This window comes from Sesamum indicum, linkage group LG6, assembly GCF_000512975.1.
Source record: "Sesamum indicum cultivar Zhongzhi No. 13 linkage group LG6, S_indicum_v1.0, whole genome shotgun sequence".
In the NCBI taxonomy this organism is placed as follows: Eukaryota; Viridiplantae; Streptophyta; class Magnoliopsida; order Lamiales; family Pedaliaceae; genus Sesamum; species Sesamum indicum.
In genome coordinates this window covers 10,780,846-10,844,012 of record NC_026150.1, presented here as the reverse complement: position 1 = coordinate 10,844,012, position 63,167 = coordinate 10,780,846, and the positions used below count along the sequence as shown (strand labels likewise).

At 31.8% G+C, this 63,167-nt stretch overlaps 4 protein-coding genes and 1 pseudogene across 4 annotated transcripts; 4 read left to right on the top strand and 1 right to left on the bottom strand.

Moving 5' to 3' along the window:
- Positions 16,795 to 18,069, top strand: LOC105164445. Its single transcript, XM_011083095.1, has one exon. It carries the CDS (start codon positions 16,795 to 16,797, stop codon positions 18,067 to 18,069), a length of 1,275 nt encoding a protein of 424 aa, XP_011081397.1.
- LOC105164443 lies at positions 21,061 to 23,501 on the top strand (annotated as a pseudogene).
- On the bottom strand, positions 26,273 to 33,465 carry LOC105164329 (protein arginine N-methyltransferase 1.6). The gene is made up of 14 exons (XM_011082950.2): positions 33,005 to 33,465; positions 32,325 to 32,559; positions 31,567 to 31,692; positions 31,123 to 31,287; positions 30,894 to 31,012; positions 30,714 to 30,817; positions 30,225 to 30,496; positions 29,147 to 29,383; positions 28,888 to 28,961; positions 27,545 to 27,638; positions 27,311 to 27,460; positions 27,160 to 27,234; positions 26,977 to 27,073; positions 26,273 to 26,872 (listed from the first exon to the last, which is right to left on the bottom strand). Exons 1-14 carry the CDS (start codon positions 33,349 to 33,351, stop codon positions 26,721 to 26,723), a joined length of 2,247 nt encoding a protein of 748 aa, XP_011081252.1. The 5' UTR covers positions 33,352 to 33,465; the 3' UTR covers positions 26,273 to 26,720.
- On the top strand, positions 53,023 to 54,776 carry LOC105164328 (probable aspartyl protease At4g16563). Its single transcript, XM_011082948.2, has one exon. It carries the CDS (start codon positions 53,153 to 53,155, stop codon positions 54,605 to 54,607), a length of 1,455 nt encoding a protein of 484 aa, XP_011081250.1. The 5' UTR covers positions 53,023 to 53,152; the 3' UTR covers positions 54,608 to 54,776.
- Positions 60,734 to 62,449, top strand: LOC105164442. Its single transcript, XM_020694191.1, has 2 exons — positions 60,734 to 61,502; positions 61,644 to 62,449. The coding sequence occupies exons 1-2, from the start codon at positions 60,734 to 60,736 to the stop codon at positions 62,447 to 62,449; spliced, it is 1,575 nt and encodes a 524-aa protein (XP_020549850.1).

Genomic DNA, 63,167 nt, shown 5'->3' with positions numbered 1-63,167 from the left:
CCCTGAGGTTTGGTGTAATTATACGTAGATCTTTTGTGGTTTGAAAAATTATATTTAATACCCTTGAGATTTGCTTCTGTATAACAAATAAGTCTATTCATTAGTCAAAATTCACTGAATTTGTTGATATTAACAAAAACACTGAATAAAGACTGATATTTACCTCGATTGACTTATTACTGACTTGTTGCAGGCAAAACAAGTTTTTCTGACTAAACTACCCTTTATCATGGTGAATATATACACTCTCATATGCGTTAAGGTGTGAAAATGTAATAAGGACAATCTAATCATAAAAAAATTTATTTGATCTGTAATTAATCAGTAATAAGTCAATCAATATAAATATAGATTTTTATTCAATTTTTTTTTTATAAATATCAGCAAATTCGGTGAATTTTTACTAACAACTGAACTTATTTATATTAACGAAAGCAAATATAAGGAGTGCTAGATGTATGTTTTCGAACCGCATATAATTTATATGTAATTATATTAAACTTGGTGGGAAAGGAGTGCAATTATACTTTGAAAAATTCCAACAAGTGTCTTGAAAGACTATTTCAAAATTGAGTCATAGGCCGGACATGTTGTGTATATAGAGCTAAGGAAGAACAAGTGGAAATGTTAGATACGCTTGACATGAAATGTTTAGTCAAAAGTTTTCTCAATTTCTTGAGATTGCAACTGATTTTAATCCTTTTATTTTAATTTTTGACTGTATCATTTATAAAATTTCATATTTTATTTCGTTCAAGTTACTCGATTAAAATTTCGATGAAAAAGTCACCAAATTCTTAATCTTTTGAGAATAAAAGGGCGGATTTTAAATTTGAAATGACGATTTTACCCTCTGATCATATTTAGTATAATTGTTTCAGTCAGGAACTAATTGATCACCGTGACTTTTTTCGCTGTAAAATTAATTAAAGGATTGAACTGAACAAACTATGAACTTTAGAAATAATAAGATCGGAAAATAAAAGTGAGAAATTAAAATAATTTTAGATATAAATTTAAAGAATTCTTTTATGACATACACCCCATAAACATTTATATGAACTTTGTATGAGAAAAATAAATAATTGTTTTTTCTTATAAAGTCTATTTCTCAAGATAGGATGAAGCAATAGTTGAATATGTCTTGCTTTGTGCATTGAATATGTATGTAGAATTAATGTATATGTACTTTTTATACTTCAATTTTGTTTTGGGAGTACATCTGAATTTCATTTTTGTTTTTATTTTGTTGTTATATTAATCAAAATTAGAACGCACCAACATTTCAAAATACTATACGTGTACGTATCTAGTGCCCATCGAATACTGTGCAGACATCGTATCCACCATCCAACATGCCAAACGGTATATAATGAAATGTTTTCGAGCATGTCTGACAGTGTAATTTAAATTTTTAATGATATATTTCTGCATAGGAATGATAGTGGGGCAAGTTTGGCACGACTCAAGATTCGTGCTACACTTAGTTTTAATTGGACCCTGAACCCCTCCCCTGTTGTGGTTCAACCTGAAACCTATACGAGTCTAACTAATAAAACCATATTAATTATTTTAATAATAAATCTATTTTATTTAAGAAATAAAATTATTGCTTATAAATATTATTATGTTAAAAATATAATATATATTAAATAAGATTAAATAACTTAAATATATTTACGAATATTATTTTATGATGGTTTTGAATAAGGACTTGAGGCATGTTCTTGAGCTCGCACTTGATAAGTCGGATCCGAATCCATCCCGAATCAGGGCTCCCACCTACTCGCTCCATTACGATCTCTAGTTCACATATTTGACAGCGTATCAGACATATCATCAAATTTAGTACCAAATATATCATCAAATTTAGTATCGGACATATCATCAAATTCGATAACGTATTTTATAATACATTTGAGAGATTTTTATTTCATAATTCCATAATATATCATACATTTAGCATTACGGTTTTGGACATAATTAATTATGCTGCCGAATAGAACACACAAATTACAAGGAAAAAGTCACTACAGCAACAAGAAATGAAGAGGAAATGCATTGATATGTCCTAAAATCTCAATCTTGTATATATACATTGGATACTATCCACCTAAATTATCACGAAGTATATATTTCCGAGACACTATGAAGGATATTCTTATTGCAATTAAATAATTAATTTTTGAAGTATATTATATTGTTTTTCGTTAAGTAACAAAGCGTATTTAATCAAATCGTGAACGTATGCGGAAAAATATGGAAAAAAAATATAAGTACAAGACACAAAATTTTATCTATTTCGGAGAAATTCTTGCACGTATAGGTACGATTGTGCAAAATCAGTTTGTACTAATCAAGATGATTTCGTGCGAATTATAATAAAAAGGACATCCATTAACTATTTGTACTAAGACTCTTGTAGAATCAGTTGTAAAACTACAATTTTACCCCTAGTATGGAGTTGGATCCACGAAAACTGGATCTATTACAAAGAAAGATTGATGTTTCATACGCTGTATATCACTGTCGGTAAATCAATACAATCTACCAGCACGATCAGACAAAATTTATACGAAACTTTAAGTATTAATCATGGTTAATCAGCATCCATTATGGTTAATTTTACCTATGAACAAAATATTTGCTATATTTTCAAAAAAACAACGGCTGATAACAGTTGTAGAATCGTGGCTAGTTAGAATCTGCCACGATTTTCTTACTTTTAATCAAGATAATTAACTATAGCCAAAAGCCATATTTCTTCTAGTGGTTTGAACGTAATCTTGCGGTAAACTCTAATCAACTAAAATGGATTGAAATTTGAAATTTCATATTAAAAAAAATAAAAATCTTCTCATAATTAATTTTGAAATTTGTTGAAACTGAATTAGGTTGTCCGTAAAAGGACAGGAGCTTAATTTAGCCTAAATAGATAGGGAAATGGTAGATTGCCAACCATCCATGAAAGCCACCCATAACGTTTTGAAATCTTTGTGAGACGTGGGCCGTACTTGACTGTCCTGAGACGCAAAAATAACTAAAAACAAAGTACATCCTCCAACACCTAACCACCACTAGTTAGCTGCCACCGAGGTTTTGTGCCTCGATGGCGATAAGGTTGAGGTTTCAAAACTCTTTTTCTTTAGATAAAAAATTTGTATTTAAATTTTATGTTTGTGGGTGTTGGTCGATTATATGGTAATTTGTAGTTTATTATTTTGTTGCTTTATTTATTATAAAATAATTGATATATTTAATAAAGGGTTAATTATATTTTGTTATTCGAATTATGATTATTTTTATGATTTGGTATTTACTTTTTTTTTTATTAATATACCATATCAACTTTATGAAATTTTGTACTTTGTTATTTATAATTGTTTTTCTCAATCAATTTTTTTGTTGAAAAAACACCACATGCAATGCATATGTGATATTTAAGGGTTATATGATGTGATATATGCCAACATGTGATGTTTTGCTAGCAGAAAAATGAATAAAAAGACGGTCACATATGTATAAATATAAGTTTTGTAGAATTGAGAAGGTAAATAGACACAAAAAACAGTTTCAATAGCAAAGTGTAAAAATGGGTATATTTTGAATGGCAAGATGTAATTTACCCTTTAATAAAATTGAGTATTGTGATGTATTTTTATTTATACTAATATATACGTAGACTTTTTTTTATTAACAAACGGCGGTCTGTGACATCACGACATCAACTTTTTTGTATTATCGATACTACCCCTAAGTTAGTTTTCTTTTGTTTGTGAAATGTGATGTGTGATTTACTATAATGCACGGACACTCCACAAAAGTATCGGATGCAATGTCGAACACGTATCAGACATAAACATGACATCCACGTGTCCAAAAATATAAAATAAAAAGGAAAAAAGAATACGACATCAACGTTTTGAACACGTTTAGATATTTTTTTAAAATTTCAAAAAATATTGGGTTGTCTTTAAAAACAGAGTTTTAGGCTTAATAAAAAGAAAAAAAATTAATTCCCTTCTCTTAAATTACAATTTTAGGGATGAAAGTACTAAAAATTCGAGAGATTGGGTTTAACTAATTTGAATTATTAGAAATTTTTCATTACGCGCTTCTTAAAATAAAATAATTATTTATATTTTTGAAATCATATTTGATTAAAAATTTAGATGTAAAACATACTTATTAAATATTTTATCTTGATATTTTTCAAATTATGAATATAATTAATATAGCAAAAAACAATAAAATCGGTACTTTTTGATATTTTTTAGTCTTATACTTCTACCTGCCGCTCAATTTTCGACAGAAGAAAAATTAAACTTTGGAAATTTTTTATATATATTTAGTTTTACCTTCCCTTTATTTACTAACCCAAACTAAACATATATGTAATTATTTGTATTTCTATAAATAGTTAGGTTTAAATATTATTCAAAATTGTGAAATTAAATATAAGTGGTTCTTGTGCTAAAAACATTGTCTATGCACATGATTGCCTCTCATCTATGTATCTTGTAATCCTCAAATGGAAATGGACATACATATGTTCAACATTCCTTTTCACTTATACTCTTTATTCTATGATTAGTGTTGTGTTCAATCATTTGGATATATTTTTGGATAATTACATATACACACCTAATTTATAATTTATTTATACAAATTATTCTTACCTTAATTTGTAAATTACAGAAATTATCTATGGCAGTCGAAAAACAAGAGTAGTTTGTGTAATAATGTTGAAATTTTTGGAGGGTGTATGTGTAATTTTTCAGAAAATATGGGTGGTTTCTATTAATAATATTGATGTTTATGATGGGCGTATTTGTAATTTTTTAAAAGATATAGGTGATTTGTGTAAATGATATTAATGTTCTGGTGGATGCATACATAAATTTTTCCAAAAAATAGGGGTGAATTGATAAATATACCATAGATCATGGGATGTAAATATAATATTCCCTATATTTTTCTTTGGTTACATTAAGTTTGGATAGGTTTAGTTTCGATTACCACTGCAAGTCCGAAGATGGTCTGAATCATAGGTCGCTTGTAAAACTACTTGTAAGTTACCACCAATACATCACTTACTCTATACTAATATAAAAAAAGAAAAGTATTTTCCATCCAAATAATGGTTTGTGATACTGTTGCACTATTTTTTTTTTATTGTGTCAATAATATCCTTAAGTTGAATTTTTTTTCTTAAAAAAAAGAAAGTGCTGGTTTATATTTTTTATTTTTATTTATAATATATTTTAAAGTATGAAATGTTATTTATTGTATGCACGTAGAAACAACATGCTATAATGACTACTAATAAAACAAAAAATTGTTGGCCCAATCAGTAAGAATCGGCCACCTCTATGCAAAGGCTATAGGTTTCCATATTGACGTAAAGATTACATTAGTGGATAATCTATAAATATTTGTATAGACAACGACCTATGAGCATGTTCTAATACGTAGTGATGATCAAGGTTGAAATCGTCCAAAATTTTTATATAGAATTTATATATATACTCGTCTAGAAATGCAATCTTCGTTCAAGTGGATTCACATCGTCCTCGACAGTCAAAACCAACGCACGACAAAACCCATGTCTTATTCGATACACTTTTCCTCTTCTTTCCGGGGAAGGTCCAAAGATACTTTGGAAATTCAAATAAACATGTCTTAGTTTTTCAACTATTTCCTAATCATAACTAAATAGGAATGATTAAATTTTTTTGTTTTTTTCTAACATTTGGTGTAATGACGTGAATTTTTTGTAGTTTGAGAAATTACACCTAATACTTATGAGGTTTGTTTTCGTCTAACAAATTAAGTCTCTTCTTTAGTCAAAATTCATGGAATTTATTGATATTAACAAAAAAAATTGAATTTTTTTTTATATTACCACTGATTGACTTGTTATCTGAATTATTACATATCAAGTAAATCTTTTTATGATCAAATTACCCTTATACGGTTTCACGTGTTAATATGTACATGTAAGGAGGTATATTTTCATTGTTATAAGGAGGTATATACTATTGATGTAGACAAGTGTTTTAAATTAATTGCAGATAAAGGATTTGCATGAGCCTTCTTATTAGCGGGACACATTTCAGAATAAAATCGTAAGATTCATATAAAGTAAAAACGAATAATATCGCATGTAATAAAATACTGATCGCATCGCACACCATGTCGACCATTGAAAGAGATACAAATATATACCAACTAATCTGCAGACCTGATAATCTAAACTAACTATTGTGTAGGCATTAAACGACGACCATTTTACTATGTACTTAAAATTAAAATTATAGATGAAATCACTCAAAAAAGTCCAAATATATTTTAATCCTCACCTTCATTTGTTGAGACTATTGGAAATAATAATACGTCATGGCTATATTTTGATAACGGAATATTTGAACATAAAAAATTTAATATTTCAAATATCGCAATTAAATAGTTCGCAAACAAAAATAATTAGAAAAAAAAACAAAAAATTTAGGTACGTTGTTTATAATGAAAAAATAAAGCATTTACGAGTTGTACAGAAACAACTTATGTGCATCAATCGAATCGTTGAGTAATTTGTTTGGCTTGAAGAGATTCGATGTTCCGTTTCCAAGTGCACTGGGTAGCTACGCTACTTTTTACAAAATAATATGATACAGGACTACAATGGCTCACTAGGTCAGAATCCTCCTCGATCAATAACTCTGGATGGGAAACGAGACTTGGCAACGCCAACTTATGAACAACCTTAATAATCAACACGCAAACTTCCTCGTCCAACTATTGCAACCGCGTACGAGTGCGAGATGCGGGAGGGTTGGGTGGGTGGGTGGTGGGTGGGTGGCTTACAAGCAAGTTAGATAAGTTGTACGTACGTAGCGTCAAATTTGGGGTTTGTCTTTTTAGGTACTGACATGCATGTGGGATGTGGCAGTGTTGTAATTGAGACATGAATTTTTCACTAACTGGAAATTACAATTGATTTTTTAAATTTGATGTAATTATATATATATATTTTTATTATTAAATAAATTATTAATATTTTTTAATTTTGACGATGGTTCATTAATCATTTCAATTTATTAGTTCTATCAGGGTTTTATTTATTTTTTTGTGGTGGACTAATTAAAATGCTTTTATGAACTATAAATTATAATCGTATTTCTTTTTTAAAAATTTTCAAAACTTATTTTATGGACTAAGCGGACAATGTTGTCTTTTTTTTTTTAAGTTTTAAAATTTTTCTATCCACTTTGTCCCGTTTTGTTTTATAATTTTTTCTAAATTTTTAAACAAATAAAACAATGCAGCAAGGGCAAAATCAACAATTATTTCAAATCTCACCCAATAATTATATAATGTCGTCAAACATCCAGTGCATTGACAATTTTCCAACGGCAATATATTTATTATTATGTCAAAATTCGGGATAGGTCGTTATAATTTGGTCTAATTATAAATATATATATAAGAAGTGTTCTAAGAAGAGAAAGAGTCAAACAGTGTGAGATTGAGTTCCTGTGTATAAATTCTTTAATTATTTAGATAGAAAAAATACATTATTATAATTAAAAGAATACGAGACGTGGTCCATTTTTCGTTAGCTCTTCCAAGAAAGGACACTTTTAAATTAAGGGATAATTACATTTTCATCCCTTAATTTATGATTTGTTTATACAAATTATTCATATTTTTTTAAATAATTATACATATACCCTTCATTGTTACACCAGAGTAAATATCTCAACATAAGTAAATAATAGATCTATCATTGTTCATTTGTTCCAATTATTATTAAGGATAATTAAACCTCCACCCATCAGATTTGATATAATAATACTCAAATTTTATATAATTTAGAAAAATACATTTATTAGTACCCCTGATATTATTTTCGTCTAACAAATCGATCTCCCGTTAGTCAAAATTCATTGAATTTCCTAATATCAGCAAAATAATTGAACGAAAATCCATATCTAGCCCTAATTGACTTATTACAGATTTATTATAGGTCAAACGAATATTTTTCTGTTCAAACTATCCTTATGCATCTTCACAAGCAATCAGAGGTAAATATGATTTTTTTCATTAAATAATTTTGCTTATATCAGTAAATTCAGTAAATTTTAACTAATAGAATGATCTATTTGTTAAACGAAAACAATATCAGGTGTATCAGATGTAATTTTCTAAACTATAAAAAATTTATGCGTAATTATGTCAGATCTGAGGACATAAATATTCCTTATTATTAATTATTACAAACATACACTTAAGGATAACTTAAATAATATGGAATTTTATCCTAAAACGGCCGTTGAGGATGTGTAGCACATCACCTATACTTTAATTCTTCAATGACCACTCGATTTTTTATTCTAAATCTTATTATTTTTTATTTAATATATATATTATAATTTTTGTTCTTAAATAATATACATGACATAATTTTTGTGCACGTGATTATGGGTGGGCCGTTTGGATTGAGTTGTTCGGTTTCCAACCCGGCCATAACGAGCTTAGATAGAGCTGATCGGGTAATTTTTGAGTTTTGGGGTTACATCGAACTTGATTTTAGATCAACTAGGTTGGTTATTGAGTGGAGAAATACTCGGTCAGGTTAACTGGATAGAGAAAGATTCCCCGAACTAATCGTGTGCCGCTGGCATTTTATTTAAATAGTAATAAAATTTCAAAACTAAAAATAAATAAAAGAAAAAAATAATGATTTGTTGTTACTAATTAAATAGTAAAGTACGGTGGCGAATGATTTATGAATCGGTTGGTCTACTTGTCAAGTTATTAATATTATGAATTGAATGATTTTATCTGTTATTCCGAATTACTGCATGATATTTGAAATGAAATACAAACCACACCATGTGTACAAATCCTCTAACTTTCATTTCCATCACCTTTACAGGTCAGAATACGCACCCAAAATCATAGATCGCTTGTAAGGGTACTTATAGGTTACCCACCAACACATACCTCGTATTGGTACACTAGGCCCCATTTACTTTTGACTATTAGATTGTATAAACAATCCTGTATATCCAAGTAAGGTGTTTACTTTACATTATGGATACTCGTTTTTAATCCAAGAATCCCGTACTAATTACTATTTGGGTTAAATAACTTTACTTATCTATTTAGATGGGATGAGTTACTCACTCAAATAGAATAAGTAATCATAGTATAATTAATACAATTTTTTTTTTTATCCTGTCATTCAAATAACTCATATCACTAAGTACACGGGAGAATATGATTTTTAACTATAGTTCATTACTATGTTGAAAAGAAAAAAAAATCATAGTGAATATAAATTAAGCAGGGCTCCACAACAATCATTTGCAGTTGTTTTTACAAGTGAGGTCAAAATATTAGTCATAGCTAAAATCACGACAAATGTTTTTGCCGTAACTAAAAATCATGGTAAATATTGATTAACCATGGTAAAAATTTAAATTTTCACAATAATTTTATTTGACCATAGTTAATAATATTGAATTATCATGATTTTTTTGTTGTCATAATAGTGTAAGGAATTATTTTTAGATGTAAATACTTCAGTTGGTAAAAACCGGCCACTTCCTGACAAAAGTTATGGGTTAACTTCCTTTGTCGACATAAGAGTTGTATTGGTGGATAATTTTCCGAAATTCATATGGACCACGGCCTATGATTTTGGAAGCATACATTAATTAATACGTAGTATTATTGGGGTCAAATTGTCCAAATATTTTTATATAAAATTATATATATATACATATATACATATATATATATACTCTTCTATAAATTCAGTCTTTGGTCAAGTGGATTCATAGTGTCTTTCAATGTCAAAAGGTTTCTTGCAAGACAAAACCCATGGATTGTTCGATACACTTTTCCTCATTTTTTCCGAGAAGGTCCAACATACTTTGAAAATTAAAATAAACATGTCTTATTTTTTCAAATAAATTTTACCAAATACTATAGAAAAATCTCAAAATTGACTATATATAAACATATATATATATATATTTCTTAATATATATTCTTATACATATCTAAATTATTAGGCCAATTTAAATATGAAAAAAATCATACCTTTGATAGTTATTAACGAGTTTGATATATATGATATTATTAATTAATTAAAAATATCTCTAACATATTAGCAACTCAAAATGTCATAACACATTCTCCAATGCTGATCTCGTAATATTAATCTTATTGCAAAAAATATTTAAAAATTTGTGCCAAACATAGCCGTAAGCAACCTCAAGTCTAAGATATTTCAGGTGGGGTTTGGTCGGCGAACAAACATCTTATATATTAAGTTATATTTAACTTTAAATAGTTGCTCATTTGAATGAGTCTAAAATAATGTGGCGTGATCACACCATAAAAAACGATAATTGATGGAGTGCAAGATTAATTACATATATTATTATTGATGTAGACATGCGTCTTGTATCGGTTTGGATGGATAATGCAAAGTCTTATAAGTACCAAGTCTTCATCTCATCAATTAGCGAGATGTATTTTCATAATAAACTTATAAAGTTCATATGGTGTATAACTTTACTGATATTTATAGGAGTAATCATGTGCCGGACATGTACGCATGCACGCGTCTGCATTTGATCGATAGAGTGATTTTGTAATCGACAGCTGATAAATAAGGTTGTCAGTTTGAGCCAAGCCGAATAAAAAATTAGACATGGGCTTTCGTCCTATTTGGTCATATTCATGTTTTTTTAAGGTGTAATATAATCTTAATCTTTATACTGTTTATTTAAGGTATAATCTCTATTAATATAAGAGGCTTGGTCGAACGGCCAATATATATCGTCAAATACAATCTCACATGCATTCCCATTGTTGATGTGATAACAAGAAACAAGTTAACACGTGTTACTGGGTAATTCACAATGATGCCCCTTAAAATGATTGGACCAAGTCCACAAGTTAGGTATACTAGCCCAATCGGCTAAAGTCCAGCTGGCTCATCAGCAGGATGGGTAAAGCCCATCAATAGGGAAGAAAGACCAACAAGCTTACCTGCTACTTTACTAAACTGACAGGCATAAGAAATAAGCCTATTTCAGCCGGACACATCATCATACAACTAGGAGGACACGTCATATAGCTTGCCTACACATTTATACACGTCCCCCTAGAATATCTCCAAGTGTTTCTAGGTAAATCGGGCATAAATGAGCTGGAAGGTTTATGAGTAACTAATTCCCGAGAAAATAGACAGATCTGATAGGATTTCATCCAGCTCACGTATCTCAACCAATACTTATTAAAATCACCAACAGTTTGTTGAGTATGATAGCCAACTCAAATAGCTTTTTAATGGCGTATGGAACTCGGTATTTGACTTTGTATCCAACTTTGTACACGTCTATAGGTAGGTGCCTTATGCAGTCATTTGGAAAAATCAAACAACATCACACTTATTCTTAAACTCACTTTTTTGCACTACTCTCTCTCAGTTCTTATGCTATTTTAGGCTTACAAATTGCACTCCACCCCAATATTCACCATTTTGAATCATATATTATCATTATTCTCATTTTATTACAAGTTTTTTCCTTTTATTTCTTCTTTAATCAGTTACTGACTTAAACATCGAGGCTAACCTCTGTTTTGCAGTGTTAGTCTTGTGATATTTTAGGATTTTTTTGAAGATCATTCGACCCTTGTAATGTGGCCAAATTTTTTGTACGCTTCACATGATTATTCCAATAAGCGACTTACAATCTTGAAAGCATATATGTACTCTGATTTATGATGGTGATTGAAGTCGAAATTACTCAAATATTTTATAATAAGAAAAGAGATATGACAAGTGGTACATGTTATCATCCAATTAACTTGGATATGAAAGTAGGATGGGAAGCAAGACTTGGGAACGCCAACTTATGAAACAACAATAATAATCAACACGCAATCTTCTTCGTCCAACTATTGCAACCGCGTACGAGTGCGAGATGCGGGAGGGTTGGGTGGGAGGGTTTCTTCCAAGCTAGTGGGATAAGTTGTACGTACATAGGAGTCAAATTTGGGGCTAGGTACTTATAGGCATGTGGCATGTGGGGTTGGGACAAGAATATCTCACATCTTTTCTCTTCCTATATATATCATTATAATGGTGTGTGTATATATATATATATATATATATATGAGTGAGAGAGAGAGAGAGAGAGAGAGAGAGAGTTTTCGGATTAAAGTTGAAAATAGTTGAAAGAAGAAGAGAAAAGTCAAACATTGTGAGAAGTTTTTGTGTACAAATTCTTTTATTTTGATAAGAATACATTATTATGGAAAGAATACAAGACTTGGTCCATTTTTCGCTAGCTCTTCCAAGAAGGGACATTTAAATTCATTCTAATAATACTTAGTTTAATATTCTCAATACACACATATATATAAATGTATGAAAAGGAAATGTAATGAAAATTCCACTAAATATCCATCCCTCTATTCGAAATAGAATTTAGAAAAAGGGAAAAATGCAAGCAACCCCTGCAAATGAGTAAATTACTCCCTTATTAAAAAATAAATAATGATTTACCTTCCTGTATTTTTTAAAATACAATAATTTACACCCTTATGATTTCTAAAATGAAGCAATTTTACCTTCCCGTATAAGGAGGTAAATTGCTTCATTTTAAAAAGTACGGGGGGAGTAAATTGCTATATTTTTTTTCACAGGGGATAATGCGTTCATTTTCAATATCACACGGGGATAAATTGCTATTCACCCTTTAAAAAAAACATGCATATATATTCTATTTAACCTTTAGGACTGTTTGTGTAGTGGAAATGAAATCTGACATAAAAAAGCTAATCATGGAATTTGATCGCTGGCTTCTTATTCTATTTCAAGTTTTTGGACAGTGAAGGCATTTCAATACAAATTCTTACAAATATTTGGTATGCTACATGCAACCTAGGAATGAAAATTACATTTAAAAAACTTGACAAAGAAGTTCATTACGAAACAGAAGCCCTCTTAGGGATGGAATTGCGACGCCATTTTTGATGAATTTTTGGTGATCTTTTAGTTTGTTACGACTGATGAGAGACCTCCTCAAAAATTAAAGTCGAAAAATATTTTCAATGGAAGAAGATGTCCATTGGAATATTTGCAACGGTATTCTGAAGGAATTACATAAGCAGTCGGAATTTCGATCGGGGGATGGGAAGTTAGACACTTATTTTTCAACGAATTTATGGATGAAATTTGGGACGCATTGTTTAAGTAATAATGTAACCTTTTGTGTCTGATGTTTTGACAGACACTGTGGTATTTTTTTTAACGTGGTTTTCTTACGGCAATATTGTCGGTAAGCCAAAACGTATTTCTAGCGTGTGCGTTTCACGCTGAATTTATTAAAACATGAAAATTTTTAGCCTATCTTAAAACACAGGAGAGGTTTTAGCTATTTCACAAAAATACAATAGGAAAAAAAACAAAAACATCATTCTCAATAGATTAGAAATGATGAATGTCATATATTGGGAATCGAACGAGTAATCTTCTACTTTGGAGAACAATATGATAAATTATACCAATCATATATGTAACAATGAATTGGAAAATACCCATTTCATTCACACTCTATTCCAATGTACCGATAAAATTTTAAACTTTCAGAAGTATCGGCATCTGAAGTGAGAGTTGCTAAAAGACATATTGAAATATGCTCTTTTTTTTTAAAAAAAAAAATCGATTTATTATTGCATCATCCATCACGTTCAAATTCAAATATTAATTCAATATATCGATATTTTTAAATCAATAAATATATTTAAAATAAACAAAAACAAGACACTATTATAAAAAGAAAAAGACTATACATCCACATTCATAGAGTCGAATACACAACTTCTTGATTGTTACAAGTAAATGAATAGTTTGACATAAAAAAATGATGGATCTATCATTGTTCAAATTATTATTATTTTAATTATTATAAAAATAAACTTGAGGATAATTAAATAATTGGAATTTTATCCTAAAACGGCCGTTGAGGATGTGTGGAGATGATTATATTATATTTAGCATTTCTTGAACTTAACCCCATTGCTTCACAAATGACACAAAAAAATAGCTATACTTTAATTTCTTCCGGCGGCCAAACGCATGCCTTATGCATCGGTTATTTCAACTCACTAGAGTTTTTATTCTAAATTGTTGGAACACAATGGATAATAATAAATAAATAATTTTGTTTATATAAATAATATATATGTACATAGATTAGTTAATAACAAAGGCACATAATGGCGGAGTAAGTTAACTTTTAGCAGCCGCAAGTGTAACAATTCACAGTTTAATTTTGGCTCGTCAATAATCCCATATTTAATTTGAATTATGAGCACGTATATTTTTTCTTGTCTTGAAGATCACCTGATAAATATTTTCTAGATCATCCCACGCGGAGGTAAGCCCAAGCCCTGTCAAGCCCATGCAGCTGACAGGGCTTGGCTTTGGGCTACCTTTTGGACTATATGCCGATTAATTTTTTTTTATACGTAAAATGGGCTTATTTGACATGACTTAGCTTCGGCTAAGCCCTTGAACTCTTTTTCTTTTTAACACATCAATTCTTGTAGGCTTTTAGCCGATTAATTAATGTTGTAATAAATAAATAAAGAAGAAAAAATAGGTTGTTCATGAGGAGAAAAATTAAATAAATCATGACTATATTAAATATGTAATCCTACAGAGATATCCTCTCAGTAGAAGATGCTTAACTATACATGGATAGTAAAGGTTAATTCTTTGTAGCCCAAGCTCATACAAAGGAGATATAAATTTTCATCTAATCTTTCTCATCAATATAAATTGTCATCCAATCTTCCTCATCAACAAGTGAGCAACTGCTATACAAAGAAAAGAAAATTACAATTTCTCTTGTACAAGAAAAGTTTGTTCCATCTCGTAATTTTTTCAACATCAAGTAATAATTCTTACCAAAGTTTCTATTACTTTTATATTTATGTTTTCTTTATGTTATTTTATCTAAATCTCTTAGAATAAATAAACAAGTTTAGATAAAAATTATTTAAGAAATTTGTGATTATAATATACATAAATATAGCTTTGATTTTTCAGGGAATGGATAAATTAGTTATTAAGAGACCACGAAATCTAGTGGAATCTTTTATTACATGGTCTGTAGAAGCAAACCAAATGTGGAAATAAAAGCACATATTTCTAGTTCTTCTAAAAGTACTAGTACACAAAAAAGAAGTCGTGATGAGTTTAATTCAGATGATATTGTTGTTGATCATGGTCTTAGAAAACCAATTGATGATATTGATGTTGCAATTAGAGATAGGGTTAGGAGAGAGTATTTGCTAAAAGGTGTTTATCTACCAATTGGACAAAATTTTTCCCAAAAAAATATGAAAATAAATGGAGGAGACTAGGCAAATTTATTTAAATAATGCAGAAAAAAAAAATTTAGAGATTTGGTGTGGTTCTGAAACACCACGGTGCCACAATTTAAAATTAAAAAAAAATGTTTTGCCTTTGTCACCGCGGTAACTTACCGCGGTGACAAAGATTTAAATATATATATTTTAATAAGCCACCGCGGTGATGAATCGCGGTGGCAATAAAAAAAATTATATTTTCGTGGTGACACAGAATTATTAAAAAAAATTATTTTTTAATATGCCACCGCGGTAATGAACCGCGGTGGCATACAATATTTTTTTTAAAAAAAATTAAGAATGAGCCACCGCGGTAAGGTACCGCGGTGGCTCATTCTTCACATTGTCCTTCCGGTACCTGACACCGCGCTAACATAGCGCGGTGACTATCAACTTTTCTGCTATGCTTTTCCAGTCTCTGACACCGCGTTAAGATAGCGCGGTGATAAATAATTTTTCTGCGTTATTGTTTGTGACACCGCGGTTGTTTATCGCGGTTTTTTTAGCTATATATATCACACTCCATTCCCTCAGTCATTCACATTAAAAAATTGAACGCCAACTTCAAAAAATTCAACATTCATTTCTTATCCCTTACACTCTAAAAAGCAGTCATCGAAAATTTCATACTCCACCATACCGCGCAATTCTTCTCAAATTTGTTCGCTTTTTATTTGAAGATTTACAATTGAAAAGGCATCTAGTAAGTTATTTATTAAATTTTTTTGTTATATGTTCCTTTTAAATATCTTCTTATATTAGAAATTTTTTTTTATTGATGTGTATTTTATTTTATTTTGAAGATATGGCGGAGCAAAATACCGTTGATATTGTTATATATTTTGGAGGTCAATAAATTAATTCGAATGGTTCTGTAAGTTATGATCGTCCTCCACTCGGATTCATGCAGATTTCTCGTAGTACTACATTTGCTGAGTTAGAGTTAATTTTGTATGAAGAAATTGGTATGGATAGGAATAATGTTAAATTGAATATATTCTTAGGAAATTGAATATATGTTGGACCACATACATGTCTGATGAATGAAATTTCTATTGACCATGGTAACTTAGGAAAGGGTATGATCGCAACACATCTGCTGAGTATGGTACGTCACCATGGTAACTTAGGAAAGGGTATGATCGCAACACATCTGCTGAGTATGGTACGTCAAGACCCATCTTGTGATATAATACATGTCCAGCAGATTGTGAAAGATAAATTTAGTTTTGAAATCCCATATCATAAGGCCTGACATGCTTTGAAAGCCGCTAGAGAACAGGTGTACGGCACGTGGGAGAGTTCTGTTCAGAAGTTGCCCAAAAATATATGGCGGCATTGAAAAAATGGAATCCTGGGGCAGTTGTGGAGTGGTTGCATTTGGAAACAGACATCCCGGGCAGGTACATGTTGAATTATGTTTTCTGGGCTTTCAGACCATGTATTGAGGGTTATCATTATTGTCGTGACGTTATAAGCGTGGATGGAACACATTTGTACACGAAGTACAAACATAAAATGTTGGTAGCAGTAACTTTAGATGCAAATCAGCAGGTGCTGCCGTTAGTGTTTGCACTCGTAGACGAAGAATCGCTTGAGTCATGGCGTTGGTTCCTTCGAATGCTTTCCAAATATTTGTTGCCGTCAGAGGATGATCGAGTTTGTTTGATTTCAGATAGGCATGCTGGTTTGATCAATGCTATAAATTATGTACCCGCATTCAAATTTCCCCGCGGAGTATATCGATTTTGTTTACGGTATGTCTGCTCAAATTTTAACACAAAATTCAAGAAAATCCAGTTGAAGGATATGTGCTGGAGAGCAGGGGCAGAAGGCAATCCTCGAAAATTTGATAGAATCATGGAAGAGATCAAATCATTGAACGAGGAAGCATACGACTGGCTTGGGAGAATTGACAAGGCTCAATGGACGTTGGTGCATGATGGTGGTTGGAGAACGGGTATCCTCACTACAAACATGTCTGAGTGCATAAATGAAGTATTAAAAGGTGTGAGACGCTTACCAATTATGGCTATTGTGCAAATAACGTTATCCCGCTCTGTACAGTATTTCTTGCAGCGCTCTACACGGTGTAATCGTATGATCAATGCAAATCAACAATGGGCTGATTTTGCGTTCAAGTTGTTTGAAGCCCGACAGGCAGAGACAGTACGTCACATCGTTCAGAAATTTGACTATAACCAACAATCTGCCTCAGTGGTGACATTGAGCTTGACCGGGCAGGGTTCCCGTACTTATGTCGTCAAATTGAAGCATCGTATGTGTTCTTGTGGCAAGTGGGGTGCAATTGGAATTCCATGTTCACATGCCATTCAGGCATGTCGGCATTTTGGGGTTAATGCGTCAAATTTTATTCCTCACTATTACAGTGTACAATCATACAAGAACACATATCAAGGGAGGTTTGAGCCTGTATACGGTGAAGAATATTGGGATCCGGTGGATTTTGAACTTGTACATAATCCCGCATTGCGAGCTCGTCGAGGCCCGGTTAGACAAGTATCTACTAGAATACCGAACGAAATGGATAGACCACAAGTACGTGCTCGCCAACAATATCAGGCTCGTCAAGCTCGTGGATGATAATATCTTGTTAAATGCAACTTTGTATCATGCTACATATGGTGAAACGCAACTTTGTAATTGCAAATCTTGTCAAATTTTTATAGACATTTCAATTTTATATTTATAATATGTAATTGCAAATGATAAAATGGGAACTGAAATGAACCTACCTAATAATTATATTTTTTATTTAATAATCATATTTGATATTTAATAATCATACTTTACATTAAATTGAATATATACACGTATATATATTTAATAATCATATTTTATATTTAATTATCATACTTTACATTAAATTGAATATATACACGTATATATATATTTAATAATCATATTTTATATTTAATAATCATACTTTACATTGAATTGAATATATACACGTATATATATTTAATAATCATATTTTATATTTAATAATCATACTTTACATTAAATTGAATATATACACGTATATATATTTAATAATCATATTTAATATTTAATAATCATATTTTATATTTAATTATCATACTAAACATTAAATTGAATGTAAATTGCTCTTGTGGAAAATAAAATAAAATCACATTAAATAAAATAGAAATTTTATAGACATCTCAATTTACATATGCAATATTCTTATGATTTTCGTATGTAATACACAAATCTAATAATGCCCTCCAGTGCCACAACGTGGACGTCTTCTGTTTCTTCGGGGAGGATTATCATCTCTTTGGTCACCGGGTGTGTTCACATCGGTATTTTCGAATGGAACTGGTGATACATCATATTGTCTTCGAAATTGCGGGTTAAAATTATGTGTAAATGTACCATCAAATAATGATAGATATGGAGCATATGGAGTGTAAGCAGTCGATGGACCTGTTTCCGGGTAAAAGCTCGATGGACCAGCCTCTGGAAAAACAGTAGATGGCCCGGCCTCGGCATGCCCACTTGACGGACCAGTCTCTGTGAATGCGTTGCCACGAGCTGTGTCTGCTGGTCTAACTCGAACATTTGGATACCGTGAACTAGAAAAGTTCATAATTTCACGTCCGATCGTACGCGCTCGCGCTCGAGTATCTCTTAATGACTGTTCATCATCTCCGGCATTTTCACAATCAATTACTAACTGCTTCATTCTATTATACTGGTAAACAAAATCAAATTAGCAGCAGAATTAACTGGCTAAAATAAATTAATATAAAAAAAATACAAGGTGTTTACCACAAATTCCCAATCACGGGTGTCAGTCGGTCGTGGGCCCGGCGTGTTCGTAGACAATATATTATGTGAAATCTGAACCCGAGTAATTTGATGATACCAGTTCATATAGTCAGGAACGGTATCACGACCACCTTCAATAATGGGTTCTTCCACCACCATTGATTGCACATCGTTCCATTTCGCAATGTACTCTGCGTGAAACGTTGCCCAGTCCATGTCCTGACGTCCCCGCCTATCTACTGTGTGTAAACGACGTTCACTGATTAATGGATTTGGGGGGATGTCTTGCACATAGCCAAATTGGCGGAGAACCCTCTCCGGGTGATGCTTCTCCACCAATGAATAATTGATCAATGGGCAGCGTATATTCCACATTGTGCGTATTGCATAATAGGGCAATGCCTCAAGCTCGACGGCAATATTATTATACGGAGTCCAAATAAACTAAAATACCATATAACTCCAATTAATATACTTGGAACAAATGCATCAATTATATTACTAAAAGTAAAAAATAAATCACAACAATATACCTTATTTAATTGCATACGATCTAACACGTCCCTTATTATACGTAGAGCATTGTGCGCCGTATGAGTACGGGATATATGATACGACCACCTAAAATCAAAATTAAGAAAAGTTAGTGAAATCAAAATTTTTTATAACTATATAAATAAATAAAAATGTCCATACCGTGTAGCATATGGAGGGCTAGGCAGAATGTTGTCAGGGTCAATAATGGTCGGCACTAGAGATGAAGCTTCACTCGAGGGAATGGGTGCAAGTGTTATTATGCGAGACCATGCCCATATCTGTAATAATTGCATGACACCGTCAATATTATTTTTCCCTCTTTGTGATGCTGTACATAGCTCCCGGTAGAGATATGCCAACACTGCAGAACCCCAATTTGAAACATAATACTCGTCTATATTTTTCATATGCCGTAAATATAACAATGACACGGTGTTCCCCGTAGCATCAGGGCACAACACCCCACCAAGAATACACATGGCACATATCCGTGCCTCTTGTAACACAGCCTCAAACGGGCTATCATCATCACATGTATTTTCTAATAAATACTCATATAACACTGTCAGTTTTATTCTCGACCATCTAAAAGCATCTTCATTTGGAATAAAACCCAACTGTTGATGACAATAATTTTGCCACTGTTGGGTATTATACCTTCTATCTACCCCGATAATAAGATTACCTTCCACCGGGAGTGCCCAGATGACGGCGATATCCTGCAGTGTCACGGTTGCTTCGCCCACCGAAAAATGAAATGTGTGTGTCTTGGGGCGCCATCTCTCTACTAATGCAGTGATTAAGTGGGTGTCAATTTCAACATGCCCACACTGCAAAACACCAAGAAACCCCATATTTTGGAGTACTTACAAAACACGAATATGACGTGGTGCTAGTTGGAGGACACGAAAAAAGGCTATATCACCACGTCGCACGGATAATGTTGTATCCGAATTTTTGGATACATCCTCAGACCGATGATTTAATTGCCCGTACAGAACACTGGTATCGATAGGGCCAAAATGAGACATATTGATTTCAAATATTTTTCAAAATTAACTGAGAGGAAGAACAAGAAAAAACTGCCCAAGAGGAATAACAAAAAAAATTGCCGAGAAGAGGAAGATGAAGAAGGAAGTATTTGCCGAGAGGAGGAGGAAGATGAAGAACAATGTAGGCAGCTGCTTTGCTTTGCTTTGTGGAGTGAAATTTTACATTGCAGCTCACACTTAAAATAGTGTGAGCTGCAATGTGAGGACATGCATGGCATGCATTATTGCTGAGCCACCGCACTGCGTGAGTACGGTGGCTCAGCACCTGGTTGCTGCAGCCTGCAATTTTGCAGGCTGCAGTTTGACCAAATTTTTTTTTTCGGTTTTGGTGAAGAACCGCTATCTCAGATAGCGGTTCTTTACCTGTTTGTTTTTTTTAATATTTTATTCGTTGACCGCGGTGGCATATTATATATATATATATTTTAATTTTCTGTGTCACCGCGGTGACACTTGAATTTTTTTTTTTTAATTGCAAATGTTGGCACCGCGGTGACGCTCAATTTTTTAACAGTTTCAGAACCACACCAAATCTCTAAATTTTTTTTCTACATTATTTAAATAAATTTGCCGACTTAGAGCTGCGTGATTAAAAAACAATGATTGGTTGGATTGTGTAGCAAAAGATGCAGCGTGTTGTTTATAGTGCTATCTTTTTAAACAACCAGTAAAAGTGCAAAACATGGGGTGATCCTTTTCAAAGACTGGCTTTAGCCATTGGAAGAGGGCAATCGATGCATTTAAAGAACATGTTGATGGGGTTGGTAGTGCTCATAATTATATAAGGCGACAAGTAGAGGATTTTATGAACTAAAGGCAGAGTGTATCTCATGTATTTTCATCTCAAGATCGAAAGACGGAAGAAGCTTATCGTACTTGAATTACAATTGTTATACATGTTGTGAGACTTTTATTAATAAAGGTCTTGCTTTTTTGGAGATATTTAATTGGTATGGGTAGAGAGTTGAAAGTGTGCTAATGAAAATGCATCCGGAAATAATTAAATGACTTCTTCACAGATATAAAAGATTTGGTGAGGGCTTGTGCAGCAGAGACAACGTTAGATATTATCAGTGAAATTGGAGATAGTTATTTTTCTTTTCTTGTTGATGAATCCCATGATAAATCTGTAAAAAGGAATAGATGGCTGTGATTGTGAGGTTTGTGAATGAAAAGGGACAAGTTAGTGAAAGATTTATTGGTGTTGAACATGTTAGCCATACTTCAGCTCCTTCTCCAAGAGCAGCGCTAGACAATATGTTTGCTCGTTATGGTTTATCTATTTCTATATTAAGATGGCAAGAATATGATGGTGCATCAAATATGAGAGGTCAATTTCATAGTTTGCAGACACTAATTCAGAAGAAAAATCTATTTACTTTTTGTATTCATTGCTTTGCCCAACAATTGCAAATTGGTGGTTGTTTCTGTTGCAAAAAAAAAATTCTCAGTTATTTATAACTTTTTCAATTATATTAGTATAATTGTGAATATTGTGGGTGCTTCATGTAAAAGAAGAGATGCATTGCTTCCAAATCATCATGAGAAGATTGTAGATAAATTAGAAAAAGGGTGAGATATTTTCATAAAGAGACAAACATCAAGAAACCACTATTGCTAGACCAGGTGATACACGTTGGGGTTCTCATCATATAACTCTAGTTTGTCTCCTTAGTATATGGGATTCAATGTTAGAGATACTGTAGTATGTGTGTTATGATGAAAATATTGTGGAACAAAGAGGAAGGGTATCGAGCTTGATTGAGAAAATGGAAAGTTTTGATTTGTATTTATCTTGCATTTAATGATAAGAGTGTTAGGAATAACAAATGAATTATCTTAGGCTTTGCAACAAAAAGATCAAAACACTAATAATGCAATGCGGTTGATTGTCACCGTAAAAGATCGCTTACAACACTTGAGAGATAATGGATGGGAGGCATTCTTGAAAGAAGTTGAGATGTTTTATGGTAAAAAGTCTATTCTAGTTTCAAGAATGGAGGATACTATACCTATCCGAGGTCGTTCAAGGCACGAGAGGTAAAGGGTAACTTTTTATCACCATTATCATGCTGAGATTTTTCTTGCAGTTATTGATTTAATTGTTGTTGAAATCAATAACCGATTTTGTGAGGGATCTATAAAACTACTCATATGCATATCATGTCTTGATTCGAGAAATTCCTTTGCCAAATTCAACAGTGACATGCTCATTCGTCTCGCTGAGATTTATTCTGATGATTTCTCTTCTTGTGATATTGTTTTATTGAAAGATCAGCTTGAAACATATAGTTTCAATATGAGGCAAAGTTATGAGTTTTTCAGTTGTTATGATCTTTCAAGTCTTGCTATCAAGATGGTTGCAACTAGAAAACATGTGATTTTCTGTTGGTGTATCACCTTATTGAACTGACATTGATATTACCCGTAGCAACAACATCTGTAGAAAGAGCTTTTTCAGTAATGAATATCGTCAAAACCGAATTGGAAAATAAGATAGATAATGAATGGCTGAATGACTTGATTATTTGTTATATTGAGCGGGAGATAGTTCCTAATATCGAAGATGAAGTGATTTTGCAACATTTTCAAAACATGCAAATTCGTAGATTTCAACTTGCCTCTCATTCTCGGAGTAGTGATAGGAATTAGTTGTATTTATATCATGAAATGTATTTAACTTGCAATGATAAATTATAGTAATTTAATTTTTTGGATGAATTTGCAATAATTATAAAATTTTGACTCGGGTAAACCAAATTTCTGGCTTCGCCATTTATCCCACGAACATCTTCAAGATACTTCATATTGAATCTTGCTCCAATTGTTGTGCAAACCACGAAAACACCTTGCTCATGTTTGTGGATTACTACCAGTAAACCACTTATTTACACACATTAAATCCAAATAGTCTATGGTGATGCTCCAAGAAAAATATAGAGAGAAATATAGAGAATATTCGGGAGAGTTTGTGTTGTGATCAACACATTTATATCGCACTTGTATTTTTGTGTATCTTTGTCACAATTATGTACCTTATTTATAGGTGTACTCAATCCTCAAGATGAACAGTGAGTCGGGCTAAGCTACCCCACAAAGAACCAGATTGAACTAATAAAAAAATGGGCTGGTTCGACCCAGGCCCGCTTGGGACCGGGGTAGTCTTGGGCCGAATCCTAGGAATATTAGGGCCTAGTCTAGCCTAATGGCCCAGGATCATCTGGTCCTAGAATGGGCCTAGGCCAGGTTTATTGGGCATTTTTTTTTTAAATAATGCATGACATATAATTTTTACTTTATTCTTTTAAGTTGACTATTCTACTAATTTTTTATACTTTTGAAACTAAAAAAAAAATTATTGTTCTATTTCTAAATATTTTATACTATTATTTTTTGTTTTTATTCAAAATTTATTTTAATTTATTTTAATTTATTATCATCTAAGTTTATTATTGTAAGCTTGTTAGTCAAATTATTATATAAATTCATTATACATTCATAACTATTATTTTTCTATATATAAATTTTTGTGTGATTTAATTTATTATTTATTTATTCCATAAGAGAATTATAAATTTAAGTAATTATTTATAAGAAGACTTCCATATCATAGAAAATAAAATAAAACAAGCACATCCAAACTTGGTTCGGGCCTTAGTTGAGTTGGTCCATAGTTGGCTTGGATTTAATAGAGCCAATTGGGGCTCATTCGGAGGCCTAGATCACCCTAAGACCGACCATGTACAATAGTGGCTTGGTCCTAGACTGGGTTTTTTCGAGCTGATCTGTGTTGATCCTGGGCCGACCTGATTCATTGTACACTTTGATTTAACCCTAAGCAAATGAGTTGATCACGACTTTTAAGTTAAAATTTCAGTAAACGTTAATTGATAATCATTAAAAATTAAATGATTAATTTTATTTAAAAAAATTCACTAATTAATGACTCCCCTGAGTATTTTCCTATGTTTCATTAGATTTATGATCTTCAATTTTTTTATAAGAAGGTAGGTATTTTTTTTTACATGTCACATCTTTTCCTCTTCCAGACTTAGATTTTACAATTAATTCTCTCCATGATCCTTATCTTTCATCTCTATATTTGTGATGAGAAACTCACCATTATTTCATATGAAAACATTGATAATTAATATTTTTGTTATTTTACCTTCTATTGAAATTTTATGTCTTATATCTCTATAATATTAACTTTTCATCCTTAAATTTATTTCACTTATAACATATTACTTTTACAGCTTTTTACATCCTTATATTTGTAATAAAATGTTATCATTTAAGTTAATTCATACTTTAAATTTGCTTCACGAATCAAATAAGATTTTAAATTTTTCCTAGTTGTGCAAACGAAGAAAAAAATTAAATAATAACTTTTTATTTTTATTTTTTAACTCTTGTACTAACTAGTAATAAAATCATTCACACTTTTATAATATACATAGACATAGACAATATTTATCTATGATCATGAGCCCATTTACAACTTTGCAAGGTTCAAATTCTGTCATACATTGTTGTAAAGACCAAAACTTGTACACTCACATTATGTTCTATTGTATTAAATATGATTAAAGAATCATATAAATAACCCTGTAATTACACCTCAAAACCTCAAATTACATTTTAGTATATCACACTTTCCATGATGAGTGATTTAATTAATTCTCATTTTTTTTTAATCTATGTTACTCTTTAAAATATTTGCTTTACATGACAATTCATTTAATTAATTTTCATTTATCGTCTAACTTATAATTTTTAATATGTCAAGTGATTTAATTAATTCTCATTTACATATATGCTACGGAATTTCTCGACGCTAAATCCTTTCAATTTTCATGATTTTCATTTTATGTTATACGGTAGGGCATTTTTATCTAGTAAGTGTATTTTACTACAAAATATAGTATATAATAAAATGATATGAATAAATAAGTATAATTAATAGGAATAAATATGAATAATTTAAAACTAATTAATAAGAGTCAATATGTGTAATTAAAAAGCAATTAATAGTACTTAATGAGTATATTATTTTACATTTTTATCTTTAAAAAGATAATATTACAAGATTAGTTTAGCCCAATCAAAAACAGAAAAACAACCTTTTAAATGATTCATACTTTTATAAATATATAGATATAGATATTCAAGAACTTTCTTTTTTGCCTTTTACTTATATTTCAAGATGCCAATCCTTTTTTGCAAGTACCATTTTTCTTCTTACGCAAGGGCTTTATTCCCTTGCAGCAATTTGTCTTGCAAGAAGATTTGGCAACAATGTAGGGGACGCGTCATATGAATTTGTACTTACATAAACTCTCTCGATTGTTAGATCACATGTGATATCATCGTTATAACCATGTCAAAAAATTTTACTGCACTTGAACCTTTTTGTTTATAGGAACACCCACTGAATTTCGGGCTAACGGGGATTACGTTGAATTGTAAGTCGAAAAGACATACAATTTCACCAAAAGGCAATTTCGAGTTCTCTCTCGCAGTAGCTTTATCTTCTTTTGACATACAACAGTGGGGTTGAAGAAACCTACTAGATTGGAACCTATGGCCTCTTGAGGAGAAATGATGTCAATTCAACTAATTGATTAGTTCCTGGCAACAAAAGCTTTATCTGGAAATACACGAACGAATGACCCACAAATCAAGACTTGCTTCGCAATATTTCATGGTTAAGGGACAAAGTAGAAAATAGACCATTCATAGAAGGACAGGCCGTAATCATGTTTGAAGCTGTTTATTGAGTACTTCGGGAACCTACAAACTAAATCTAAATATGGGAAATGGTACAGAAAAAAGCAGTTTAAGACTCTTGAAAGAAGCAGGTATCACAAGCTATCTTTGATTTGCGACGAAGGCATGTTTTAGAGTGAGCTCACCGTTGGATGGATCAAAGCATGCTTCAATTTCTGTTGAAGGGAAATGGGCGTCTCCAACCTCTACAGGCTCATTTAGAAGCTTTACAGCTTGCTTCCAGTGTCGTTTATCTGAAACATTCAGCAAAGAGCATTACTGGAGTCGGGAAAAATAAGTGTATGCATGAACCGGATCAGCAACGAGGATATAAATTGATTCCTCCAGACGGACGAACCTGGTCCCGTTGACAAGACAGTATTATCCTCTGCATCCAGCACCCAATCAATCCAAAGCACAAATCCATGGCACATCCCGGATTCTCTAAATCGAACCTGTAAATAAGCCAGTGAGATGCGACTCCCATAAAGAAAGTTAAGAACCTCGTTTAGTATTTTTAGTATAAGAGAGAGATTTGTACCTGAGTTTTCCCAGAACATGGGCTCATCAGCTTTGAGAAATCAAACTCCAAGATAGTTGTCGTTTCACTTAGTACCTGAAATAAAAATTACAATGATATCAATAGAAATTCACAGATGTAAGGTCGTTATGATAAAAATACACAAGAATACCTTGGTGTCTCCACACTGCCAAATAAAGAAAGGCAGAAAAGGACCTTCTTCTGTATTGGGTAAACCTCCACATCCTCCTAATGTCATGTTGACAGCTGAATGATCAAATCCTTCAACTTCTTTCAGGCAACAACGGCTTCGCCAGAGGTCCTACAGAACGTCATGGGATACCGTCTCTTGATTTGACTCAAGTGTAGAAATTATTCAAGAAATGAATATAAGTTACCAACTTACAGGGAGGTACATTGCACAAACCCTCAACAAACCTCTGCAAGGCATTATTAGCACATCTTTTGAAAGAACAGAATCGAGCAAAGTTCTGTCCTTCCTACAAAAGGTCAGAGTAAGAAAGGTGAGCAGTTCCTAATATTTCTGCACTGGAAAAGCCAAGAAGCAATAAAATAAAATTAGGCATTTTATTGCCAAAAGCTAATCAGGGAACGAATTTGTTTCAGAAACAGGGTACAATGACCGTAGCCAAATACTGGAGAAACTTTTGGGATTGTATGGGCTCAAATCAGTTGCATAGAGCACAATAAGTTCTAATAATTCTGACATAAGAAAATAGAAGAACTAAAAGAACATAAGGGCCATAGATTATAAAAGAACAAGGGAACTTCAAGGCATTGTTTTGCAACAGCAGATCAGAGATTTCAGTGCAAATAAGCTGAACTGAGTATTGTCAGGCTTGTGCTTGAGCTCAAGCTCAGATAAAACATAGGTTTTATCTGTAGCTCCACAAGCAAACTGATATTATTCTCAAGCTAAGTTTAGAACACAGGTCAAATTAGTAGCAAACAATCAAGCTTGAGCTGTACATGAGTAGCTTGGTTTTTTTAACTATTCTAAATGCAAACTAGAAATACACAGCAAATTGAAATTGTTAATTAGAAATAGCAATTTATAGGATAGCAAAAACAGCAGCGATGACTATTCACGACCAAAAGATTAGAAACTAAAAAGAAGTGGAGCTTGAATGGAGAAACTCAAAACATCATGATCTTCAACAGGAAACCAAAGACTATAGCTTCCCTTAAACAATATTAAGCTGGAAAATTAGAATTAGAAGAGAATCATTTCCATGGAAGCTATAATTAAAGCTTTCTTATTTCTTGTGATTTCTGGACTCTCACTTAATTGAATGAACTACCATTGCCATTTTCCGCAGCAATATGCATTGATCTCTGATTTTCAGGAAAAACCAAAACGAGTGGACATAACCCACCTCCTGGGTTTTACTTGGAGAAGTAACGAACATTTGTTGATTAACTTTTAGAGGTCAGAAACTGGATGGAATTTTGTCTGCTGGTGCATGAAATCTTTAACTGTTGATGGGTGCCGGAATGGAGAGAAGAGAGCAATGGTTCAAATATAGAGCAACACTGAGGATGAGGTGGTTAGGAAGATAGCGGAAAAGAAGAATTGGTGGCTCATACAAAGTCAAATAATGAGATTGAATCTCACATCATCCTAAAAGGGATCCAATCATCTTTCTGATCTTATTTTTCTCAGGGCTAGACACTATGCTGCTTTAGTAATCATAAAAGCTACCAATGAAAGTCAGCTGTAAGACCTACCAAAATCGCAGATTTTGCCAGGGAAGCACGCTATCATTTCCATAGTAAAATGGCTCCGCGACAAACAAGCTAATCTGCAGAATAGATATGCCATTCAAGTATTTAAAGCAGATTAGCAACAGCCATTAGATCAGGAAAGAGATAATTCATGATAAATGGCCAAGAAGATATGTTAAAGTACCACAAGTTAGCTCGTCAATGGATCATTCTCAAACCCAGAAATTTTTTATGTGAAAGATCTAAATATGAATTTGTTTACCTTTCTCTGATTTGAATCTTGTAGAGTAGATTGCAGGTCCTTCTTCTTTAGAATTTCTATGCGATCCATGGTATAGTTATTGGCTGCAGCAACTCTTTGCAGATATTCTGAACCCTTATTCCCAAGTCCAGGAAACAAGGGAATCACATGTGAACTCTTACAAAGATGAGCAACAGCAATTGCCAAGAAAATGCTATCATCTGCAACTAAACACAACTGATGTACACTCTGACGCAACTGAAAAATGAAAAGAAAATAGAAGAAAAGTTTAAGTCAAATAATAGATGAAAACATGAGGTAAGGAATAGAAAGAATAATGAAATTCCTTATAGATCTGAGCAACAATAATCAGAAATTTCTGCTCATGCATTCCAACATGTTGAGGTAAATACTTTGCAGAAAGTTTACAGGCAAACCCAATGAAAATTTTGAATTACTTCAACAGCAAAGCTGGATAGGTAATAGGTATAAGCATGTCTGCAACTATGGAGAGCTACGAATAGATTGACATAAATGAGAGCACCACAAAGCCTCAGTGTAGACTATGCAGGGTATTGTCTGAATTGTTACCACTAGAATTGGAACTAATACAAGAGGCAAAAAATTGGGTCTAGGGGAATGAAATAACAATTAGATACCATTCACATCACATCATATATTTAGAAAAGTAAACTCCACTTCACCATTAATGGGAAAAAACATACACATTCAAAAAAACTAAGAAAGAGAACACTCAACCAAATGCAACGGTAAGAAACTTCTTTGGCCAAAACTCATTTTGTTCATTATTGCACATCTTGATGTGTTTCAATTAGGGAGCAAGCGTTTCATGTTCATGAAGCGTCCCCGGTCTTGGTCCAGAAACAGGAGTATTAGATGGAAATGAATAACTACTGAGGGTCAACATAAAGAGCAAAAAGCAGAGAATAAATCAAACTGCAAAATAAGAAATGACTAAACTCAAGGCAAAACAACCTCTAACACGTCTAAGCCATATATTCACTTTTGGAGGTCAGATCAGTGGTAGAATTAAGCATTTTTGAATAATTATACTCTGTCAAGGATGAAACAATCTTACAGCTTTCCGGAGGGCATTAAGCATTAAACATCTCCAACAGTTATCTCCATATAAAGCAATTCTTTCTGGTGGCAGAACAATCTGACAATCCGGAATACAGAAATCATGCAGTGTGACACTTTTCTTGTCTTGTGAAGTCTCGAATTGATATGAGATGCTCGTTTCAGTATGAACAGCATGTAACAAAACCTCTTCATCTTTAAACACGTGGAGACCTGAGCTTGAGGTGAACCAAACACTTTGTTTCCAATGGTCACACCAATTCCCAGAGCCTAGTGAAGCACAATATATAGGCACATCTTCACAGTGGATTACTTTATTGCATAAACCTTAATTTCAAAAGGCGTAAATTACAAACAAAAAGTATTGCCTCTACCTTCTGAAGTCAGTTTTGCAAAGGTTGACCAGTACCACAATTTAATTACATCAAGAATACTTCCTGATTTGATAAATGCATGTTTAAGAATACTAACGACTGGCTTAACTTACTTGGGAAGGATGAATTTAACTCTTTCAAATCAGAAGGGCAGTGTACCCAATCTGGCCCTGTAGAGTAGAAGATTGTTCCTTCACTGTCAAGCTGAAGCAACCACCTGCATTAGGACAACTTTTTCATAATTGAGCCTGGGTAATACATGTAAGAAATTACCTACTTGCAAAATCATGTACCATGAGATGATAGCATGAACAGTACCATCATTGGTAGCCTTTATTTGCAGCTCAGTTTCACGAGAACTGTCCGGCCTTCTCCAGAAGTCAAAATCAAAAACTTTGAAGGGCTCTGATAGCTGGACAAAAGTACCAGATTGGACAGAATGCATGTTAATATAAATTTGATAGGATAACAAACATTTATTTACGCAAAGGAAGAATCCCCCATTAGGCATATAATCATTACCAGTTTGATTCCTTCTTTCATTGAATTACAATGCATTGCGTATTGTTGTCTTTTGATGCCTAAAAGGTCAAACATCCCATTTGGAACAAGACGAATGCCATCTGATACTGCTGCCTCTCTATTAACTAGATCATGCATCTCCCATAGATATGGGCATTCAACCAGCTGTAAGGAATAATGAAAATCACATACACAGGAATTTTACATATATGTTTATATGCACCAGCAAAGTCAGACCCAAACTCTAGCACGACACTAAAACAGTAGAAAATATTATCTAATGCAACATACAGAATATGTAGAAGAGACTCAGTCAGCCAAATTTCCTCATTAAAAGAATGGAGGAGGTGTCTTGAGCCACAAAAGATAGATGAAAATCGACCAGCTGAGGTCAGTTAGCAAATATGTAACTTGTTGGAGAACAGAGTAGCTTTTATCAATTACCTGACCATAAATTGTTGCACGGTAAGGTACTGTTTGGGGATATTCTATTAATAGTTTGTCATGTGCATGCTGTAGAGTTGGAATTAGCCCTTCACCTAATAACTCCGAGTCTAGGATCTCACTAACCTGCATCATAATAACATACAACCACAGAGAAGATTAATGTCACAACTACACTCATAAATGCACCGAAAGAATTCTGCCATACGAGTTCTTTTATCAAAACTAAATGGCATATAGTCAGGTAATGATGCACAGCACTGAGTTGAACAGCATCATGGAAGACACCTGAAAATTGGAATTATTCTACTTATGCAGTTCAATAACATTAAAGAAATGTGTGGAGAGGACATTCTGAATAATAGACAATTGAAGTACACATCAAAGTAAGTACAGATGCTCGCACATTTTTGGTGGTGACTTAGCCAGCATGCCAGTTACTCAAAGGACATCATACAGGGAAATAATGCATTCAAACAGAGACGCATAACCTCTGCTCTTAAGTTCAAGGAAGGGAGAAAAGCAGAAAGTGCTTCTTGTGCTTTTGCTTAAGAACAGTTCATCATAATCTACACGAAGATGTTTGTATCAATCATGATCTTCTTCTTTCAAGAGATCGGATGACGATCCATAGGCAACAACCATCTTATCCACAATTACAAGTACATTTATAGTTACACTACAGAGTCCAAACTTATGCTTAACGCCAAGGATTATTACCAGCAGAGTTTCATAGGTATCATTAACTTTGTACTCACAAGAACATCAGCACGTGAAGGGATATCGACTCCGATGTCCAGCTCATCTGACCTCTTGTTTATGATGCGTATTTTTCCATCCATGCCATTGGCCCGGAGAACCTTCTTCATTAATTTTACCATGGGAAGGTATGACTCGCAAGCTGTCACCATCCCATTTAAACCGGAGCTCCCCTTTGAATCAGAAAGGCCCATGGCCTGAGCTGCCATCATTGACAGCAATCCTGTTCCTGCACTGTCCAAAATATACCCATACCTAAGTCTTACCCATAAAAAAACTCGCATCACAACCACTTATCAAGGAATTTAGCTGATCTCAGCAGCATTAAAGGTTATGCCAGGTCTGGATTTCCAAGCATAAATTTCAAACATTTTTTCCAACACAGGCTATTAAATCTGGTTTATGAGCAGTAATTGTGAAAACTCAAAATTCATTTTCCATCTTTCTAGTTTCTTTTAACCAAAAAGAACACATAAAAGGATAATAAGATATATTGAAAATGAGCTTGATTAATCATATAATAGCACTCTACTCCTTGCTATACAATAATCTAAATTCAGTCCTATTCCCATTTACACAAAGTTCCAAGAATACCGAGCAAAATGAGTGAACATTACTATTGCTAACAAAATTATCTTTCTTTTTTTAATTTTAAATTATAAATCTTCTCCAAGTGTACCCAATATCAAGAACATGGCAGGGTCCAGTGACGGTCTTGTCAATGGCCTGACGGAAGGCTCTGTTGCGGCGGGAATCATTAAGCATGTCAAGATACGACGTAGCAGCAAGAAGGGCTTTTGGAGTAGTTTGGTTCCCAATATCTTCTTCCTCTTCTTCAATAACGACCCATTCTGATCTTCCAGTGAGAGGGTCGACCTTGAGCTGAAACATTCGCTGGGTCAAGCCCCCGGAGTCGAGGGAAGAGCTCATGCCCCTAACAGCGGCGGCGGCGGCAGCGGTGGCGGTGGCGGTGGCAGAGCGACGGGGAAATGTGAAGTGCAGAGGTTTAAGCAGGATAGAGAGCATCACACAATAGAGGGTTTAGGAACTGGGACCTTCCAAATTTCACCCAATTCAAAGTCTCAACTAATGTTAAAATTTGTCTTTTTTTTAGGGCTAATTTACTTTAAGTGAAGTCTCGAAGCAAGAAAAAACACTCGAGTCGAGCCGATTGTGTATGATTTTTTTGGAGAAATTATTTTAATAATATTAAAAAAAAAATTACAAAATTAGTGTTGTTTTGAAATTTTTAAAGATATAGACGACACCGCAATTTTTAATCACGGTGCTTCCATTTTTATTTATTTTCTTATTTAAAAGAAAAAAAAAAAAGAAAAACTCAGTGGCACCGCGAAATCAATTCACGGTGCCATTTTCTATATAAAAAAAATATAGATGTTTTTGTCCTAAGGATTGTGTCTATTTCGTCTTTAAATTAATAATATACATAGTTTATTAATTAATATGATACGGATGGTTTATCAATTTAGAAATCAATTTAGATGGTTAATAATATGAGTAAACTACATTAATATTTTTTTAGGTTAAATCAAATTACACAAACACCATCTGTGATTTATATTAAATTAAAATTATTTTTGCATGTAAAAATATATTCTACTAATAATAATTTTTTTGCTCGGTATCATTACTTCAATTAAGTCACGTGATATAATTGTTGTCAGTTTTAATTTTATTTCTTTTAAAATATAAATTACGAATAAATTGGCTCCTAAATGTTTTAATTGGTCATTTATCTTCTTATTATATTACGTACTTTCGAAAACTAATTAATTGAGCTAATTGTTAGATGGTTGTTAAGATCAGGGGGTATTGATGACAATTTTCAAACAATAAAAAAATATTTATAATTATACCAAATTTTAATAGAAATCATTGTAATTTACTTAAAAAAAAAAAGGGAAGAAGAAATTAAAGATGATAATATACATACACAATTAAATATTATTCGAAACGACATAATATAATAAGAAGGTAAATAACTAATTAAAATATTTAAGAGCAAATTTATTCGTAACTTATATTTTAAAAGAAATAAAATCAAAATTGACATCAATTATATCGCGTAACTTAATTGAAGTAACGATATCGAGCAAAAAATTATTTTTTTTTATTATTATTATTAGAATATATTTTTATAGAAAAATAATTTTAATTTAATATAAAACACAGACGGTGTTTGTGTAATTTGATCTAATCTCAAAAAATATTAATGTAGTATACCCATATTATTAACCATCTAAATTGATTTCTAAATTGATAAACCATCCGCATCATATTAATTGATAAACCATGTGTAGTATTAATTTGAAGATGAAATAGGCACAATCCTTAGGGACAAAAATATCTATTTTTTTTTAAATAGAAAATGGCACTGGGAATTAATATCGCGGTGGCACTAAATTTTTGTTTTTTTTTAAATAAGAAAAGGCATCGCGATTTCTTCTATTTTTTTTAAAATAAAAATGGTAGCACCGCGATTAAAAATCACGGTGCCGCCTGTATTTTTGAAAAATTCAGAACAACACTACTTGTGTAATTTTTTTTTCTGATATTATTAAAATAATTACACCGATTTTTTTGGACTTTTCCAAGCTTTAATAATTAGACTTTGTAAAAAATATATTAAAACCTTCAAAACTCAAATTAGTGACGAATTAATAAAAGTAGCCCGAGTGTAGTTCAAAGGAAGAAAAAAATCATACGAGCTCAAAGAATGCAGGACTCAAGGTGCCCTCAGCCGAATTAGTTCAAGTATGTAAAAATGGGCTGAGCTAAAAAGACCCAAGCAATTCAAAGGAAGAAAGAAATTGTAAGAGCCCAAAAAATGCAAGACTCAAGATGCCCTCAAGGCCTAGTTCGTGTAAAGGCCCAAGGTTCCATAAAAAAAAGCCAGAACCTCCATGGAGTCCGACAGAAGGTGTCGAGAAGAAGTAAATTGACCCCAAAAGGCCCAAATGATCCAAATTCGAGGAGGCTCAGATCCAAGAGTGCCTCACAGACTCACAAGAAAACTTAGGGATTTAGAATTCCCTGACCAAAGTAGAACCCCATATCACGTAGTGCCCATGGGTTTTCTAGGTGGCATCCAAATAGGATATCTGAAAACATATCCTACAGAATCAAATAAGTATCAGCCGCTTCCGTGGGAGATGTTGCACACCCAATCAAAGCCCCTAAATCGTTAAAGTTTGGGCTTCGACTGGGGAAAAGCGTCGCCTTAGCCACCTCTCTGAAACTCCATGTTGGCATCCTTATCACCAGAAGACATCCTCATCCGTAGCTGACTCCAACCATCCCCGAGGATCGTGGATCCTTCTACCGCTGAGGGATAATCATCCATCAAATTCGTAGAGAAACTTCAATCGCTTGGAAATGACCGTCAACCGAATTTATCGTGGATTTTGACTTATCTAACCACTTGAGATAATATTTTACCAACTTCATGGGAATCCTCTAACAAATTCGTGAGATATTCGATTTTATCTAACCGAATGAATTCTACCTCCAATTTCTTATTTGTATACAATTAACGAGTAATATCAGTTTCATTTATTCACTTGTACTCTACCATTTTATTTCATTGCTGTGAGCTTCAACTAGACAAGAGTACCAATTTTTGCTTGCATCAAATATATTTTTCATAATAACTCTCACATTTCTATAGAATGACATTTTAATGTTTATATATATTTATATGAATTTATTATATAATTTAATTCAAAATAAAAACTTTCCCTATATAAATATACTCTTAAAATTCTCTAAGAATATTGAACTTTTTCATAATTCAATGATATTTTTTAAATTAATAAATGTAACTATAGTAATCTATGTGTAAGTGTTTAGATAATTTCATATATTCTATATCTTTACTAATTATGTTACTATTAATATAATTTTAGATCTATAATATAAATATTATGAAGTTATTTATTCATAACATTAAATTAAATTAATGTATTTATACTTTGTAACACTCTAAAAATGTTGGTAGATGTGTTGGTGCTATGAAATCGGCAGGATGTTCTTGAGCCATCATCCCTTTGCTGAAGGGGATTCCTTGCTTTAGGTGAGGAATCTCCTTTCTTACCTACTGACGAAGTTCTAGGATCAACAAGGTGAAGTCCATAGTGTTGGAGCAGAGCAGGGGTTGTCTTTTTGTCCTTCTTAGGCGTTGAGTTTCTCCAAGTATGGCGTCTACCCTACTCCTCTATCGACAATAAGAGTAGGAGATCATCGAAGGGTAAGTTGGCCTCAATGGCAATGAGCCTGTTGAGTTGTTCACAAAAAAGAGAGTTGCCAACAACAGGTAGAGGCGTTTGACCTACTCTCGTGCTTGTAGTAGGAGCAAGAAGGTCAAGGAAGGTTGTGTTGAAAACAGCATCAATGAACCTGCTAGTTATTCATAAAAGAATAGAGCAAAGACAGATGGTAAGACCAATGAATTGATAGTGGGAGCAGGAACATTGGACTCCCCCAAGGTCTGATCCTAAGGTGGTGCGTTATATCCCGCTACAACAGAGAAGAAGTGTTTCCCACAAAGGAGCCATTGTTACATGCATTATTAGAATTGTCCATTTCTCACGCCTTTAGTTCAAGCGTTCCAATAGACAGTGTCAATAGCGTGTACTAGAGTCTAGTAGCACCACGATAGTCGAAGGATCTTCACAAATATTTCTAACATCAAAGAAGGACTAATCTACAAAATAGAGGTTAACACTACGATACTTAAATTAGCAAATTGATTTAAAGGATAAATATCATAAAACTTGATGCAATATGAGAATAATGGTATAATAATAGTTGAGAGACGTTGAAATACTGAAATGATATAATAAAGAGTGTGTGGAGTATAAAATATGCCAAGAACTTGGTAAAAACAAGAGAGAATAGTGCATAAGAATGAGTTATACTTGTCACCCTTATGGCTGCATAATGACCTCTATTTATAAGCCAGATGAGAGCGAAATTTGGAAGTAGTTGCAACATAAGATACACCGTGTGAAAGATGAGTTAGTTAACTAACAAAAAAAATGGATGAAAATTTTGACTTATCTGAAAGGAGATATGACCATTGGAATGAGTCATTCCCAGTCAGCCTTAGTTCAGCGAGTTTGTATAATTTATTTTTACCAAGTCGGCCACTGCAGATCTAAGAAGAGTTTGTTAAAAAATTTCAATATGACGTGTCCCAAGACTTTAAAAATCCTTGTGATGTGGAATCTTTGTAATCCGCTGAGTCACCTTGCTATATCGGGCTCATTTTTTGGCCTGTTAAGTTAGTTGTAAAGATTTGAGCTATGGGCTTAATACTTTGTTCATGGGTCATCATGGTTAGTCCAACTGGTTTGTGTAACTAAAGCCCTACATCCCTTGTTTTGTGCTTTAGAAAAAATAATTGAGGGGATATCATTTATATAAAAAATATATATGTATTGATATGAGTAACTTTTAATTGATAAAATAAATATATTATCGAAAATATATGACATGATTACAAGAAAAGGGAATAAGGCAGAAGTTGTGTGATTCCCATACTATATATAGGGTTGTAAATGACCTGAACCGAGTCGTATATATAATTATCTAAGTTTATCTAAACTTAATCTAATTATTACTCTAATTAGCTCAAACGAATTTTAGTTGGATCAAATACGAATTGAGCTTGAATAATCTAATATTTTAATTATATATTTTATTATTTTGCATTAATCGAATAGAACTCGTGTCGAATTTAAAAGTTTATCAAATAAAAAATTTTGTTCAAGATTATTTTCCTAAACTTAACAAATCGAATTAATACCAGCTTTTAATGATTAACTTCAATCAAATATCGAACAATTTAATTTAATTTAATTCTCAACCATTAATTGCATATCATTACAGAACAAAGTCTTCCAGCAATATATAATTCAAAATCTTATTTCCAATTATTGAGCTCAGTACTGTTTTTAATCCAAAACCTAACCAAACATGGAATCTACTTGATGCCCTAAACCAAACACACCAGTAAAATATAAGATTTCTGGTCTTGTTGCCTTGTTGGACTACATTCGAGCTTTTACGTAAATTAGCCAGCGTGGCACACAGAATTTATGTACACATATTCAGATAGATATAGTATAAATTTTAAAATTAAAAATTAATATAAAATTAGAAGTTGGTTAAGTGATTAAATGAGTAAACTCGGAGGATAAATATAATAGTATATCGACAATTGAAAAATAATGTGAACTATTCCAATAAATAAGTAGTTATATTGGTATGAATATTTAATGATATTATTCATATTTAAAATTTAGTGTTGTAGTGTCGCAAACCGTTAGTTGTGAGTGAAATGTGACTTTCTATTTTATATTAATTAGTATGGATTCACCAATCTATGTCTGTACATCCAGAACCAGATTAATTTGCAAACTCATGTCGAATCAATTTAATAAAAATAACTTATTTTCTATTAAAAGATTGTGTTTGTTTTTGTTCTGATGTTGTGATTGCATTTGCTGATAATTTATAAGTACCCTTGTAAGCGACTTATAATTTTGAAGGTGTACCTTGGTCCATGATAGTAATCGAAGTTGGAGCTATCCGACTTTTTTTTTTAGAAAAAAAAAAAGAAAAAACTTATTCATCTAGCGTTGTGTTTGGATAGTCGGATTTGAAGGTAAGGATTTCAGATTCTTCGACTTTCATTTTGAACTATATTTTATGAAATATTGCTCGATTTATTTTCTCAAATCCAAATCATTCCATGCAAATATAACCTAAATTTTCTGGACGATCCGTTTTAGGTTTTCTACTTTTAAAATTAGAGTAAATTACGGACGAGCTCACCTAAAATTTGTTACAATTATAAATACTTTTTCATTATTCAAAAAATTATCAATATCTCTCGAACTACAAATACCCTAACAAATACTCTATTGTGGCAGTCTATTATTGAGAGTATATGTTAGAATATTTATAATTTCATGAAGGTATTTGTAATTTTTCAAATAAGAAGAAGATATTTATAATTATAATAAATTTCAGGAGAGCCCTTTTCAATTCACTTGGCAATGCAATGACGAACCCCCGTTGCCAAAATTTGTTATTCATATCGAATGATATGGATTGAACCAATCATATAATAAGTGTAGTATATTTATTATGGGGTGAATAACAATTTATCCCCCTGTGATATTAAAAATGAGCACATTACCCCACTATGAAAAAAATATAGCAATTTACCTCCCTATACTTTTTTAAATAAAGCAATTTACCTCCTTATATAGGGAGGTAGATTGCTTCATTTTAAAAATCATAGGGGGATAAATTGTTGTATTTTAAAAAATATAGGGAGGTAAATCGCTATTTATTTTTTCACAAGGGGATAATTTACTCATTTGGGATATCACAAGGGGGTTGCTTGCATTTTTCCTATTTATTATGTAATTTATCAATCTATTTAAATTGTATATCAATTATATAATAAATATATCATATTTATCATATAATTAATTAAAATCTGACCACACCCGATTTGAATTAAAATTTCCCGTGCAATCATACCTTGTCATCTAGTCTATGTCTTGTTGACAAATAATACAAAATAAAAGATGGCCAAAAAACATGGGAGTAGGTTGTCCTCCATTGCTTAACTCTATATATTTATTTATTTTTTGGTAGCTTCTTATTATATTCAAATTAATCATAACATACCCCTATATAATATTATTTAACATTATTTTAAATATTTTTTAAATAAATTAATTAAATTATTTTTTGTATTATTATAAATTAGTCAATTTTTCGGTAGACAAAATATGCATTGACTAAAATACCCTTGATTATATTTATTTCTTTCATGAATTACAATCTTCTCAAATAATTATTTATATATAAAAAATTATTTGTGTGCATTCAGAGTGAAATTATTTTATCGATTTTAATCAGTTATCTATTTTATTTAATTAAATAAATATAATAAAAGTAATAAATTTATGCTCTCACGTCAAGTGTGCTTCGATAGCTGATATTTAATTACATATATATATATATGTATTTGATATCTAAGTTGCAAAAAATAATTAAAAGAAGAATTAAATATAACAATATAGGTCATGATGATGACTACATATAATAATTGAGTGGATATATATATAATTATTTATACATAATCTAAATTAATTAGGGGCCCTCTACCTTCCTTCTTATTTAATTGACCAGGAATGTAGCAGGCAGTAGGTAGCTTAAATAGGAAATTATTTTATTAAAAGCGGGTTTGGTACTTTACTCATAAGCGTGTTTGTTAAAGCTTATTATTCTAATTAATTAACAACTTAGGATAATTAGGTATGACCACACTTTCCCTATTCCAAGTTGAAAAGAACACCAATTATTGATATGGATTCATGTTTATCTTATGAAAAAAATACTTATTAATTATTTTTCTTCTTTTCTTTTTGGATTTTTTTCTTAATTTTTTCTATCGAGACGGAACGATACCTTTCGAAACTAATTATTTATTGATTAAGAAAAAAAAATAAAAAGTGGAGTACTATTTGTGATTCTTTTATTATTATTTTTAGATGAAAGCGATAATTGTTATTATTTAAAAATAATTTGATTACAATCATTGATGTCGAATATCTAATATTGCAGTATTGGTGGAGTTCGAACCTATGACCTTAAATGTCATGGAACCTCAACTTCGCCAACTAAACTAAACTTCATTAGCATAGTTTTTTTATTAATTCCTTGTAAATGTTTACAAAAATATATACTCTTTATAATTATTAACCGATAGTTAATTACAATTCGATTTTTTTCTTATTGGTTTCTGAATTAGGGCTTTTAAATAAAAAAAAAGTTCTGAATACCCTTCAAATTAATAAAAATAAAATAAAATATTAATAAGATGGTATATATGGTATCAAATAATTCTAATTTTAGATAATAAAATAATTATTTTGCAAGATCCAAAAAAAAGTCTTTTGTAAAAAAAAAAAAGGATTTGTAGACATATAGGTGAGATTTAGATATGTGGGCATAAAAAGAATTGCAAGCTACAAATATATTTATATATATATATATATATATAAATTAAATTGTGGACCATATTCTCTTTAATGGTCACAAATATATAGAAAAATAAAATGTGATTTGTCACATTCTACTTTGGAAGTATTGAAATTATTAATTACCATTATATATACAATTGTAGCTCATAATTTATAGATAGTGATGATTAAAGTTTGGTGAGCACCAAACACAAGTAGGTAGAGGCTAAAATAAGCATGGTGGATAGGTTAAGGATGTGGACTCCTCCAATCTTTGTATTTTTCTTTGGTGTTCAAACTTTCAAATCAAACACTTCCATATCTATACCATATCCTATACTTGGTCTTATTTTGCCATGGTGGGTGTGTCGTTTTATGCAGTCATGTTGTCGTTTGGTGCAAATAGGATTTTCCTCTAGGCATGGCTCCAATAATAGTGTCAAACAAGTAAAAGTAAGGTAGGATCGACAAATGGGAAGTTTGTCCCAACGTTACATTCAAATCCATCAACCATTTATCTGAATTCACTTTTGAGTTTCTGGGGATTGTGGGCTCCATGCATCGCCCGCTGCTTGGAGGAATAATTCTGCATGCCAAGGGTAAAATTGTAATTTCATAATATTTTTCACGTACCTTAGTGTGAATAGTATGTACGAAACCTTATCCACACCTGACTATCCTGATAGAACCGATTTGAGCAACTGTAAACATATGATATCTTTCGAGGCCACACCAATCTTTATGTGTACGGTCATCGCTAAATCAACTGTACTTGTTCAATCATATAAATTATTCATTTCTATAAATAACATAGGCTGCAAACACCAAATATGTTCTTTTATCATATGTATTCTCAAACTATTTTTCATAATGATTTCATTGATTTAAGTATAAAAAAAATTATAATTAAAGCTCTATCCAATATTATCCTCACCAACTTTTTATGAGTGCAAATATTTGGACTGCAATAATGATAATATAGTGGCTTTCACTTACTATTATTTTGTCGCCTAATCCTCCAAAAATGATGACTTACTATTATTTTGTCGCCTAATCCTGCAAAAATAATTTTGAGGGATAATTACATTATTATTATTTTTTAAATATAGATATAATTATACATAAATATTTTGTGATTTGAAAAATTACATTTAGTACTTTTTGCGTCTGTTTTCGTCAAATAAATAGATCCATCTCTTAGTCAAAATTTATGAAATATACTGGTATATGAGAAATGAATAAAAACCCATATTTAGCTCTGATTGACTTGCGACTGATTTATTGCAAGTCCAACAAATCTTTTCTGACCAAATGGTAAGTCAATCGGAATAAATATGAATTTTTATTCAATCTTTTTTCTAATATCAACAAATTTCATGAATCTAACTAACACGATGATTTATTTGTTGGGCGAAAATAAATACTAAGAGTACTAAATGTAATTTTTCAAATCACAAGAAAATAAGTATATATACATCAAATTTAGAGTATCTCTTAATTTTACCATAAATTGCATATAGCATTTGGAGTTGTTTGCAAATTAAATTAAGCTTGGCTATGATTTTTCTTCCATAATGATGATTAAAGATATTCTTACAAAGTTCTTGACTGATTTTTGAAATACATAAAATTTAAGTAATAATATTAACAATATGGTTATTATGATCTAACTTTTGGCTTAATTATTTTTTATTATATAAAAAGAAAATCATTTTTAATATATTTAAATTAATATAATAATAATAATAATAATGGAAGTTGCGGACTTGCATTATTATTCTATTAATTAATTTAAATATATTAAAATAATTTTCTTTTTTTATATAATAAAAAAATAAATAAGTCTCTAACTTTTACCATAAATTAATATGATAACTCAACTCTAGATACTTAAAAAAAACAGTTCAAATGGTATTTAAATTGATGGATTCTCGACTAAATATATTAAATTAATAATAATAAATTGGGTAAAATATACTTTGATCCCTGAACTATTCCTGGTGTAACATTTACCCCCATAAATTAACAAATGTAACATTTGCCCTCTTAATTGGATAAAAATACCCCTTATACTTTGAATAATTATATTATTCTCAATATATATTAGTAATTTTTTACAATAAATCATCACCAAATTATTTTTTAATTAAAATTTTTAATAAAGAAATAAATTAAATTGAAAATAGAGTATAAATTAATTTATATAGTAGTTACACAACAAATATAATATAACCAACATTTCATATATGCTTGTCAAAAGAAATTGACAAATATATATGATTAATCAAAAGTTAAATATTTTTAGAAAAAGGGAATAAATATAAATATTCATCATATTTTTCAAAGAAAATATATTCAGAAAATTAATTAAATACTCATTTTTATCTAAAAGAATAAATAGCTAATTACTTAATTTTATTACCAAATTAATAAAATCTTGTCATGAAGGGTATTTATTGTACTCATTTATTACTTAATTTTCAGTCTGTAAAATATAATAAAATTCACTAACTATATATAATTTGTTATAATTAAAAGATACTTTTCTTTATAAAAAAAAAACATTAAACTTAAAATGCATAATTGTTAGAAAAAGAAATTCTTTGAACTATATATATAATATAAGGACAATATTGTCTAAAAATTTAATTATAGAGGGTAAGCGTCACATTGTTAATTTAGAGAGGTAAATATTACATCAAGAATAGTTTAGGGAGGGCAAAATTGTATTTTTTCCTAATAAATTTTCTCGTCTTACAATAATTATATGTTTCAACAAAATTCAAACGAAAACTACATATTTAGCAATTCTTGTATATTATAACGATTTTAAATTCCAATTAATATGAAGTTATTTCACTACAAGAAAATTGTTCAATAGCAACAAAAAAAAAAATTAACGTCGAGATAATAAGCAAGTAAAACTTCATTGCTAATCTATATTATTTAATAATAAATTTAGCAAGAAAAATTAACTTGCTAGAAATTTAGCAACGGATTATTTAAAAGATTTTAAATAATATAGATTAACAACGAAAGTTTTACTCACTAATTAGCTTAACGCTGATTTTAGCATCAAATTTTTTTCGCAGTTATTAATCATTTTTCTTATAGTGTTTGAATAAACTAATTTCAAATTTACAATAACAAATTCATTAAATTTATTTGAATAATTTATATATATTGCAAATAAATTTACATCCTTTGGTGATAATTTTTTAGCCATCTTTTGAATTATTATGAGGTATTTTAAAATCCATTTTGTATTGGAAATCATTTTTTAATTTCTAATTCCAAATTATTTTTTCAGATTCAAATATTTTCATATTCTTAAGTAATTTAAATTACAATTTTTGAAATTCAAATTGTTTCATAGAAAGCAACCCTTGTGGAAATGCAACGTTTAAACTACCGCCAGATGTAAATGTTGGGGATATTTGCGTATAGGTCCCCAGTTCCAGTTGAGATTTCTTCCTACTGTCCAAACACACCAGCTGTCCAATTTCTCCCCACATTCAACCTTTATCTCCTCAAACACTTACGGTTTTTTTTTTTTTTTCCGAACAACTCCTTTTTCAAAAATATTTAAAGATCCAATTAAACAATCGTCATAGTTAATTATTATGGTTGAAAATTTAAAAAAATATTATGATAAAAAAAAAAATAATTCCTTGACATTAAAGGCATTGGGCGTTCATGTCAAAAGTTCAGAGGGTCACATTGTTTTTTTTTTTTTTTTAATTAGGAAGGTTTCGTAATTATTTGTATTTTTGCTTTTTTTTGTTCTTTTTCTAAACGACTCTTTTTAAAAAAAATAAAAAAACTCAGTACACAATTAAATCATCATCATATCTAATTATTATGGTAAAACATAAAAAAGTCATGATAACAAAACGACCTCCTGACGTCAAAGGCATCGACTGTCGATTTCAAAACTTCAGGGGGCCAGATTGTGATTTCTTCGTTTTATTAAAGGGGGGTTTGTAGTTACTTGTATTTTTACATTTTTGTTCGTTTCTAAACGATCCCTTTTCTAAAATAATTGAAAATTCAGTACGTGCATAAATCTCGTCATAACTAATTATTATGATCAAAAGTATAAAATCATGACAAAAGAATTCCGCAAGATCTCCGAGCATCGAAGGGGCACATAATTGATTCTTTTTTGTTAAGGGGTTTTTTTGCAATTATTTGTATTTTTAGAAGAGGTGAACAAAATGAATCTAATTTTTGCAAGTATATTGCACCTTGTGCCCCTACTTTAATGAAGGCGTACTTGCTTGCTTCATGTACCCGCAGATATATAGAAACGCGAGCACGCTTTCGCTCATTTATTTTCTCTTCGGTACAAAGTACGTATTTTCGGAAAATATTCTGTCTTACATAAATTATACAGACGTCAGAGTTAAAGACGGCCCGTACACAACTTCATAAATCAAAGTTGAAAGAAACAAAAAATTCTTTGGTCAAACCTAAGATATTTATTTTTCCACCTTATACTATTTAAGACTATTAAATTGAATAATTAATTTGGTTGGTGAGGTGGGAGATGGGCCCCACTTGCTGCAGTAGTGTGTCGAAGATGTTTGATGAAATTTATTTAAGGTTGTATTTGGATCGATGGATTTAAGAAGAAAAAAAAAGTATTTCAAACAACTTTTTTTTAGAAGAATTTGGAATATACCGTATTTTATGGAATACAGTTTGAAATCTGGGTTGTGGGATTTGAAATCCATTCTAACGCGGAGTTATTCAAACGAGTTCAAAGGATTTGTAATTCCTATTTTTGAATTCATCAATTCGAATACAATGTAAAATATTTCTATAATTTATAAAATATTGACTTTTATTATGAAAATAAGTTTTTGAAGAATTTAGATAAGAATAAATGAATTTACTTATGAAATGTGAATAATGATGATTTTTTTAATTAATTTGGAGGGGGTTCGTTGAGATTTTAAAAATAAGTTACGAACTTCCTATTTTTTTTAAGAAAAGAGCTTTATTATATATAGGCTCTTAACATATTATTTTTAAATTTTAAAAACTCTTTTGTAAAATAATTCGTTAAAAACTTTAAAGTATTTTTTTAAACTATTAACAATTAATCTTATAAGATATTTTGAAAAGTATATAAACTCAGCCAAAAATCCTCGAAGAATTAAGAGAGAACATTTTAATGACTTATGATGACGAACTCACAATTTAGAGGGTGTTTGGCTAAATTTTTTTAAAATATCTTATAAGCTCCTACATTTTATAAGATGTTTTAGAAGCTTATAAGATGTTGGATCTTATTATAAAAATAAGCTGTTAAAGTGTTTGGATAAAATAAGATGTTAAAACTTATAAGATGCGAATCATCTTATAAGATATTATGGTGTTTGGCTTAATAAGGTTTTTTATTAGTGAAACGACTAAAATGAACACGATACCGTTAGAATCAAATAAGTTGTTATTTCTTAACATATTTTGCTTTAAAAAATTTTAAAACGCTTTTATAAGTAGTACACATTGTTTAATTTCAAATAAAAATTTAATAGCTAATCTTTTTACTATAACAAAAAGAAAATAACAAATTATTACCTAAACTTTTGACAAAAATAATATATATATATATATATACATTTTATGCTAGTCGAATATTAATATTGATATATAATTGATATTTTCTTTGTTAATGCAATGATATTTCTAGTCGTATAATTTATAATGTCTTGGATTTATAGTTTTCAGTAAATATAATATCAATATCAATCCTATTTTTATTTAACTATAATAATTTATTATTAAATAATGAAGTATTTTCACCTTTTCAAATGTTAGAAAAATTAAATAGTAAAAAATATCTTTTAAATCCTAGAGAGAGAAAGAGAGAGAGAGTGTGTGTGTGTGTGAGAGAGAGAGAGAGAGAGAAGAGTGTGTGTGGGTGTGTGTTTAATTGTATGAATGGGGATATTTTTGTCTTATGACATGTTAATTTTATCTAGTTTATAAGATCTTATAAAGAAAATTAGGAAAGTTAACTTTGTTTAGAGAGCTTATAAGATCCAAAACATCTTATTTTAAGATCTTATAAGCTTTTTAAAAGAAATTCTCAAACACTTTATTAGATCTTATAAGCTCTCTAACATCTTATAAGACGTTTTGAGGAGTTTATAAATTTAGCCAAACACCCTCTTAGAATAACTACATTATGAGAAGACGAGTGTGATAAAAGCCTCAAAATAAAATTAAGATTATATTTATATTGAGAGATTTGGAGTTAGATATTTTAAATCCCTAGTGATAAATCCTTTGGAGTTGTTTGGATAACTCTATATTAGTAAATATTTCAAAATTATAGTCATTTTAAATTATTTTTTCCAAAATCTTTCATTGCATTCTGTTCAGAGTTAATCCCTTCAGCAATAGCTTAGAAAAATGCCCTAACCAACTATTATAATGATTGTGGGGTTTTGGACCCTTATAATATACAAACATATTAAAAAATAAATACAAGAATAAAGAGAACTACACAATAACAAAATAAAAATAAAACGGTAAATAGGCTTGGGGAGCCGGATCTAAAGAGGCAAGCACACGGCCATAAAAAGCTAGCAACCTTACTCACGGTTGCTCAACAATCCCACCAAGGGATCACCAAGATTTGTTCACAGAGAACAATATCAGCCACAAAGGTAAAATATCACTGAGATCTTAGCAAGTTTTTTTGGGTATTTCTCGTAGGTAAGTTATCTCTTAATTTCAGATCAAGGAGGTATCTTATAGATGGTAAGATATATGTGAAAGAGGGGGGTTTGGGTGGTGGAATGAGTTTCCAAAGCCATTGGAAACTGAAAAATGGAGAAGAAACAGAGATGGGGAGAATATTAAGAATCGACCGCAGCCAAGGAGGAAGAGAGGGGAGAGAGCGGGCTGAAAATGAGAGTTAGGGTTAGGGTAGAACCTTTTAAATTAAATTACCGGGTCGGGTAGGGTAGGTCTTGGATCGGGTCGGATAATGGGCCGAGCAGCTTGGGGAATAGGAGCCATCCAAGTGAGGGTTGATTTGTGGGCTTGGGCCTTCCATAATAGTCATAGGCCACATAATTTTAACATTCTCCACCTCAGACCTGGACCCATAAAGGAAACCAAGCCCAAGGTCGGGTCTCGACTATCATCATAGCCATTGTTCTCCATAGGAGGTACTTGCAAAACAAAGAGATATACAAGCATAGATATGGGTTAAAAGTTTATCCTAAGTTTAGGACTTGAAGAATTTGGTTCCCATATCTTCAGGGTTTAACTCAGTGTTTATCTTTTCTAAGTAGATTATTTCTTTTCCAACTATATCCCTTATAAAGTGGTACATCAATATGCTTTGGTCTATCATGAAAGACTGAGATTTTACAAAGTTGAATTCCTGATTGACTGTCAGAAAATACTATTACTTTTTCCTATAGAAAACCTATTTCATCTAATAATCATTTTAAACAAATTACTTCTTTAAAAGCTTCTATAATAGCAACATATTTAGCCTCAGTAGTAGATAATGCAACAACATGTTGGAGTTGGGATTTTCAACTTATGCATGAGCCACATAGAGTAAATACATATAAAGTTGTTGATTTTCTATTATTTCTGTCATTAGCATAATTAGACTCCACGTATCCAATTCATTTAACACCATCATTACATTTAGAGAATCTTATACCATAATCCATAGACCCATTCAAGTATCTAAATAGCCACTTAAGAGCATTCCAATGAGGTAAACCAGCATTAGACATATACTTACTTAAACAACTTACAACATAAGCTATGTCAGACCTAGTACTTACCATCAAGAACATAACAGAGCAATTGCATTTCAATAGGGAAATTTTTTTCATTTTTTTTATCACTTTCAGACTTAAAACTTTGTTCTTTACTTAACCGAAAGTTTGTTGCTAAGGGAACAGAGGTGGGTCTAGAGTTTGACATTGAATTTTTTTTTTTTAACACTGAATTGACATAAGATTCTAGATTTAAGAAAATTGTTGAATCAATTCTATTTCTATTAATGGACATTCCTAAAATTTTCTTAATATTACCCAGGTTTTTCATTTTAAAATTTTTGTACAAGTTACTTTGCAAATCCTTGATTATTTTAAACTAGGACTAACAATTAACATGTCATCTACATAAAAAACAAGGAATATAGGAACATATTGGTCATATTTGTAATACAAGCAATGATCAAAAGCACTTCTATTAAAATTCAAAGATTGCATGAACTCATCAAATTTTTTATTCCATTGCCTAGGTGATTGTTTTAGACAATACAAAGATTTTTTAAGTAAACACACATAATCAGGATTTTGTTTATCTATAAAACCACACGGTTGATGCACATAAATAGTTTCTTCTAATTTTTCATACAAAAAAGCAGTTTTGACATCCATTTGTTTTAATTACCAATCAAATTGAACAACAAGAGTAAGAATAATTCTAACAGTGGTGTATTTAAAAACAGGAGAAAAAATTTCAATATAATCTACACCTTCTTTTTGAGTAAAATCTTTAGCAACCAATCTAACTTTAAAACATGTTAAGTTATTGTCTTGTTTAACATTATACACCCATTTACAGTCAACAACAGTACAATCACTAGGTTTAGGGACAAGAACTCATGTTTTATTATCATTTAAGGATTTCATTTCTTCATTCATGGCTTTTACCCAATTTTCTAAATTTACAGAGCTTAATGCTTCTTCATAAGTATTAGGTTTAAAATTTTCAACAGCATTCGTAACAAGATGAAAATCTTTTAGTATAGAGAGAAGTCTATGTTCTCTTCTTTCTCTATCCATAGCAAGTTGATAATTTTGTAGACTAGGTTCATTAAGATTTTCATTAATCTGTTGATTTTCTTCCCCATATTCTTCCATTTGTTGGTTATCCTCTAAAGGAATCTCCACCTTATTAGAGATGGATTCTATATCTACATCTTTAGAAGTCCTAAGTGTATTAGTAAGACATGGCATTTCTAATTCATTAAAGGTTACTTCTCTAATTATAACTTTAAAACCAGGTTGATTAACACATTTTTGGAAGCGAGGTTCAATTTTATAACCAAGTTGTAAAGCAAATGCAGAAAATCCAAAAGTGCGTAAGTTAGAAAAATCAACAGGTTTATCAGACCATAAACATTCAGGAATTTTTCCTAGTAAGGGAACAGAAGGAGACCTATTTATTAAATAAGCAGCAGTCATAACAACTTCACCCTAAAAAAATTTTGACAGGCCAGAACTAATAAGCATACATCTAACTTTATTTACTAAAGTCCTATTCATTCTTTCAGCCACATCATTCTGTTGAGGGGTGTAGGGGGTGGTTTTATGTCTTTTTATTCTATATTCATTACATAAATCAATAAATTATTGATTACAAAATTTCGAACTATTATCAGTTCTTAATGCCTTTAATTTATTGTCTGTTTGATTTTTCACTAAGGTTTTTCAATTTTTAAATTTCTCAAAAATTTCAGATTTTTGTTTCATTAAAAAAATAATTTTTTTTTTTGAGAAATTATCAATAATAGACAAGAAATATTCATTCCATGAGTAGCAGTATTTGCAAGTCCCCACCCATCAGCATGCACATAATCAAGAATACTTGATGAAGATGAGGGATTTGGGTGGTGATGTAGGAAAGTACCATGTTATTCATAATTTTAGCATATGAAAAATAAAATGTAAGACATATTCTTAATTATTTTTGTATATATTTAAGCTTAGGCAAATAAGGCCCACATAAATATAGTACTAATGCACTGGTTCTGATGTGGGCTACTTCACAACCTTCATTGTCCCTCCTACCATCTTGCTGGCTCAAGTATTCGGGATACAATCAAGGTATTTTTGGTATGATTTTATAATTTCTTACCTTGCAGGTCAAGTTGCAAGATTCATAACTTGTTTAAGTATATTCAGAAATTTTCTTATTAGGATTAGATTGCTGTGGACTTTCTAAATTGAAACCCACATTAAATTAATATTTAGTTAAATTTAAATGAATTATACAACCAGTGTTGTTGTTTCAAAAAACAACAATAAAGTATTTAAGATATTTGGATAAGTGTTTAAGGTCTTCGCTACTCCAAAGGCTTTGGATAATCTCTTAAACATGTAGTAAATTCTGAAAACAAAACTGCTTTAGGGCCAAGCCAGAAGGGGTACCGGTGATGGCTTTTCGACGCTCAGGTCAGTGTAGAATTTAAGGTCTTTAAGAGAAAGAGTATGAATAGTTGAGGTAGCACAACTTGTACTTGAGCATGAACAGCTAATATATATAGTTGCCGGTCTGAATATACGATCACAAGTACACCCTGATCCAAGATATGGTTTACAGTGTGAAGTGGTCCGTACATATCAGGATATAACAGTGACAGTGGTGGTCCAACAAATAAGGACGTATGTCCTTTTCACTAAGTACGGAGGTCTCGTGAATATCTTGAATATTTAAAGAAATATTAATAGCTCAAAGACCCTTTCTGCAGTATCTTGAGTGTACGGTTCCAGAAGATCTCTTCAGAATTCCTCTGCGATGATACCATTATAATGAAGGTATCAGTTACTCTTAAAGGCCTCTAATATATTGTTCTAAATATTATAATATCAAACGTATTATACTTATCATATGATGTAATTCAAAAATAAAAATCCATCATAAAATAAGTACAATTATACGTATTGTATAATTAATTCCATCCAATCAAATTTAACTTAAAAAAAACAAGGATCACAATATTATATATATATACACAATATAAAAGACAAATGTGTTGATCATTTCCAAACATCATATTCACGAAGTAACAAAGTGGAGCATCCACTTTTAAATTGCGGAGCAGAGTCTCACACTTGTCGTCTCGCCAATCGTTTATAAACTATCAGTCTCAACCCACAATCCCTCACACATTAAGCAATTTAATTATTTATTCATGACAAATAATTAATATTATATATTTATAATTTATAAAAAATATTATACCTACATCCCATAAGTTAAGATTTATTTACATAAAATTACTTTCGATTAATATTATACAACTATTATATCATATTTTAATAGTTTATAATTATTAATAAAATTTAAAATATAACTATAATTGATTGACTTAAAAAAATACTCACAAATCCTCCACCATGTTGTTAACAAATCAAATCGAGTTGAACCCATTATTATCAAGTTTATTTAAATCATTATCAAACTTGAAAATTTACGTTTAGGTTTGATTTTAATAATAATTTAATCGAGTTGGAACGAATTTGTTTTGACATAAATTGAGTTCAAATAATTTAATATTTTTAAATGTATTTATATTTTTATAATTGAACGAACTTAGGTTGAGTTTGAAAAATTATCAAATTAAAAAATAAATTCAATTTTATTTATTAAATAAAGGAATGAAATATAAATACTTATTAATAAATTTGAAAGAGAACATCAAATAATTTGATTAGTTTTCCAAGCCCCCCATCCCCCCACCCCACCAGTCAAGAATCCTACGAGAAACTTCATCGTCCTCTACTCCTTTGTTCTCCCTTTTAAAGACTTCCTCCCTCCCTCACACTCCACCTCTCTCTCTCTCTCGCTCGCTCGCTCTCTCTCTCTCTCTCTCTCTCTCTCTCTATATATATATATATTAATACACATACACAATATATATACACACAGTCATACAGAGAGTTCAATAAGTACATAAAACTAAGACTGATACTCTGTTTTTCCTCCAAATGGCTTCCCCTGTTTTCTTCTTTTTCCTCTCAGCTCTCTTCTTTCTCCTTTCTTCTCTCTCTAACTCCTCTCTCATCCTTCCCTTATCCCACTCCCTCTCCACCACCCTCTTCAACACCACCCACCACCTCCTCAAATCCACCGCCTCCCACTCCGCCGCCCGTTTCCGCCGCCACCGTCGCCAGGTCTCCCTTCCCCTTGCTCCCGGCAGCGATTACACCCTCTCCTTCTCACTGGGTGCCCAGACCGTCTCCCTCTATATGGACACCGGCAGCGACGTCGTTTGGCTCCCCTGCCACCCCTTCGAGTGCATCCTCTGTGAAGGCAAGTACTCCCCCTCCTCCATCCCCCATCCCGGCCCCCTCAACCTCAGCTCCGCCGCCCGCCGCAGCACTTGCAAATCTGCCGCCTGCTCCTCCGTTCATTCATCCTTACCATCGTCCGACCTCTGCGCCATGGCCAAATGCCCCCTCGAGTCCATCGAAATCAGCGACTGCAAATCCTTCCCCTGCCCCCCTTTCTACTACGCCTACGGCGACGGAAGCTTCATCGCGAAGCTTTACGAAGACACTCTGTCGATTCCGATGTCGACGCCGTCGTTGAAACTCCCCAATTTCACCTTCGGCTGCGCCAACACCGCTCTCGGAGAGCCGATTGGCGTCGCTGGATTTGGGCGCGGCGTGCTATCTCTACCGGCTCAGCTCGCCACCAGCTCGCCCGAAATCGGTAACTACTTTTCTTACTGTTTGATTTCGCACTCATTTGATATGACTCGAGTTCGCAAGCCGAGTCCACTCATTCTGGGTCGGTATGAGAATAAGGAGAAAAAATTGAGGAATGAAGTTAGCGAGAGGGAAGATGTCTATTACAGCTACACGCCGATGCTGGATAATCCCAAGCACTCGTATTTTTATTGCGTGGGATTAGAGGCCATAACGGTCGGAAAAAGGATCATTCCGGCGCCGGAGAGCTTGAGGAGAGTCGACCGGAGAGGTAATGGTGGGATGGTGGTGGATTCAGGGACTACATTCACCATGCTGCCGAGAAAGTTCTACGAATCGGTGGTGGGAGAGTTTGACCACCGCGTCGGTGCAGTTTACCGGCGGGCGAGTTCGGTGGAGGAGCGGACTGGGCTCAGCCCGTGTTACTACGGGAATGAGGAGGAGAAGTTCTTCGCTAGTGTGCCCAAATTGGCGTTACATTTTGGGGGGAATTCGACTGTGGTGATGCCGAGGAGGAATTACTTTTACGAGTTTTTTGACGGCGGAGCGAAGCGGAAGGTGGGGTGCATGATGCTGATAGACGGCGGCGATGAGGAGGAGTCTGGTGGCGGGCCGGCGGGGCTGCTGGGGAACTACCAGCAGCAGGGGTTTGAGGTGGTTTATGACTTGGAGGCGAAGCGGGTCGGATTTGCGAAGCGGAAGTGCGCATCTTTGTGGGATATTTTGAAATAGAGCTAACGTGCGCGCTTAGTACGGGAAGTCAACTGTGGGCTGACTTTTGGTACTAGTCAAACAGGTCGGGTGTTTGAGTTTTGGCGGGTTGTCGGATCCTCTTTGAATTGCAATTCTTGCTTCTGATTTTTGGGTTCTGATGAAATTATGAGATGAGAAGCAAAAATTGGAGGGCAAAAATGGGGATGATAAAAAAAGATGTAAATTTGTGAATTCTTTCATAATTTGTTGTATTTATGTATATATTTTCTAATTTATGTTTTTGAAAAATAAAATTATTTTCAATTAGGTTTTTAAATATTTTATCTCTGAACTAAGATTAAATGTTCATAGATTATTAAAAGTTCATAGATTAATTGGCTTGACTATTTCAAATTTTACTAGTAGTTACTGCATGCCGTCCCTTCAAGAATATAAAAAGAAGTTGAGTTGAAGAATTAAAGGTAAATCACAATCACATCTTTTAAAATTTGATATAATTATAAAATACCTCTTTATTTTTTAAAAAATTATAAATATTCTTTAACTTTAACGTCCGTCGTTTCGTTAGATGTTCATTCAATTTTTATGATAAACTGGTCGAAATGTCATATCAGATTATAAATTATAATTATATATATTTTTTGAATCTTTTGAAATATTTTTATGGACTAATAATATTGTCTATCGATTATTTACTTTACCCAGTCTCAGTAGTTTTTATATTTTTTTAGAAAGAAAATTCAGTAGGGTAAATTAGTAATTTTTATATCACCATTTAAGAGCTACATAGACCTCTGAAAGAGGCGGCGAGAACTGATTCGAAGAAGCAGCTCGAAGCTAACATCTTGAGGAGTCAAGTCCGACCTGCGTTATTCTGACTGCAAGGAAGAATAGAGTAAGCGGGTCTACTGCTCTAATCCCTAGCCGACCATTCCTGAGTTTATGAAAGAATGGAATAAGGCTCTACCTATTTTACCCCCGGCTCTCTGGGATTTGTAGCTAGATGTTCCTTGTTGAGTTAATTATTTTTTATTTAAAGGATGTATTCGTAATTTTTTAAATAATAAAAAATATTTATAATTATATCAAATTTAATAAAATGAATATAATTTACCTTTTAATTAAATATACTTGATCATCTATGGTAAAGTAATAAGTTGTTCAAGATTTAAGAACTAATAGCTTATATCATTCAGAGTAATTTTCGTGGTATATAGTTAGTTATATTTTTCATGAGCTTTGTGTCCTCACAAACTTAGCTATAAAAAATAAGGGGTAAATCCACAAACTTAGCTATAAGAAAAATAAAAATAAATAATAGGTACGCTTTATTAATATTTTCTTAAATTATATCTAATTATACAAATACCTCTTATTTTCTTTGTAAAATTATAAGTAGATTTCATAAAATTGTAATGATAATTATAAATAGACTTCCTATTTCGAAGCGAACGTTTACAAGTATATTCACTGATGTTAATTTTATTGGCACATTCTCAAGGGACGTACTTATAATTTTATAAAAAATAAAAAGTTTTTATGTAATTAGATCAGGATAATTGCATTTCTGGTCCCTCAAATTAGTCACTGAATCACTTTTAGTATCCCATTTACACTTTCTCAGTTCATAATGAATAACTTCACGACCTTATTTAAATCTCAATTAAACTATAAAAGTTAATCCTGGTCTTAGTTGTCGATATTTCTGGTCAATTAATGATCACGACTAACCTTGATTATTTTCAGAAAATATGGGTCCAAAATTGATAAGGCTGGAATATAGGGTATCAAATGTGATTCAGTGACTAACTTAAGTGAGTCTATCTCAATTTTGTCTATTTTCACCCAAAATGCTCAAGTTATTAATCACTCTTTCTATATTTCAATCAAGAAGATTTTTTCTTCTAGATAAATGTATAAAATATTTTTCTTAAATTTTGTTGTAATTATACGTAAACCTCTTGTGGTTTAAAAAATTACATTTAATTAGTATTTCTGAGATTTGCTTCCATCAACAAAAAAGTCCCTATGTTAGTCAATTTTGATGTATTAACAAAACAAAAACAGATAAAAATGCATAGTTACTCCCGATTGACTTATTACTGATTTGTTGCAGGTCAAATAAATCTTTTTATGATCAAATTATCCTTATACATATTTACACATTAATGCATGTGGGGAGGTATATCTTCAACCATTCTAAGGATAGTTTAGTAAAAAAAAATTAACCTGCAGTAAACCAATAATAAGTCAATTTAGGGTAAATATTATTTTTTATTCATTTTTTTTGTTAATAATAATAAATTCAGTGAATTTTGATTAACGGGTGGATTTATTTATTGGACAACATACCTCAGGGGTATGAGATATAATTTTTTAAATCACAGAAAATCTATAATAGTTACAAGAATCCTCAAGGATGAGAAATGTAATTACCCCTATAAATTTATACTATGTGCATAAGGGACGTTTTTGTCCTAATAATTAAATTAAGGGATAATTACACTCCTCTCCCTTGAAGTTTGGTGTAATTACACGTAGACTTCCTGTGGTTTTGAAAAATTACATCTAGCACTCCCTGTAATAATTTTCTCTGTTAGTCAAAATTCACCAAATTTACTGATATTAACAAAAAATAGCAAAAAGATATATTTACCCCTAATTGATTTATTACTGACTTGCTATATTTTATGATCAAGTTACCTTCATACATTTTCACACGTTAATGCATGTGAGGAGTTATATCTTCACTGTTATAATGGTAGTTTAGTTTGAAAAAATTATTTGACCTGCAAGAATTCAATTTCATTGAACTTTGACTAACGGGGGAACTTGTTTATTAGACGGAAGCAAAACTCAAGGATGTTAAATATAATTTTTTCAAACCATAGGGAATTTACTTTAGGTATAATTACACTAAACCTCAGGAGAGATAAGTGTAATTATTACTTAAATCAAATGAATAAATATTACATTTATTAATTTAGAGGATTTAGAAGTAGAGTGGAGGGGGCAAAGTGTAATTAGGCCTTGTAATTAAGGGAATTAAGTGTGGTGATAATGAGAATTAATGATTTTAATTAGTAGGGGTTTGAGTGGGGAGATGCGATGAACGTTGGGGAATGTCAAATCAATTGAACAACTGTAGACATTGGAGTTGATGAGATTCATCTGCTGTAATATCTTTATTTTCAAGTATCCATACACTACTTTGTATCCTTTTTTGCTCTTTCCAAACACCTTCTCTTCACATTTTTCATAAACTAATATTCATATGATCTAATTTCAATACCCCTTCCATAAAATTAAATTTAATTCATGGATAATTGTCAAGAATTTAAATGCTTATTTTTATTTTCGTCCCTATATTTTCAATCATTTTCAAAATTGTTTGATATTTTTTCAATTTATTCAGTGCTGTCCTTCTAATGGAATTCCGATAATTTTTTAGGGCCAAAATTGGCTGAAAGTTAATTTTTGTAGAAAATACCCTTCAAAATATAGTCGAATATACACAATTATAAATGTATCTTTTTGTTTTTATATTCAATTTCATTTTAATCCTTCATAAACGTTTTCGGTTCTTCACCATTCGAATTTGGCTGTTTGAAGGCCACCATAATGCCCAACAATGTTCGCTAATTATAAGTAGGGTAAATTATATTGACCTCTTCTGAGGTTTGACATAATTATGAATATTTCTTTATTGTTTGAAAAATTATCAATACCCCTTTGATTTTAACGGTCGTCTAACAATTAACCCAATCCATTAGATTTCCATATATTCTTATGGCGAACTGACCAAAATGCCATTGTGGATTAAAAACTATAAATTTATTTATTTTTTAAAAAAAAAATTTTATGGACTAAGTGGATAATTTTTTTTATAATTTTTAAATTTTTTTTGATCCATCCCATTCGATTTTTTTTATAAGTTTTTATTTTTCATTAAAAAACAAAAAAAAATACAGAAAGAGTAAAGTTGACAATTTCATACCTCCATCCAAAGATTTAATAATTTCACCAACGTCAGGAGGGGGACATTTATAATTTTTCAAACAACAAATGGTACTCATAATTTTACCAAACTTCAAAAAGATTATCGTAATTTACCCTTATAAAATATATGCTGCAACTAGAAATGAAATGCATAGATCAAATTTGCCAAATGTAAGAAAAAATATCAGCAAAAATGTACTCAATAGCAATCATCCTAATCTTTTCCAGTTATTTCACATTTCACATAAAAACAAACATATCACTTTTAACCAATTACGGCTTATAAATTGATCATATTAGCCGTTTTTGTGAAAGGAAAGGAGTCGTAAAGATTTTTGAATCAAGGGATAATCTACACACTCTTTTTCATTGTTACATAAATATGAACATATTTTGAAAGTGAGATGAAGATGAAATACATATGGAGATATTTCAATCTCGAGCACAATGTACGATTATGTGCAGCAACCGAGCAACTAAAAAAAATAGGGTGAACAGCAATTTACCCCATGTGATATTGAAAATGAGCACATTACTTTCCCTATAGAAAAAATATAGCAATTTACTCCCTTGTACTTTTTACAATAAATTACTTCATTTTAAAAATCATAAGGGGGGTAAGTTGTTGTATTTTAAAAAATATAGGGAGTTAAGTCGCTATTTGTTTTTTTATACGGGATAATTTGCTCATTTGCGATATCACAAGGGAGTTGCTTGTATTTTTTTCAAAAAAAATACGTGCAACTACTAGGCAAGCTAGTGCGTCAAGTATGTTCGTTTATTTTTAAGATGCACGGCGTTTAATATGTATTTATTTGTGCTTTTAGTAGTTATACTTCTAACTATTTTTTCGTGTATAAGGTTTAATCAAATTATTGTCGATTGTATGACAATTTTTATAATAAAATCTTCCTAATTTCAAGTAAGAGCACTATGCAAAAGAGGGGATCATTTTACGTTTTTGATAAAGATTATCCAGCTTGATTAAAGTTCAAAATAAAAATTGAAAGAAATAATTAAGAAAAAAAGGGATTATATATATAATATTTGATGTATATATATATATAAATTTTAGAATGATTTTACTCTTTTATAAGAGTTTCAAATAATTAATAGTAATTTATGAAAGGAAAGCTTTTCTAATTAAAACATTTTTCTTTTGCTGTATACAGAAGCATCCGATCAGAAAAGGATATTTTGGAAGGCCGCAATTTTTCAGTTAAGAGGTTTTTAGTTCTTCTAGTTCATATTGATTGAAAGATTTTTTAGTTACTATTGAAAGAAGACTTTCGAAATTGCTGTTCGGCAAGTCTCGATTAGTTTTATTATATCGTAAAAATGAATTTTCTTTTACTCAACAATATCTATAACAAATTTCACTTTAAAAAAAGTGAAATTACACTTATTCCTATATCCCCAACAATAATTGGAATAATATGAAAACAGTGGGATACATGTCCAGCAACAAGAACGATAATTGATATTGAAAATTAGCTTTAATTTTTTTTATTTAAAAATTTATTTTCAACATTCTATTTTTATTTAATGTGCCGATTTAATTCTATATTATTTGATGTTTATGACCCATTATTATAGTGATTTAATTGCTGTTTTAAGATATTTAATATATATTTGATCGTTATATTTCATTTTTGTTGGCCTATTTTGGGTTTATTATAATATTATGAGCTTATACTAGGCCACTTAATTTTATAACGGTCAATTTTTGAAACTATTTAAAGGGTCATTAGTTATTTCATTTGGCACATTGACGTATTAATTTTACTTTGAGAAATCTCATCTGAAAATATACATTTGAGTTTGAGAAACATTTTTATATTCCCCCAAGTTTTCGGGAGTTTTAATAACGTGACTGAAAACAGATTTATGATGTTGTCGTGATGGTGCACAAGACAAGAAATATTATTGAGAGCGGATTTTATCTTGAAATTATAGTCAATTTTTAATACATAAATGCACGTAAGGAAATAATCATGACTTTAGAACAACGACATGTATTGATAACTCTGCAATTATAATGATTTTATAGTAATTTAATCTTCCTTTTTAAGCCAAAATATTCCTAATTTTGGCGTTTTTAAGTATATTTCTTTATTTTTAGTTACTTGATTTTTATCACCATTAATGCCAAGGTCTTCTTGTACAGGTAAATTGGTATACGACCCCGAAATCAAAAAGACCGCACGAAGACTTCGTCAGGAGACTAAGCAACAATTGGAAGAAACATCCGCTCCATACGAAGACAAAGAAGACCCAACTTTTGAGTTTGAGGAATCCCTAAGCGAATCCGAAGAAGAAATAATGGCTTTAATCCTTGAAAGATCGATCAATGACATGACGTCGCCCGATCTGAACCAGCAGCCACTGTGCATTGAATACCCCGATCTAGAGGTAGATTTTAAACTGAAATCTGGATTAATTCATTTACTTCCTACCTTCCGTGGTCTCGCAGGTGAAGATCCACATAAGCATCTGAAGGAATTCCATGTGGTATGCTTCGGAATGCGACCACAAGGCATAAGCGAGGAACAAGTCAAATTGAGAGCATTCCCCTTCTCTCTCGCCGATCAAGCGAAAGATTGGTTGTACTTTCTACCTTCAGGATCCATTACAAGATGGAATGATCTCAAGAGGCAGTTTCTTGAGAAATATTTCCCTGCCTCAAGAGCCACAACGATCCGGAAGGAGATCAGCGCGATTCGACAATTCGCGGGAGAAAGTCTTTTCGAATATTGGGAAAGATTCAATCGGCTAGTGGAAAGTTTCCCCCATCATCAAATCCCGAACCACTTGTTGATCCAGTATTTCTACGAAGGTCTATCAAATATGGATAGGAAACTAGTAGATGCGGCAAGTGGCGGAGCATTGTTCGACAAAACCCCCACCGAAGCGCGTAAACTAATCTCGATTATGGCGTCTAACACGCAACAATTTGGGGTTAGACACGATGATCCACCTAGAAAAAGCAACGAGGTAAGTTGAAGAACGTAACGTTTAAATCAACTCACCACTGTTGTTGAAAAAGTTGTTGCAGATACTTATCAACAAGTCAAAGCGTGTGGTATCTGCACCTTAACGGGGCACGCTACCGACATGTGCCCAACTCTTCAAGAATCAACTACCGAACATGCCGACGCCGTAGGAGGATTCGCCGGACAACAACAGAGAAGATATGATCCTTTCTCCAACACATACAACCCCGGATGGAGGGACCACCCGAATCTGAATTACGGCAACCAACACTTTCAAAAACCCCAATACCGACCACCTCAACAACCTAACCCCACGCCTAACACATCCCTCGAAGACATGATGAAAGCACTAGTGACCAACACACAACAATTCCAGCAACAGACCCAGGCGAGCTTCCAACAATTCCAACAACAGACCCAGCAGTTCCAGCAACAAACCCAGATGAGCATTCAAAATCTAGAGTCTCAAATCAGTCAACTGGCGTCATCTGTTGGTAAGCTCGAGTCCCAAGAATTGCAGGAATATGTGAACGAAGATGACACCAAATGTGGGCTCGTTGTGAAAAGAAAGTCGGAAAAAGAAATTGAGGTCCAACAAGAACAAACCAAACACGAAGTGGACCATCCGCAGCCTTTGGTAACTAGACCACCATTCCCAGAGAGATTCACCAAAGCGAAGAAGGAAGAGGAGGAAAAAGAGATCCTTGAAACGTTCCGCAAAGTGGAGATAAACATCCCGCTGCTCGATGCCATCAAGCAAATACCTCGATACGCGAAATTTCTCAAAGAATTATGCACTAACAAGGGTAAACTCAAGGGAAACGAACGGGTAAGTATGGGGGAGAACGTCTCCGCAATTCTCCAATGAAAATTACCCCCAAAATGCAATGATCCAGGTACGTTTTCTATCCCTTGCAAAATTGGAAAAATTGGAATAGAAAAAGCAATGTGTGATTTAGGTGCTTCTATCAATATTATGCCTCTTACTATATATGAATCTTTGACTGTTGGCCCATTGAAAGAAACGGGGGTTATTCTTCAACTTGCCAATCGTTCTGTAGTTTACCCCAAAGGAGTTCTTGAGGATGTACTTGTGCAAGTTAATGAATTGGTTTTTCCTGCTGGTTTTTATGTGCTTGATATAAGGGGGGTATTTCTCCCAATTCTACATCCATCTTGCTAGGAAGACCATTCCTTAAAACCTCAAACACCAAAATTGATGTTGATGCCGGAATTCTCTCTATGGAATTTGATAATGAGGTTATGAGTTTTAAAATTGATGGTGCCATGAAATATTCTAACGATGTGCATTCTATTTTTTCATTGATTCTATTGATCCTTTATCGCAAAAAATTGCTATGTTCAATGGTAGAGGAGCATTCAAGACAACAATTGTCAAAAGATCGAGTCGAAAAACTTACAAGAAAAAAGTCTTTCATGACAAAATAAGTTCAAGGAAGAAGTCATCCATGGACTACCAAGTTCCCCTAAATCCACACCATCACCGGGTGCATTACATAGAAGAAGTGGATTTAGAGTGTCCAACTTATTCAAGTTGAGGCACAACAATGTCTAGCCAAAGACAT

What these genes read in the sequence shown, in the direction of transcription:
- LOC105164328 (XM_011082948.2), top strand. Translation starts at nt 53,153, where the DNA reads ATGGCTTCCCCTGTTTTCTTCTTTTTCCTCTCAGCTCTCTTCTTTCTC.
- LOC105164329 (XM_011082950.2), bottom strand. Translation starts at nt 33,351, where the DNA reads ATGCTCTCTATCCTGCTTAAACCTCTGCACTTCACATTTCCCCGTCGC. An exon ending in TGAAAGAAGGAATCAAACTG is followed by an intron (nt 31,013 to 31,122) that starts GTAATGATTATA and finishes ACTTTTGTCCAG; the next exon opens with CTATCAGAGCCCTTCAAAGT. An exon ending in GTTAAATTCATCCTTCCCAA is followed by an intron (nt 30,497 to 30,713) that starts GTAAGTTAAGCC and finishes GTGCTTCACTAG; the next exon opens with GCTCTGGGAATTGGTGTGAC.
- LOC105164442 (XM_020694191.1), top strand. Translation starts at nt 60,734, where the DNA reads ATGCCAAGGTCTTCTTGTACAGGTAAATTGGTATACGACCCCGAAATC. An exon ending in CAAAACCCCCACCGAAGCGC is followed by an intron (nt 61,503 to 61,643) that starts GTAAACTAATCT and finishes AAGTTGTTGCAG; the next exon opens with ATACTTATCAACAAGTCAAA.
- LOC105164445 (XM_011083095.1), top strand. Translation starts at nt 16,795, where the DNA reads ATGGCGGCATTGAAAAAATGGAATCCTGGGGCAGTTGTGGAGTGGTTG.